The following is a 72,089-nucleotide window of genomic DNA, read 5'->3' as shown; positions in this document are numbered from 1 at the left end:
CCACCAGCCCAGTGTGCCAGCTCTTGGACCAGCCCAGTGTGCCAGCTCTTGGACCAGCCCAGTGTGCCAGCTCTTGGACCAGCCCAGTGTGCCAGCTCTTGGACCAGCCCAGTGTGCCAGCTCTTGGTTCATCCCCAGGGTCACATGTTTCTCTTCAGGGACCAGCTCATGAATGCCACAAAACAAGACCAGAACCCCAATCCTTTCTCAGCACAAACAGTATATCTAAGACACACCCATGAAGGACCAAGGACTGCTTCATAAGCAGCATATGGGGGTAATCACAGTCAGAAAACTGTTGTCCCAGCCCAGGAGCCTTTTGGGGAGGCCCTTCTAATGATGCTACCACTGACCAAAATGTGTTCAGACTCCCTCAGGGCCTGGCCTTCACAATCAACTGGCCCCCACCTCTTTAATCTGCAGCCACCATTTTGTTTTCAACAAGTCATAGCTCATGTACGTATAGCTGTTTATCCATCACAAAATGATTTCACAAATACGCTCGGTTCCCACAGTAAACCAGGGAGCTAGGTGTTACTGTCCTTCATTCTACAGACAAAGCCCCCGGGGCCTAGAAAAGTCACGTCACCAGCCCCAGACCACACAGCTAAGGAGGTGACCAACATCACACCTGAAGCCAAGTCTTGGCCAAATCTAGCCCTTCACTCTGGCCTCCAGTCCAGCTGTCGCTGCACGTGGAACATGATTTACCACCCAAGCTTAATACCAAGCTTTGTTCTGGATTGCATCTGGCTATTGGCAGGAATCAATCTCCTCCTCCAGGAAGACGGAAGGTTTGCTGTGTTTGAAGAGCTACAAAAGATCAGGCCTCAGCTTCTGAAAGACAGTCCAGAAGAGGAACTGGCGATGCTCCAAGCAATCCCACCTATTTCAGCTTTTGTTCCCCAAAAGCAGACCCTGAGACAAGGACTAGGGTTCAAGCCATTTATTTAAGAGATGAACCAAAGAAGCAGGAGTGAGAGTTGGGGACAGTGAGTTGGGGAAGAGAAAAGTCAATGCAATTGTGCACTTTTTTTTTTTTTTTTTTTTGAGACGGAGTCTTGCTCTGTTTCCCAGGCTGCAGTGCAGTGCTGCAGTCTTGGCTCACTGCAGCCTCTGCCTCCCAAGTTCAAGCGATTCTCCTGCTTCAGCCTCCCGAGTAGCTGGGATTACAGGCACACACCGCCATGCCCAGCTAGTTTTTGTATTTTTAGTAAAGACAGGGTTTCATCATGTTGGCCAGGCTGGTCTCAAACTCCTGACCTCAAGTGATCCTCCCGCCTTGGCCTCCTAAAGTGCTGGGATTACAGGTGTGAGCCACCGCGCCTGGCCCTAAGTGTGCACTTTTGAAGTCACCCTTTTAGGCACAGAGCTAGATTCTCTGGGAACCTCTGAGTTCCCAGCTGTGCTTGCACTAGGCTAAGTGAGCTGCCGAAGCCCAGCCTGAGGCAGAAAATCAGAGAGTCACGCATCTCTAGCACCTTAGGTGGGAGGCTGTGAGCAGACGTCTGAACTCATAAGGAACCATCCACCCACCTCAGATTCAGCTAAAAACCAGAGACAGGCCGAGAGGATGTGCTGCAGAGCTTCAAACGCATCTCCTACGGCAACAGCGTTGGAATAAAGACTGTCCACAGTCTCCCCTGGTGACAACTTTAAAAGTAGTCCAAGTGTGTTTGCTTAAAAGGAAAAGCTGATCACACTTCCCATCCAGTTATGACCATTAAAGAGTCACGATTATATATGTCAACAATTTCTCAGCAACTTCCTGTGACTAATATCTGGAGCAAGGGGCCTTCCACCAGCCTACAGCAGCCCAGAGGGCTCCTGGGTCCCCTTTCTGTGGTCTCCAGCCCCTCACTCTAAAGCTCTGTCAGGTACCCGTTCTTCCCTGATGAACCCAGGCTCTGTCTCCATCAGGCCTTTCTTTCTATAGGAGGTCTTCCCCAAGCCGTTGTTGCTCAGGCTCTGTGATTGGGAAAGCTGGAAAGGCCTGTGCCTTTCACCTAGACTCCTGGGGAAGTGTCGGGCCAAGGCCTTCCACAAGGTAGAGGCATCTGGTCCTGTAGGCTTCTGTGTGTAGACCCAGGACTAGCCATATAATTTGTAGGTAAGGCCTCGTGAAAAAAAAAAAAAAAAAAAAAAAAAAAAAAAACTGCAAGGCCCCTTGTTCAAAAATCATTAGGAATTTCAAGATGATGATAGCAGAGCCAATTAAACCAAGTGGGTGGTCCTTCTGAGTGTGGGACCCTGTGCGATCACACGGGTCACATGCCCATGAAGCTGACCTTTGTAGACCCCAGCTCTCTCAAAGAAATTCCAAAGAGGCAGGGTGGGCTACTTCAAAAGCGACAGCTTTCAAGCCAAATGATCCTGGTTAACATCCTGACTTTTTTTTCTTTCACATTTCAGTTTCTGAAACTCTGATCAGAATTGCTTCACCCCTCTGGGCTTCAGTTTCCTCCTCTGTAGAGTGGGGATGAGATGGCAAACTGCATGTAAAGTAGGTGGCACATGAAAAGCACTCAGCAAATGTGAGCTCATTGCTGTCCCTCCCCTCCCCCCTCCTCCATATCAATTTCTTCCCTTTCAGGCTCAAACCAGAACACACATACCAACACCATCACCACCATCTTGGCCAAGGTCTTAGCTGCAAAGTAACAGCTAGAGACATTTGCAGGGGACAATGTCCCAGCAATGCCACCTACGGTTGGTGTCCAGTGTGGAAGGGGCCTTGGACCCCATGTACTCATTTATCTCTACCCCTACCCAACGCCAGGCTTTGTCATGCTGGAACCATCAAGTCTGGCTGCACCTTTCCCTCTCCAAGGAAGGGCCAGAGGTTCCCAGGGTTGCAGCTCTTTTTTACCCTCCATTTCTCAGGCAGGAAGGAGAACAAAGGCACAGCAAGCTTGCATTGGGCCTCCACTGACTCATCATGGCACCGTGGGCAGGTCACAGATGGTGACGCTGGGCCTCAGCTTTCCTATCTCTAAAATGGGGCTAATGATGCCTGCCAGTGACCTCGGCGACAGGATGTTGGGAGAGCACTCATTAGAGTTGCTGTTGCTGCTGTCGTGTGCTTTAGCTAATAATACGCTGCCCTGGTGAGGCCCCAGAGGGCCCTGGGAGCTTTGGGAAAACATCCTCCTCCATCTTCAAAGCATCCCTAGAAGCAGGTGGGAGGCAAGTTGTAGGTTTTGGGGAGGGAGAAAAGGTAGCTCAAGAGGCAAGCACCTGTGTGGCAAAGAGAGGGCTGGGAATGCATGCCTGGGGTCTGCAGAGGAGAAGGTAGTGGAAGGTATCTAACCTTAGGTGGTGAACACAACTGAGTTCAAATCTCTCCTCTGCTGGGAATAAGTCAGCAACTTCCTGTGACTCTTTGATGGTCATAACTGGATGTGAGGTGTGATCAGCTTTTCCTTTTAAGTAAACACACTTGACTACTTTTAAAGTTGCCACCTCGCCAAGCTTCATCCTGAAGTGAGAAGAGAGATGCCCACTTCTCAGAGTCATGGTGATGACAAAATGAAAGCACATGAGTGCACATGCCGGCACCTAGTAGGTGCTCAGTAAATGTGTGCCCTGGACTGTCCTGCTTCCTCCCTAAGGAGTGAGGAGTACCATGTGCAGGACTACCTCAACTCAATGTCCACACTGGATACTTTCTGTAAAAGTGGTTTATTGAATCATCTCATCTTCATAATTGCATTTGATATCTGTTAGGCCACACGACATACAACTTTGGACTCAGAAAGTATGGTGATTATGGGTGACTAGGTTTTCGTGGTCCTCCTGGGAACACCTGGCTCTGACCTCCCTGCCCAGAAGAAATGCCAAGAGGTGGTAGGGAGGAGAGGGAGACCCACACTCCTGTCACAAGCAAAGCCTGGTGGAGACACAGATGTTTATTAAGTGTCTGTTCAGTTCCCTCGGCCCTGTGCAAGGCCTCACATACCCATCCGATTGACTTCTCTCACGCGAGAAAATCGTGGCCCAGAGAAGTTGAGTGACTTGCCTGAGGTCACACAGTTATTAAGAGGCAGAGCCAGGATCTCTTGGTGTCCCATAAGCCCATGGCAATGTGACGCCTGAGGCCAGAAACCTGGCTTGAGTTGGCAGCAGGTTGAAGGACTGTCTTTCCCAATCTTTCAGCTTAAGGCTGAAGAAGCAGGTGCTCAGAGCAGACAGGGAAACAGTCTGGGGTGACTAAAATCAAGCCAGGGCCTGTGCGAGGGCCTTTTCTTCTGCCTTGGTTGGGGTGGGCTGGGGAGGTGAGTGGGTGGGGCCTCTGGGACACTAACCACAGACACACACTGGCTTCTGGTTCAGGGACCCAGAGCAGCGGGATCCCTGTGCGTGGAAATGGGAGTGCCTCCTTCAACCCTAGCAAATGTTCTTTAGTCCGTCATCAGCCCGCTAAGCGCCGACTGTCTGCCAGGCCTTGGGGATGCCAACGAGAAAAACACAAGGCTCTGTCCTCCAGGTGGGTGGAGCTGGGGAGACAGAAGCTCGGGAGTTGACTGATCCAAGGCCGCACTGTGCTTGGTGGCAGAGCCAGGCCAAGAATCCAGAGCAAACCTTGTGTTTTTGCCTCTACACTGGGTGTCACTGGGCCAATAGAAGAACTCCAGCAATTAAGAGAAGAACGACAAGTAAGTCATCTGTTGTCCAGACCGGTACACTTTCAAGAATGAAAAGCAGTGTTATTGATAATTACACTGAGACAGTGAGCACAAACCAGGCTGTCCCTGGCCTACTGGGACTCATGGTCACACAAACCATGAGGCTGTGATGTGCCCCACAGAGTGACAAGAGCTTTCTCCTCACTGAATGGTCATACCAAGCCTGAAAAGAAGATGTTAGTATTCTATCTCCATCTGACAGATTCAGAGCCATGATAAAACCTGCTCCAGGGCTGGGTGCGGTGGCTCACGCCTGTAATCCCAGCACTTTGGGAGGCCGAGGCGGGTGGGTCACCTGAGGTCAGGAGTTCGAGACCAGCCTGATCAATATGGTGAAACCACATCTCTACTAAAAATACAAAAATTAGCCAGCCATGGTGGTGGGCACCTGTAGTTCCAGCTACTCAGGAGGCTGAGACAAGAGAATTGCCCGGGAGGCAGAGGTTGCAGTGAGCTGAGATTGCACCACTGCACTCCAACCTGGGCAACAGAGTGAGACTCTCAAAAAAAAACAAAAAAAAACAAAAAAAAAACAAAAAAAAAACCTGCTCTAACAGGCAACTGCAAGAGACAGGTGAGTGGATAGGCTCCGTGTCCTGAGGGAAAAACGGCAAAAGCAGAGTGAACCGTCAACTGGTCCAGTTCACCTTGGAAAGGAGATTGTGGCTGCTGTCTGTTCATTGCGCCAGAGCAGTGCCCCTGGCAAGCTGGCTACTAGATATTTTAAGAATTACCCTCGCTAGAAAAGGAGCCCAGGGGCAGCCCAGGAGAGCAGAGGGCTCCATGGGATCGGGGCAGAAAGGGTCTTGCATAGCCAGGAAGGCCTCTCATTCCTGGAGCTACAAGGGAGCTAGAAGGAGCCACTCTGCGTGGCTTGGCCCCCTTGGGCGATGGCCTCTCTGAGAAGGAAGTCCTTGGCTTCCTTCCTTTTTTTTTTCTAAACTGGCTCGAAAGCAGCCACCGGGGGGTCTAAGGACCAGCAGTGCACTGAGAGAGGCAGCAACCCCAGCCGCAGTGGACAGGAGGCAGTGCCCGGAGTCAGGACCAGGAGAAGCACAGGAAAGAGTTCTGCAGGCCAACCTTCACAGGTCCAGCCAGACCCAGCCACGGGAGGTCATGCCAGCCCTCCGCCTATGGGAATGGAGCGGGGATCTGGGGTCTGCCGAGGCCTCACCACAGTCCCTTGCAGTTTAGGGTCCAGGGTGCACGGCTGCCCCTCACCTCTACCTCCCAGCCGTTTGCTTTCTAACAGGAAGTTCCTTCCTCTTTCTATGCTTCCCCCCTTGGCTGTACCCAGCTATCTTCAGCCCAGAGCTTGGGGTGACTTTCAGGAACCTGTCATTGTGTAAAACTCAAACCACTCCCGACTGGCTATCTCTAACCACCAGGGGTGAGAGAGGTCCCGTGAATCCGGGCAGCAGGGCCACCAAGCTGTCAGGATGGCTCCTGACTTCCAAGGAATAAGAGCCATGGTCCTTGCAGCACTCTCCCCCGCCCCTCTGAAACCCCACACACACATTACACACAACCAATGGAGGGAGCCCTGGGGCAGAACCTGGCAGGAGACACAGGGGGCATCAACTAGGGTGTCAGCTGTAGAAATGAAGAGGGTGGACAATGGTGCCAACAGGACGTGGGGATGGATTATGTGCAGATGCAGGATAGGCTTCTGGGTGGCCTTGGACTGACTGACTTTTCCTCACTTTCTTGCTTGTACTTCTCGAGAATTACTAGAGAAGCTAGATGGGAGGAAGAAGGTCTAGGGTTCTGTAGCCCTGTAAGGTGAATATGGTTAACAATAATTTAGTGTACATGTCTAAAAAGCTAGAAGAAAGGATTTTTAATGCTCACAAGACTGAAAAAATGATCAATGTTTCAGGTGATAGACATGCTAAGTACCTTGATTTGATCATTATACTTGTATTCCATAAATATCACTCTGTATCCCATAAATATATACAATTATTACATGTCAACAAAACATAAAAGGGGAGGCCAGTGGCTCACGCCTGTAATCCTAGTACTTTGGGAGGCCAAGGCGGGTAGGTCACGAGGTCAGCAGCTCGACACCAGCCTGACCAACATGGTGAAACCCCATCTCTACTATAAATACAAAAATTAGCCAGGCATGGTGGTGCATGCCTGTAAGCCCAGCTACTCAGGAGGCTGAGGCAGGAGAATCACTCGAACCCAGGAGGCGGAGGTTGCAGTGAGCTGAGATCATGCCACTATACTCCAGCCTGGGTGACAGAGAGAGACTCCATGTCAAAATAAAATAAAAGAGGAAAAAAGAATAACTGATAACCGTAGAATGTGGTGGGAATGCAATATATCTTCCATACACATGCCTCCCTAGCCCACTCCCTTTGGCAATAAGCAGAAGACGAAATTCTGGCCCTGGAAACATACAGAGAAGAAAGGGGTGGGAACTTCCAGGGAAGCTTTCTTTGCTGATAAATAGACATTCCTGTGAAGAGACAATCCCTCGTCCTCTGCTGGCCACTGTCATGCCTGCATGTGACACCTGAATTAGCAGTAGCCTTTCTGTGGCCACGAGGGTACATGGCCAAGGCCAAGTCTGTGGGCTGAGGGTGGCAGTGCAGAGGGAAAGAAACTGAGTCTCTGGTCGGGCGAGGTGGCTCACACTTGTAATCCCAGCACTTTGAGAGGCCAAGGCAGGTAAATCACTTGAGATCAGGAGTTCAAGACCAGCCTGGTCAACATGGTGAAACCCCATCTCTACTGAAAAACATACAAAAATTAGCCAGGCATGTGGTGGGCGTCTGTAATCCCACCTACTCGGGAGGCGAAGGTTGCAGTGAGCCAAGATCGCGCCACGGCATCCCAGCCTGGGCAACAGGGCAAGATCATGTCTCAAAAAAAAAAAAGAAAGAAAGAAACTGAGTGCCTGGCAAGAGCATTGAGCACCATATTGGCCAACCTCAAAACACTCAACTTCAGGATTTCTTCCTGTCTGAAGTGAGTTGAGGCTTTCTGTAGCTTGTAACCAACAGACATCCTCATCCAACCCCTGGGTCCAAATTTAGACCACCCCTGGGTTCTGGGCTCATACTGTACTTTCCCACTTCTCTGCTCTTTTTGGCATGGTTCCTTCTGCCCACCTGGGAACCTTGTCCTTCCCTCAAATACCCAAATCCCTATGTGAGTCCTCCCTTGAACCCATGGACCAGAGGCAGCAAGTCCTTCCTCTGCACTTCATTTGCAGCTTCCTCCTAGTGCTTTCCACTTTACCCCATTCCTTGGGGTCATTCGCATGACATCTTAGTGCCACTGCTAGACTGTAAGCTCCAGGAGAGGAGAGCCCACGCATTTACACCCAGAGACCTCATAGCGCTCCTAGAGGTATCTACCTGCCGCTTTACCAGCTTCTGATAGTCCCTACTCCCAACTGTATTCTTTTTCTATCATTGCTGCAACAAATTACCACAAACTTAGAAGCTTAAAAGAACACAAACTTATTTTATGACAAATCTGGAGGTCAGAAGTCCAAAATGAATTTCACTGGGCTAAAATCACAGTGTCAGCAAGACTGTGTTCCCTCCCAGAGGCTCTAGGGGAGAATCTGTCCTTTTGCTTTTTCCAGCTTCTAGAGGCCACCTGCCATTCTTGGCTCACGGCTCCTTCCTCCGTCTTCAAAGCCAACAATCACATCAGTCCATCCTCTGCTTCCATCACCACATCTCCTCCTCTGACTCTGACTCTCCTGCCTCGCTCTTATAAGGACCCTTGTGATGACATTGGAGCCACCCAGAAAACCCAGGATCATCTCCCCGTCTCCAGATCCTCAACTTAATCACATCTGCAAAATCCTTAGTGCCATATGAGGTAGCATACTCACAGATTCCAGGGATTAGGATATGAACATTGGGAGGCGGGGAATTATTCTGCCCACTACACCAACTAAAACCCTCAGTTCAACAATCAGAAATTCATTAGAAGAACAGGCCAGGTGCAGTGGCTCACACCTGTAATCCCAGCACTTTGAGAGGCGGAGGCAGGTGGATCACTTGAGACCAGGAGTTCGAGATCAGCCTGGCCAACATGGCGAAACCCCATCTCTACTAAAAATACAAAAAATTAGCCAGGCGTGGTGGCAGGCAGCTGTAATCCCAGCTACGGGGGAGGCTGAGGGCATGAGAATCCCTTGAACCCAGTAGGCGGAGGTTGCAGTGAGCCGAGATCACGCCACTACACTCCAGCGTGGGCAACAGACAGACTCTTGCCTCCAAAATAATAATAATAATAATAATAATAATGAAAGAAAAAAAAGAGGGAGGGAGTGAGGGAAGGAGGGAGGAAGGAAGGAGAGAAAGAGAGAGAGAGATGAAAGAAAGAAGAAAGAAAGAGAGAGAGAGAGAAAGAAAGAAAGAAAGAAAGAAAGAAAGAAAGAAAGAAAGAAAGAAAGAAAGAAAGAGAAAAAATGAAACAGCATCATCAAGATTAGGACAGTCTCAGGGTCAACCCAAGCTCCTGAATATTACAACACAAATTTCCAGCTTGGCATTTCTCAGAATTTAACCAAGTGGCATTCATTTAGCTTGGGTCATAAAAGAATTGGACCCAGAGTTGGGACAAATAAAACAAATGCCAAGTTATGGGAGCTGAGTGATAGGGAGAACTGATGCTAAGTTCCTGATGCTGAGACTTAAAGATCTTAGACCTGTCATCTCCAGGATTGGTCCTAACACTAGGGCTGGGTTAAAGCAGCCCCCTGGAGAAGGAAGAGCAAAGACATGGAGGCTGGAAACTCAGTAGGACCTGTGGCATTCAACACTTATCTGTCGTGCGTTACATGGCCCCAAGCCTTGCTTTTTGCTATCAAATAAGTAAGTCCACCATGATTGTCAGTAGCTAGTGACAAATTGTTCTATTATTCATACCTCGGTAGAAGTTTTCCAGTAAATAAGAGCCTTAGCCCAAAGGAAAAGACCTCATGTGGTAAAAATAGAGGTGGCATGTCAAGCTGATGGAAGAGCTATCTGGCTGCCCGAGGACAGTATACACGGCATCAAAGCTCCCCACTCAACTGTACTGGTCAGACTAATGCTGGTCCCCTTGAGCCGTCAGAGCCACATCCAGGCCTTGGGACTCCCAAGGCTGTGTGCTCCACAGACATGACCACCATCTCCCCTGAATGGGCCCCAGCCCAGCAGGCGACAGCTCGTCTGCACCCTGAGAATGCCTCTTCGTTCATTAAAAAGCGAAGGAGAGAGGGAGAGACAGTAAACAGAGTTTTACAAAACTTAAAAGTGGTTGCGATCCAATAATCAAAGGCAAAACACGTTGCCTCCAATTCCCCTTTGAAGCTATTTCACAAACTAAATTCCTTTCCTTTGACCAACTTTCCCAATCCTCACATATTTACCTTGTGGGGGAGGCTGGTAACATACTCAGAGCCCCACCCCCTGTGGCTGGGCTCCACTAAACGCACACCCCCCGGGGGGCCACCTCCAGCTCTCCCCCAGAGCCAGCCACCCTTCAGCGGGACACGGGTTCCAACCAAGGATCTGAAATTCTCACAGTCACCCTCTCAGCAGGGCATGAGACTCCCATTTTACAGGTGAGAAAAATGAGGTTCCGAAAAATTTAAAAACTTGCCCAAGTTTCACAACCAGCTAGTGATGAACAGGGGTGGAATTGGGAGTCTGGGCTAGTCATCCTCCACACCCAGGCCTCTATCTACCATGTGAGCAGCTCTCCAGCTTTTTTTTAGTCTTTATACCCTTAATTATGGCGGCCTGCAACAAGCTTTATTTTTATGGATTGTATCTATCAATATTTGCTGTATTCAAAATTTAAAATAAGAAATTTTTAATCTTTATTAATTCACTTAAAATAACAATGACAAACATATTACACATAAATAAAAACAATATCTTTTCATTAAAAAAAAAATAAAGGCCGGGAGTGGTGGCTCATGCCTGTAATCCCAGCACTTTGGGAGGCCAAGGCAGGCAGATCACCTGAGGTTAGGAGTTCGAGACCAGCCTGGCCAACATGGTGAAACCCTGTCTTTACTAAAAATACAAAAATTAGCCAGGCACAGTGGCGCATGCCTGTAGTCTCAGCTATTCGGGAGGCTGAGGCAGGAGACTAGCTTGAACCCAGGAGGTAGAGGATGCAGTGAGCCAAGATCACACCACTGCACTCCAGCCTGGGCAATAGAGCGAGATTTCGTCTCAAAAACAATAAAATAAAAATAAATAAATTTTTTTTTTATTTCCAAAACAAAACAAAACAAAACTAAGTGAGAAGGATGGCATTGTTTTACCCTTTGCAAACCTCCTGAATCTTGGACTTAAAAGAAAACAGCCGGATTTTCATATCTGCTTCTGTATTCAATATGTTGCCATACTCTGCTTGCATTAAAGTATATGAAGAAAATCCTAGGAGCTCACCTTATGAAAAGGGTCCCTAAACCAGACTTTGAGAACCACTGCACTACATCATACTACTTCATTTCTGATGCCTGAAACCTACGTTCCTAAAACTCTGCTTACACAAAGTAGATGCTTAACATGTTTGCTGAATGAATAAATGAGCAAGGCTCACCAAAGCTGGGTGAGGGAAGAAAAAGGTCAAGTCTTTAGGTCTAAAGGCAAGTTTGAACTTTGTCTGTGGACTTCAATTATCCAGAAGTGTCCTTGCCATGAGATGGAAGGGGAATAGGAAAGTCAGTAAAACTTTCTAGATCAGGGCTGCTGTGAACGGTTGTGCGGGTTGCAGACTCTGCAAAAACATCTCAGATGGTGCTAATCCATGTTCTGCTCACCATGCCTGTGCCCTGGAGCAGGGCTGAAGAAGGGAGCGCTTTTCTGATTTGCACAATGCTGCTGGGTGTGCCAGCAGCTGCCACGGCCTTACCCCATAGATGTGAGTCTCCCAAACACATCTGGGTGTGGGGAGGAACAGGCAAGTCCCAAATTCTTGGAGACAGTGCCAGGAGATGCTGCAGAATCCCCTGGGCTGAGCCAGCAGATAGAGCTTCAGAGCCTGGACATGAATCCACATTTCAGATCCTCTGGGGTTTTTTTGTTTGTTTTTATTTTGTTTTCTTAAGACAGGGTCTTGCTCTGTGGCCCAGGCTGGAGTAGAGTGGTGCATTCTCGGCTCAATTCAACCACCACCTCCTGGGTTCAAGTGTTTCTCCTGCCTCAGCCTCCCAAGTAGCTGGGTCTACAGACACATGCCACCACGCCCAGCTAACTTTTGTATTTTAGTAGAGATGGGGTTTCACTATGTTGGCCAGGCTGGTCTCGAACTCTTGACCTCAAGTGATCCACCCGCCTCGGCCTCCCAAAGTGCTGGGATTACAGACTTGAGCCACCATACCCGACCAAGATCCTCTTACATAGCCTGGGCTACCTCTGGACCAACTACAGACCTAGCAAGTGACGGCAGGCAACCGCATGGATTGGCACCCACTGTATGCACAGCCAGTGTATGCCCTGGAAAAGGACACCCAAGAAGCAAGCAGCATGGCCTGCTTTTCATGGCTGGATTGCAGCGCTTCTTAACATAGAGAGATTTTGTCCTCTGGGAACGTTTGCCAATGTACAGAGACATGTTTGGTTGTCACAACCTTGGATGTGGCACAGCAGGGAGGCTACTGGCATCCAGGGGATAAGAAGCCGGGGATGCCGGTAACATCCTGCAAGGAACAGGACAGCCCCTCCCCCACCACGGCAAAAAATTATCTAGCCCAAAATGTGAATATTGGGGAGGCTGAGAAACCCTAGTGCAATGAAAAGAATATGGGTTCTAATCTCAGGGGGACTGGGTTCAACTCCCAGCTGTGCCGCTTTCTAATTCTGTACCTATAGGCAGGTCACTTACTTTGCTTCCCTTTTCTGTGAAATGGAGAGAATAACACCTACACTGCAAGACTGTTGTAGAGATCAAATGACAAGGGCTATGCCTACACTTGCCAAATGAAGACAGCGGCCCCGCCGACTCAACAAGCTGGTAGCAGTAGCAATAATCACAATAACCCATGCCCAGTGTCTGCCATCGGCTGGCACTCTGCTAGCTGCCGGGGGAATGACATCTGTCTCTGTTTCCTTTCCGGAAGTTCACAGCCCAGCAGCCAAGCAAAAGTTCCACGATCGCAGCTATTTAAGTCGACATGCATGTGAACAGAGGATGGAATGTTCAAAAATAAGAGGGCTTATGGGTGGAAAAGTGTTTTTTTCTCTCTCTCTTGTTTCCAAAAAAAGAAATCTTTCATGTTATTTTTATGTTGTTTTTCCCATCAAAAGAAGAAAAGAGGGAGGAAAAGTGAACGCAACTTGTTTTCCAAAAAGCATGTAAATGATTGAATACAAACGTAAATGCTCCTCATCTTAGGCCCTAATAATGATCTTGGTGTAAATCTAATTTCCACGTCTCAAATTATTTTCTAATGCATGATTGATATTTAGCGAAGGCAAGTACTGGACCTTTGGGTAAAGTGAAGAACAGCCCCTTCATTCATCTGCTATGAGCATCTGCACTTTGCTATTTTGTAAAGCTGGACCCACCTGCAGAACCCAAGTTCCCTCTAAATGCCAATCGGTAGCAGGTCTGTGCAGTGAGTGGAAGCAATCAAAGAAGGCTTCCAGGTGGAAACAAGGTTTGTGACACATTTTTGAAAGCAGAGATTCATGAGAAGGAGGGAAGGCCACCTCAGGGCTGAAATGACACAAAAGCTCAGAGACAGCAGCTACAGGGAGGCCAGCCCTGGGGAGGCCTTTGAAGTCACCTTCTGAGCAAGGGTTCCCAACCGTGCTCAGGCCCCAGAACTCGCAGAGGGAAAAGCTGGTGGGTCAGGTAGAAATGAGTCACAGAGGGCTGGGCGCAGTGGCTCATGCCTGTAATCCCAGCACTTTGGGAGGCTGAGGCAGGTGGATCATCTGAGGTCAGGAGTTCGAGACCAGCCTGGCCAACATGGCAAAATCCTATCTCTACCAAAAATACAAAAATTAGCCGGGCGTGGTGGCACACGCCTGTAATCCCAGCTATTCGGGAGGCTGAGGCAGGAGAATTGCTTGAACCCGGGAGGCGGAGGTTGCAGTCAGCAAAGATCATGCCACTGCACCCCAGCCTGGACGATAGAGTGAGACCCTGCCACAAAAAAAAAAAAAAAAAAAAAAAAAAGAAAGAAAGAAAGAAATGAGCCACGGAGTCTTAATCTCTGCAGTGTCCTTCAGAGGACACGAAGGCAGGGCCACTGCTGTCACCTCAGTCTCCTCAAGGCCCCTGCTGAGAAGCTGGGAGCCTCCTGTCTCACCCTCCTGGTCTCCATGCCTGGCCCACGCTGGCGGCCCCCCACCTTGCTGACTCTCCACCCCTGGCAAGCCCTGGGCTCTCCTCTGTGCTCTCAGATCCCACACTCAGAAAGCTGGGGCATCCTGGGCAACTCACTCCCCCTCTCTGAGCCTTGGCTTCCTGGTTTTTCGGGTGAGGTTCATGACAGATTTACCTTCTAGGTCTGTTGGAGGAACCCCAAGATCCTGAGGAAAGTGCCCCTGCCTGGTACCCACTGGTTCTTAAGGAAAGGTGCATGTGGCTCGCCAGCTCCCCACTCCCAATGCCCCCACCCCTTCCGGCTGCCTCTCCCACACTCAGAGGCCAAATACCACCACCTCCCTCACAACAAGCACTTTGGGGAGACCCTGCCTTAAACACAAAGACAGAGGGACCCAGGGTTTTACAGCTTGTACAGACCAAGTTTTAATCAAGATAGATGGAGGGATGAGCACGCTGGCTCACATCTGTAATCCCAGCACTTTGAGAGGCCAAGGCGGGTGGATCGCTTGAGGACAGGAGTTCGAGACCAGCATGGACAACATGGCAAAACCCTATCTCTGTTTTAAAAAATACAAAAATTAGCTAGGCACGGTGGTGCTTGCCTGTAATCCCAGCTACTCAGGAGGATGAGGCAGGAGAATTGTTTGAACCCAGGAGGCAGAGGTTGCAGTCTGCCCCAGCCTGGGTGACAGAGCAAGACTCTGTCTCAAAAAAAAAAAAAAAAAAAAGACAGAGGGAGCCTGACTTTGAATATCCCTCCCTCCTTGCTAAACCCACCCACAATCCCCCACATACATTCACATAAAGAATAACAATAATAAGCATTGCTGTGTGCCTACTAAGTGGTGGGCTAAGCATTGCACACACCAGCACATCTGCCCTGCGAGGAAGACACAGACATGCATGGAGATCAAAGCTTAGAAAAGGTGAGTAACTTGCTGAGGACTGGTGGCTGGAAGAGTTAGAGGCATGATGTCTGTTTCTTCTGCTAGACCACCTTCCTAATCTTCTCACCTGCCTGCAACCCTCCCCCCACGTGCATTTCAATCTCCCCTTCAGGGCAGCACTGGAGTTTGGCCCATCCATGCCCTGCCCACCCCCAATCTCCTTCTCCCATGTCCTCCTCTATTAGAAGGCTAGAAAATTAAATATTCATCTTTCCTCTCTCCCTTGCAGTGAAGGGTCACCGTGCGGCCCAGTCGTGACCAGTGAAATATAAGCAGAAGTCTGCTGGGAAGAGGCGTCTGGGAAAGTTTATGACTTTCCCAATAAAAGTAAACAGCCCCAGCTGGTGTGATGTACTGCTCCTTCCTCCTGCCTCGCCTATGGCCATGATGCCTGGAGGTACAGCAGCCCCTTCCCAGAAAGATGAAAGTCAGTACTCTACAATGGGACAGAGAAGATGAAAAGAGCCTGGGTCTCAATGCCATGGTTGAGTTTCTGTACCAGCTTTTCCCTGTCTACCTCCAAATTTCTTGTTTTGTGAGAAAAACAATCCCCTAATTATTTAAGCTGCTGGGGGCTAGGTTTTCTATTGCTTGCTGCTGAATGCACTTTTTTTTTTTCCTTGAGACAGGGTCTCACTATGTTACCCAGGCTGGAGTGCAGTGACATGATCACATCTCACCACAGCCTCTACCTCCCCAGGCTCAAGCAATCCTCCCACCTTAGCCTCCCGAGTAGCTGGGACCACAAGTGCATGCCACCACGCCCAGCTTTTATTTATTTATTTATTTATTTATTTATTTATTTTTGTAGACGTGGGGTTTTGCCATGTTGCTTAGGCTGGTCTCGAACTTCTGGACTCAAGCAATCTGCCTGCCTCGGCCTCCCAAAGTGCTGGAATTACAGGCTATGCCACCACACCTGGCCTGAATGCACTCTTAATACCCTATTCAAATCCTAATCCTACACCCCAAACAAAACACACATACACCCCAAGTCCCACCTGAGCACCACTGTGTAATACCATTGCCCTGTATAACACCCTCCCACTCCCTACACCCCTAAGAACAACCCACCCTAACGCCAGCATCCGCTGTGTGCACCCACCCTTAATCCTAATGCTGGCTGAAGCATTTATTCTATTATCCGCTGCCCTTTGACAAGTCCTCACCATTCAGGACCCAGTAGCCTCTTCCCTCACCCTCTCCACTTCATAAACTGAGCTTCAGAAACCACTTCCATCATCATGCAATTACTTTGGGAAGAGAACTGACTTCTCCTGAAGGCTAGTGAGAGTCTAGTCACACTTCTCCTTTCTGAGTTAGGACAGATTTATCTACCTGAGATGGCACAACCCTCTCATGATGCAAAGAAATTCTGCTCTATGGGGAAAACAAAGAAAACAAAACAACCACCGCCCCTCCCACCCCCGCAAAATAATTGCCTTTGCCTTCTCTAAAAACTTCATTTCAAAACACTGGACCATGTGGATCATTTGGCAAACATGGTGTTAGGCAATGCCTCCAGGGGCCAAGAGAGACACTCAGGGAACATCCTTCATCCAGGGTGAGCTAATCAGGGTGACCAATGACTCTGAAGTGGCTGAGCCAGGCTCCCTCACTTAGATGGGTGCAAGGGAACTGGAGAAAGTGTCCAGACACTCAGACCCAGCACCCTTCTTTCTAAGGCCACAGTCCCTCATAATTAATTAACAGCCTGCCCTGAAGATAGCATGAGTTGCCGCTGCCCTTGGGGTGGAATGGGCGAAAGGCTCGGACCAGCCCCTCTCACCACTCTACAGCACAGTGCCTCACCACCAGTCACTCTGCCCTTTGCATCCAGATCCTGGCCTTCTATCTGTCTACATTACCTGTTACCCAGGGAGGAATCTACTCCACACACAGCTCTGCCCTGCTGATGGAGAACTGGCCACTGGGCACAGACCCAGACCAGGAAGTCTTGAAGAGAGGGGAGGAAGACCAGAGCAGACCAGGGCAGAGTTGCATGACCTTTGGCAAGGTACTCTGAAGGGATTATAAGTCCCTTGATAGCTACTCTGCAGGCAAGATGAGACTGGGAGGGAACCTGGAGGGTCTACAGTAATCAGGGAGGAGCTGTGCAGTGGGAGGGAAAGGAAAACGCCCAGAAAATCTTCAGGAGCATCTCCTAAAGTTTGAAGTTCCTGGGGATTTATGACGTACAGAGACCACAGAAGGATCTATGAGGGTGCACGTGGAAGGAAAAAAAAGAAAAAAAATCCTGGGAGAGCTTTGTAGCGTCACGAGAAAAGAAATGAAGGGTGGGCCAGGTATGGTGGCTCATGCCTGTAAGCCTAGCACTTCAGGAGGCTGAGGTGGGCGGATCACCTGAGATCAGGAGTTCGAGATCAGCCTGGCCAACATGGTGAAACCCAGTCTCTACTAAAAATAAAAAATTAGCTGGGCATAGTGGCAGGCACCTGTAATCCCACCTACTTGGGAGGCTGAGGCAGGAGAGTCGCTTGAACCCAGGAGGCAGAGGCCACAGTGAGCCCAGATTGTGCCACTGCACTCCAGCCTGGGTGACATGGCAAGACTCCATCTCAAAAAAAAAAAGAGAGAGAAATGGAGGATTTCTGAGATTGGCTGTAAGGAACAAAAACACCATTTGACAGTTGGAGAATGGAGGCAGTATCAAAGTGGCTGAGGAGGCAGTCACAGAGGTGGCTGGGCAGGGGCCATGAGGATTCTCTTGAGCTGGGACAGTCAAATTTGCTTAACCACAGCCCACGGTCAGAAACACTTTTTCTGCAGTGACACAATATCCACACACAGAGGGTGACCTGTGTGCACACACACATATGCATATCTACATATAAAAGAAACAAAATGGAGGAGGTGGATTGGAGTTGGGGTTTGGGGTGTCTGTGGCAACTTCATCTGGCCCTTAAGGGGCAGGATGACTCCCTGCAATATCAGGGTTACACGTGCAAGAACACAAAGAACATTCTCAGAACACACCCCTGGGTGCTGTGTCTGTGTCTTTGTTCCTGTGGGTCATGCAACTGTATCTGGGAGCCTAGGAGTCCTCCTGTCCGTGTGTCTGTGTATCTGTCACTGTTTGCCCCTGTAGACCATGGGGAAAGAAACACACACTCCTAGTGTGAACGTTTTCACAGTTCTTTCTCCATATGTCTGGGACCCTCTGTGTCATGGGGCTAAGCGGAGCCTGGGCAAAATTCTGCCTTTGCTCTGTTATCGGAAAACCTTAGAACTGAAAAAGACCTTGGAAACACCTTGGCCCAAACACCCCCTTTTAGAAATGGAGAAAATATGATGCATATTGTAGAAGAGCAGAGAAGCTTTGAGGAAGGACAAAAATATTTAGAATTGTGTAGGAACGCTTTTACACTGTTGGTGGGAGTGTAAACTAGTTCAGCCATTGTGGAAGACAGTGTGGTGATTCCTCAAGGATCTAGAACTAGAAATACCATTTGACCCAGCGATCCCATTACTGGGTATATACCCAAAGGATTATAAATCATGCTACTATAAAGACACATGCACATGTATGTTTATTGAGGCACTATTCACAATAGCAAAGACTTGGAACCAACCCAAATGTCCATCAATGATAGACTGGATTAAGAAAATGTGGCACATATACAACATGGAATAGTATGCAGCCATAAAAAAGGATGAGTTCATGTCCTGTGTAGGGACATGGAGGAAGCTGGAAACCATCATTCTGAGCAAACTATCACAAGGTCAGAAAACCAAACACCACATGTTCTCAGTCATAGGTGGGAATTGAACAACGAGAACACTTGGACACAGGGTGGGGAACATCACACACCGGGGCATGTCGTGGGGTGGGGGGAGGGGGGAGGGATAGCATCAGGAGATATACCTAATGTAAATGATGAGTTAATGGGTGCAGCACACCAATATGGCACATGTATACATATATAACAAACCTGCATGTTGTGCACATGTACCCTAGAACTTAAAGTATAATAAAAAAAAAATCTAGAATTGTGTCTTCCAACACAGCAGCCACTAGCCACCTATAGCTGCTGAGCACTTAAAATTGACTAGTCCAGACTGAGATGTACTGAGTACAAAATACACCCCAGACTTCATAGACTTTATATGTAAAATTGCTCAATAATTTTTACATTGATTGCATGTTGAAATGATAAAAATTTTGATTAGGTTAAAATATATTACTGAAATTAATTTTACTTTTTAATTATGACTACCAGAAAATGTCAAATTATGTATGCAGCTCTCATTTCCAGCCCACTTTATATTTCTATGGGACACACTGACCAAGAGTCTTGCATCAGACATTTAATGTCTCTGTGTCTCGATTTCACCAGGTATAAAATGGGTGTCATGATGCTTATCTCTTGGAGTTGTTGTGAGGATTAATTGAGAAACCATGTGAAAGAGCTTTTAAATCTTAAGAAGCTGTTCAGATAAAGAGGTGAATATGGTGGTGGTGATGACGGTGATGGTGGTGGTGGTGGTGGTGACGGTGGTTGTAACTCAGATCTTGGCCAAGAGGGAAGGGGTGAAAGGATAAAGGATTTAATAGTTTGACCTTCAGGAAAATACCCATAGGGGTCAGCCAGATGCATATGGTCACCCACCCACCATAATTTTGGTGCTGGAGAAACGATGACCACTCCCAAACTCATAGAACCATTACCCAGACCAAGCCTTTCAAAAGCCCGAGTCACCATGTTCTTGCTCAGCAACCATACCACACCATCCTCCACCTCTGCAGGTCCCTAGCCACACCTCCAGCCTCCTCTGACACAGGAGGCTGTCTCCTCTCGGGGTAGCATGAAGCCCTTCTCCCCAGGGCACCCTTCCATATGAAGACAACTCCACATCTGAGTGGGATTTCCCAACGATGCTTTTTCTCTGCTCTTTGCCAGAGGCCCAGGGTCCCAGAGGGCTCCAGAAAGAGGGAGATAGCCCCAAATCTGGCCTGAGGGGACCAGCCCCTTCCTGGGACCATCACCCAGGGCAATCCCTGTTGCAACGGTGGTCTCGTAACAATCGCTTACAAACCCGGTTAGGCAAGCTGCTTTTGCGTGATGGGGCTATCTTGAGTAAACAGCATCCTCTGTCCCCTGCCGGTCACTTGCTCAAGACATTGCTGGACATTGCATTACAGCCACTGACACATGGAGTTTTGAAAATGAAAACAGGCCCTCTGGCTTATGATCAGATAGCATTTAACTCATTTATGATTGCGCCATGTTTTCCCAAGACCCAAGGGCCACAGAACGGATATTGTCACAAATGCAAACAGAAGATGCTGAGGACAGTTGGAGCTTCGGGTCACCTACAAAATGAGGCTTCCAAAGGCCAACAGGCAGATGAGGTCTGCATCACCTTGGCCTCAGTTATCCACACACGGGCATCTGGGGCTATGTAGCTTCTTAGGCTAACCTGGGACACAGGTTCAACCCCCAGGGGGTTGAGAGAGTTAGTGTTGTTCCATTTCACCCATTTTACCCACTTATTCTGGCTACCTTTCCTGCTGATACAGATTGGGAAATGAAAGGGGTGGATAAGGTCTATCTCTGGTATCTATTACTATGTAACAAACCCAAACATACTCGCTTAAAATGACTATTTCTTATTTCTCACAATTCTGCTGGTTGGCCAGACAGGTTTTCTGCTGATTTTGGCTGGTCTCACTCACATGGCTGTACTTTGCTGAGTGGTCAGTGCAAGTGACTTTGGTCAGAAAGTGTAAGATGGCCTCACTCATGAGTCCAGTGCTGGCTATTGGCTGGGCACCTCGGCTCTCCTCCACATGGTCTCTCATCCTCCAGCCTGCTAAATGCTTCCCTCACATAGTGGTCTCAGGAGAGCCTTCCAGAAAGTTGAAAGCCACAGAAGCTGCTGGTCAGAGCAACTCACGAGACCAGCACAGGGTCAAGAAGAAGGAAACAGGCTCTGCCTCTTGATAAGAATTGCCAAAAAATACAGTTTTCAAGCTACTACAAGGCAAAAGAGTATAAATGCCTCCATGGAAAACTTCCCAGCATAGAAAATAATCTGGTAAAGTTAATTTTCTGAATCAACAATCCACAGTCCCAGACTGACAAAGGTCTTCCCTCCGATTTATGAATGTGTGGACAAAGGTGAACCAACAGGCTCATACCAAGTTATATACTGAGTGCCGTGTTTCTCAGCCCTGGCTGAACATTAAAGTTACTTGAGCGTGTCCAAATCCCACATCCCTGCTGAATAAGAATTTTGATTGGGATGGGGAAGTGGGAGGGGATTGGGCTGGTAATCTACATTTTCAAAGGCTGTCCCAGTGATTCTGATCCACAACCAAGATTAATAACTGCAGGATTAGCAAACAAACGTTATGGGAAATAAGGTCAGGCAGGATATCTAGAAATATGGGTCATGAGCCTATCTATCTTTTACAGACAGGCTCCTCTTAAATCCAATCTTAAATCCAGATCATTGTTGGAGCTATCACACTCTAACACTGGGGTCTGGACATGAACTAGATACACACCCTCTCTCAAATTATAGCTGATACTCACCATGGGCCAGGCCTTGTTCTGTGGACTTCCTATGCGTGAACCGATTCAATCTCCACAGCTCCATGAGGTGGACAGGTGGATACTATCATAAGCCCCATTTTACAAATAGGGAAACTGAGGCTCAGAAAGGTTACATGATTTTTCCTAAGTTACAGGCTAATAAGGTGATAGGGTTGGAACTGAAACCCACCTGGCTTCAGAGTCCACGCTCTTAGCCTTTAAACATGTGCCTCACTCAGAGCACACTGTCCAGGGTAAGGAAGTCGACAACCCACACCAGACTATGAGCATTCTGAGGAGGAAAAGGAAGGGGCCAGGGGGAGGGCTGTCTGTTTTCTTGGCTCATTGGCTGTTCTCAAAGCAGTGGTTCTCCACGTTGCACATTAGAATCACCTGGGGAGCTTTTTAAAACTAGGGCTGAACCATCCGCAAAGATTGTATTAACTTGCTTTGGGTGGGGTCACGTCATGGAAGGTTTTTAAAAGCTTCCTAGGAAATTCTAGTGCACAGCCAGAGTTGAGATCATAGGCTCCACGGCTGGGCAGGAATTTCTCATTCTCAGCAGGCAGGAGGATGGTGGCCTCAGTGTTGGAAGCATCTGTGACCACTATACCCCAAGAACTTCCTAGAAATCAAACAAGCTCAGGCCAAAAGGAACCTCCTGTATCACCTGCACCAGATATCCCCAATCCTGTTTATACACTGGCAACACCTGGGTAGCTTATAAAATGCCCCACCCCAGATATTCTGATTAAGTGGTTCTGGGATGGAGCGGGGGCAACAGCATCTCTTATATCCATCCTCTCAGGTTGATTCTTTCTTTTTTTTTTTTTTTTTTTTTTCAGACAGGGTCTCACTCTGTTGCCCAAGCTAGAGTACAGTGGTGCAGTCATGGCTCACTGCAGGCTTGGCCTCCTGGGCTCAAGCGATCTTCCCACCTCAGCCTCCCAAGTAGCTGGGGCTACGGGCAAGTACCACCATGCCTGGCTAATTTTTGTATTTTTTGCAGAGACAAGGTTTCGCCATGTTACCCAGGCTGATCTCAAACTCCTACACTCAAGTGATCCACCCACCTCAGCCTCCCAAAGTGCTGGGATTACAGGTGTGAGCCACCGCACCTGGCCCAGGTTGATTCTAATGTGTATCCAATTCGGGAAGTACTGATGTAGTCCCAGACTCTCAGTTTACAGATGAAGAAAATGAGGCTCCAAGAGGAGCAGTGACTTGCCCAAAATCACACAGCAGGCTTGCTCCAGAGGCAGGGCTAGAGCCCAAACTCCTGGCCAGGGCCATTTCCATGCTGTAACCCCTATGGTCTGCAAAATTATTTCACATATGTTACCTCGTTGGTCTATACCTTGCCAGACTGCATTGCTTCCTGCCACCATCTTCTCATTTCGCAGAAGACGAGATGGGGCTCAAAGAAGTGACCTGCCCAAATCCACACAGTGGCAGGAGCCAGAAAAGAACTCAGGTCTCCTGACTGCAGATCATGGCTATGGCCTCACCCAACAATGCCCATGGCCAGTCATCTGCCTGCCAAGTTCCAGCATGTGAGGTTTTCCTGAACCTCAACACCAGGAGCTGAAGGTTTGGACACCTCCAGAGGCCAGGCTGTGCAGAAATCTCTCAGCAGACAGTTGCCTGGTGCCCTGGAAGTTCTACTCACCAATAACCCCTTACCCACTGTTCTGAACATACTGAGATTTCCTGTTTACAACACGTTTGCATCTGCTATCTCCAATGGTGTTAATGACAATCCCCATTTTACCAAAGGGCAGACGGAAGTTCAGAGAGCTTTGAGGACATTGTCCCAGGACTAAAGCTAGCCTAGAACCAGAATCAGGTCTTTGGACTCTAAGGCCAGCCCCTGGGGCCTGGGGGGCCTGGGACCTGCCTGCTTTGTGAAAATCTTCCCACCCTGCCTGAACTGATGGCCAGAAGAGCTTAAACCAGAGATTGGGACAGGGTGATGTGTGTGTGTGTGCCCCAGTTTGACCAGCTCTGGTTTCTGGTTACCTGCTGCCAAAAAACAAATATTTCCCAAAGTGGTAGGTGCAGGAAACAGACCTCATTTCTTTAAAGCCCAAAGTAGGCAAGCCATTTCTACCTTCCTCCCTTTTTCTCATCTAACCATTTGAGGATAACAGTGATTAAATGCCTGCTTTCCGGCCAGGCACAGTGGCTCACGCCTGTAATCCCAAGTTTGGGAGGTCGAGGCAAAAGGATCATTTGAGGATAGGAGTTTGAGACCAGCCTGGGCAATAGAGTGAGATCCCCATCTCTACAAGAATAAAAATAAAAAATAAGCCCGGGTGCCATGGATCGTGCCTATAATCCTAGCACTTTGGGAGGCTGAGGCGGGCAGATCACTTGAGGTCAGGAGTTCGAGACCAGCCCGGCCAATATGATGAAACCCCGTCTTTACTAAAAATACAAAAAAAAATAGCCAGGTGTGGTGGCACATGCCTGTAATCCCAGCTACTCAGGAGGCTGAGGCAGGAGAATCGCTTGAACCCAGGAGGCAGCAGTTGCAGTGAGCCAAAATCACACCACTGCACCCCAGCCTGGGCAACAGAGTGAGACTCTGTCTCAAAAATAAATAAATAATAAAAGCCTACTTTCTCCTTGTCTACACCCCCTGATAGTCGCTAGACATAGGGAGCTGGGCCTTGAGGAAGGGCCCAGGATGACCTGTCATTTATTTTACTTACGAAGCACTGATACAACTCGCTGCTCCAAGTGCTCTGAAACATTCATTAACTCATTTCAATTTTCACAATAGCCCTATGGGAGAGGGGAGGGCACTGCTCCTCCCCTACTCTAGAGATTAGGAAATAAAATACAGACAGGTTAACTGACTTGCTCAATGTTACACAACTAGAAAAAGGCAAAGCCGGGATTTGAACCTAGGCAGTCTGGCTCCAGAATCCACATTCTTGACCACTGTGGTTTCCTGGGCAGCATTTTCCTGAGTGTCTGGTGCTAGACCAGTCTCACCAGGGAGACTCCTAAACACAGTGCAAAGTGACACCTCATGCTTGACTGGCTCTTAAATCCAGATGAAGGAGTGTAAAACACTAACCATTTTCTGAGGTTGTCACAGTGCGTGCAAGTCCACATGGACGCCCATTTCAGGACCTCGCCACCACCTTCCACCTTCCTTCTTGCATTCACTGCTGTGATTAGAGTCTGCACGCCACCTGCATCCACCCTGGCAGTTGCTATCGTAATCCCCCATTGTACAGGTGAAAACACTGGGGCTTGGGGAGGGCGTAAGTGACCACAAAGCTAATAAGTGGCAGAGCTTGGAAGTCAATCCCCTGCTTCTGCTCATTACATCATTTGCATCTTTCCAAGACCCCTCAGGAGGGATTCTGCAGGAATTGTGGCCGCTATTCTCGGAAACTGAAGGTGCGAGTCATGTGATCAGTATGAGAGTCCAGGCCTCTTAACTTCTGAGCGGGTTCTCTTCCGCCTCCTGCTTCCACCATTTGTCCATGTCCATTGCCACCATTCCAACATCTCGGTTCCTGGAATGGAGGGACACATTTTACTGCTGAAACCTGCTCAGTGGAGACTCTAGCATCTCCAAATGGCCCGGTAAACTCTCAACCCAAAGGAGAGAAGCCAAGTCTTGCCCAGCAGCTATTTTAGGGCCTAAGAGCTCCCCCTGCCCCTCTCGGGATGTCGGGATGTCAGGATGTCCGCAGAGCCAGTTTTACCCTCCCGTGGGTGTGTGGTGGGACCAGTCACCGAGGGAGGCAGCGCCCGGGTGCAGGTGGGCCGTGTTCTGATGGAGCTGGTGGATGGCAATGCCAGCCACAGAGAACTCGGTAATGACGGGAGCCAGCATGGGCGAGCACTCACTAGATGCCAGGCGTCGCTCTATGTGCCTCAAGCCCCGCAACCACCTGGGCTGTGGGCTCTAAGGGGCCCTCAGAGCTTCGCTGCCCTCGGAAGTGATGGGATCTGAGGAACACCTATCACCTAGATTGGCAGGGCACTGGGCCATGGCCTTAGGGTCTGCTGGGGTCCAACCATAGCCCTGAGAACCTGGGTCCTGCCCTCTGTACCCTTTCCCAATCTCCATTTTGCAATCCATCAGCCTGACCCAGTAAACATCTCTAGCCCGAAGAGAACCCATCTTCCTGACCCTTTTCTATGTGTTTCGAAAAAGAGCCCAGGGGTGTGGGGGAGGGAGGGGGCCTCAGGCATCTGATGGGAGGCTGGGAGAAAGCCACTGAGTTCTGGTGGGCTGCCTGAGTGCCAGCCACATTACCCAAGCTTCCTTACCAGTACCAAACGAAGGAAACAGAATCCCTGGAGGGGAAACTAGAAAGCGGTCTTGTCCATGGCTTATCTATTGGGGGATAGAAGGGCGCAGGAGGGAAGGGAAACTAGGTCAAAGTTCAGAGAAATATTTTCCAACTGCCTCAGGCTGGCTGTGCAAAATTAGACAGCTCACTAAACATCTGTGAGGGATTGTTCTCTTTGGTAAAATGGTAGAACATCCTGGCCCCCTCCCTGTTTCATAGGATTAATGCCACACTGCCCTCATGTTATTTCAACAAGAGGTCCATGACGTATAGAGGGCATATTATATCTTCTTCACTGTACGGTTGAGGAAACTAAGGCACAGAGAGGTTTATTCCTTCCACCAAATATTTTAGAAGGATCCACCAGGTACACAGGGTTTGGGAACACTTTGTGTGAGCCCAGAAAAAAAAGAAAAAAGAAAAATTAATAACTCGCTGGAGGCACCAGGTAGAGAAACCAGTGGGAGGAGACCCAGCCTCTAAAGCGACTGCCTTCCAGCAGTAGCGGGTCCCAGGGCCTGCCGGCACTGATACAGCTCCTGCTGCTCTGAGCACTCTGAAACATTCAGGAACTCAGTTCAGTTTTCACAATAGCCCCATGAGAGGGGCACTTCTACCCTCGCCACTTTAGAGAGGAGGAAATTAAATACAGAGGGATGGGCAGATCGCCTGAGCTCAGGAGTTCGAGACCAGCCTGGGCAACATGGCAAAACCCCATCTCTACAAAAAAATACAAAATTTAGCCCGGCATGGTGGCACAGGCTTGTGGTCCCAGCTACTTCGGGTATTCAGGTGAGAGGATCACTTGAACCTAGCAGGTCGAGGCTGCAGTGAGCCAAGATAGTGCCACTGCCCTCCATGAGTGACACAGTGAGATCCTGTCACTAAAAATATAAAATAAAATACAGAAGGGCCCGCTAACACTTTCCCCATACATGGATGTACACTTTCCCCATCCATCCATCCATGTACCTACACCGCTGTGGCACACTTACTGGTTCAAACATCTGTTTTCCTCTTCTGAGTTCTAAGCTCTTTAAAGGAAGACCCATGACTCACGATTATCCTCATGCCTGGGGCCTGATAGCTAATATCTGGTCCTTTGTGAGTGCTTCATAAATGCTTGTTGCATGAATGAATAAATGAATGAATGAATGAACTGCAACAAGGGGAAGTGAAGGAAGGGCATCCTAGTAAAGGAAACCGAGTCAACGTAAGTGTGGAGGTGGGAAAGCCACAGCCCATCTGAGCAGGGCTCTCCCCTCCCCTATCCCTGGGACACCATGTGCTGCTGCCTTAAAAAGGCAGGTTACCCCGCCTAAGAAAAGGCAGGGAGCTGGTGCAGGACCTGTGCAGCGGGGAGGAAGTGGCACTGCTCGGCTCATCACCCTCCCCTTTCCCATGCCAACCCCCTTCTTGGGATGAGAAGATGACAGATATGTCTAGAATTTCTTGATATTGGCCTAAGACCTTCTATGAGCCTGGTATTAGGGGCTTTTCACGTCTATTTCATTACCTGTCTTCCTAACACTTCATTGAGGTTGGTGGGACATTTTTAAATCATCATCATTACTATTACAAAAGTAATACACGTGTGTTATTTTTTTAAATTCTTTTTTTTGAGACAGAGTCTTGCTCTGCCACCCAGGCTGGAGTGCAGTGGCACTATTCTGGCTCACTGCAACCTCCACCTCTGGATTCAAGCCATTCTCCTGCCTCAGCCTCCCTAGTAGCTGGGATTACAGGCATCACACCAGGCTAATTTTTGTATTTTTTAGTAGAAAGAGGGTTTCGCCATGTTGGCCAGGTTGGTCTTGAACTCCTGAACTCAGGTAAATCTGCCGGCCTCATCCTCCCAAAGTGCTGGGATTACAGGCATGAGCCACTGCGCCTAGCCACTTAAAATTCTAATAAAGGCCAGAGTCGGTGGCTCACACCAGTAATCCCAGCATTTGGGTAGGCCAAGGCGGAAGGATTACTTGAGCCCAGGAGTTTGCAACCAGCCTGGGCAACATAGTGAGACTCTGTCACCACAAAAAATAATAATAATAATAATTAATTCTAATAGTGGAATAGAGGGAAAGCACCATGCCAAAGCCAACACAACCTCAGCCTGGTGACCAAGGCAGCAGGAAGAAATGTGGGTCCCAGAGGGGCCTGCTTCTCTTCACACCTGCCTCCCTGACGTGGGTCCCCATCTCCCCAGCACCAGCCCCCACCCTCCCAGCCCAAGGAAGTCCAGAGTGGAGCAGAATGGTCCATACATTCTTCACAGATGTCACATCCCTCCCACAGCAGCATCTCACAACTGATGGTATGTTATATTGGATGAAATAGGGTAGCCCACTGCAGAGGCAATTTGCCTAAACAGGGACCAAGATTCCTGAGTGCTCGCCCCACATCTCTGCCAAAACCTTACTGAGTGACCTCAGGCCAGCCTCCAAATCTTTCAAGCTCTACGGCATCCTTACCAGCAGAATGTTCATTCTAATACGTCTTCCCAAACTAACTTCAGATGAAGTTAGTGTGATTTTAATTGTGGGCTACAACCAAGCTGTAAGCAGTTATTAATTGTAGAAAGTAATCCCAGGATCACACCATTGTACCCCAGCCTGGGCAACAAGAGCAAAACTCCATCTCAAAAAAGAAAGTAATCCCAGGACAATATTGGGCAAACAGCCTGCAGTGCATCCTGTGAAATAGTGATGGAGGAGGGCATTTCTGTATTCCAGGACGTCTTGGGATTTCAGAATGGGTTTATACGATTTTTTTTTTGGTAGTTTTATTTATTCTGTCAGCCATTTAAACAAATGTTTATTGCTGCATTTTTTTCTAGTGTATCATTGTTTTACTGCCCTTGTAGTACTGAAATTTAGATGGAAGAATAAAACATTTACTTCTTAAAAAAAAAAACCCAAAGTTTGATTCTGAATATGTTATGTTTGAGGACTCTCTAAGGTGTCCAAGTGAAGCTGTCAAGACAGGTTGCTAGAGTTCGAATGCCTGCCAAGGCAACTTAACTCTGTGCCTCAATTTACTTAACTAAAACACAGGTGTACATACCATTAGTACCTACTACATAGGGTTAAGAATGAATTCACTTGGCCGGGTGTGGTAGCTCATGCCTGTAATCCCAGGACTTTGTGGGACCGAGGTGGGTGGATCACTTGAGGTCAGGAGTTCGAGACCAGCCTGCACAACATGGTGAAACCCCGTCTCTACTAAAAACACAAAAATTAGCCAGGCGTGGTGGCGCTTGCCTGTAATCCCAGCTACTCGGGAGGCTGAGGCAGGAGAATCACTTGAACCCCGGGAGGCAGAGGTTGCAGTGAGCCGAGATCATGCCACTGCACTCCAGCCTGGGCAACAGAGCCAGATTCCATGTCAAAGAAAAAGAATTGATTGACTTAATACAATGATTCTCAGCATTGACTACACATTTGAATCACCTGGGGAGCTTTTAAATAATTCCAGTGTTCAAGCTTTGACCCCACAAATTTTGACTTCACTGATATCAAGTGGAGCCTGGACATTCATATTTTTTACCTACATGATTCAAATATGGAACCAGGGCTGAGAACCACTGAACCAATTCTGTAAAGCACACGACACAGTAAGCCCACACAGTAAACACACAATGAAGGTTAACTGTTGATCTGGGCATCATACTAGGTCAGCTGGAACCCTGGCTGTCAAAGAAAAATGTTAGACTCCCCAGGTTGTAGATGAGAAAACCAGGGCTCAGAGAGGCTGGCTGACTCGCCTGCGATCACACAGCAAAGAAGCGCCAGGTCTGGCTCCAGAGCCACTGCATGGTAGCGCTTCTCCGATCTGCAGAACATGCGGCCTGCTCTCAGCAATCTGCAGAGCCTGGCAGCACTGACACGGCCAGACAGCATTGTCCACTGGATCTCCACACATCAGCAAATCATGGAATCATTTTGGTCATTTATGAGTAGCCATTTCTTACATGAAACAGAAGAGAAAGAAAATATCAGGCTGCATCATGGATCACAGCAATCACTTTACCAAAGGAGAAAACTCAGGCCCAGAGAAAAAAAGAGACACTCCCAGGTCACATGACAAATTAGAATCTGAGTCAGGATTGCTTGTTCATCCTTTCAACAACCATTTATTGGCTGGGCGCGGTGGCTCACATCTGTAATTGCAGAAGTTTGGGAGGCTGAGATGACGAATTGCCTGAGCTCAGGAGTTTGAGACCAGCCTGGCCAACATGGTAAACCCCATCTCTACTAAAAATACAAAAATTAGCCAGGTGTGGTGGTGCATGCCTGTAGTCCCAGCTACTTGGGAAGCTGAGGCAGGAGAATCACTGGAACCTGAGAGGCAGAGGTTGCAGTGAGTTGAGATAGTGCCTCTGCATTCTAGCCTGGGCGGCATAGCAAGACTCTGTCTAAAAAAAAAAACTTTGATTGCACACCTACTATTGTGCCAGGCATCATGCCAGGCATCCAGGAGCCTTTGGTTTACATAATCCAATATTCATCAATAAAAATTAGCACAAAATAACCAAGTTTGCCTTAAAAATATATAAAGTATAAAACATTGTAAACATTTATGAAATAATACTTTTGTCCCCTCCATAGACCAATCTTTCCAGGCAGGACTTGGAATCAGGAGTGACATGATCTGATTTCTGTCTTTAAAGATTGCTTTGTCTGCTGTGTGGCTTCTAGAGGGTGAGGATGGGAGTTGGGATCCCCATTAGAAGGCACCATAGCAGTCTAGATGGAAGTTAAAGACATCTGGGGCTAGGCTGGCACTGTAAAATCCCATCTGCAGCTTTGTGAATGGCGCTGAGCTTTAGTTTTACACACACACACACACACACACACACACACACACACACACAGAGACAGAGACACAGAGAGAGAGAGGTGGGGGGCTATATTCTGAAAGCGAAATTGATAGAATTTGCTGGTGGTTCAAATGTTGGATGTGAGAGGTAAGTCCAGGACAGCTCTTTGGTTTGGGGCTTGAGCCCCTGGGTGCCGTTAACTGAAAAAGGGAACACAGAGAAGGAAGCAGGTTAGTAGAGGAAGACCCAAAGTTTGCTTCTGATTATATTATGCTTGAGGAGTGTCTAAGATGTCCAAGTGAAGCTGTCAAGACAAAAGTGTTGGGAGTCATCCCGTGTATAGATGATATTAAAAACCAAGAAACGGGATTGGATCATCGGAGGACATTATGCAAACACAGAAGAAAGGGGCTCAGGACCGAGCCCTGGGGCACTGCAACATGAAGGCAGAAAGGGGAGGAGGACCCAGCAAAGGTGATGGAGAAAAAAGACATCAGTAACAAGGTAGGAGAAAAAGAGAATTGTGTCCTAGAAGCCACGGGAGAAAAACATCCCCAGACAACAAACCAGGTGCTACGAAGACCTTGACCTGTGCCTCTTTTTCTGAACAACATTGCTTCTGAGTCCACTTGAAAATGCTACTGAGTCCCTTCGATTCTAAGATACGTGATTTGTTTCTGAACTCTACATTGCTGAAATCAGGGTACCACGTACAATCAATATTTGTCCCCACCACACACACCAACCTTGCCAAAAATAAATAAAGGCTGTTAATAAATCAATATGGCATCTTACAGTCGATCAGTGGGGAGATATGCTGTCGTGATGATGAGGAGAGATCAGGCAACAAAAGAGAGACAAGAAGGAAGGTAGCGTTTATTTAGCATCTCCTGGAGACTGAGAATCATCGTGCTTAAAGCTTCATGTTTTGCCTCATCTAACAGCTGGAGAGAGGAAGAAACTTACAAAGGAAGGAGAAACATTTTCCAGTCTAGCATGATAAAGGAGCTTGTAGTGTCTTATCCTCAAAAAGCAATAGGCTCTCCAGCTCCAAAAGGAGAAAGCCAAGTTCATTTTGGTTTGCACATCCCTCAACCTCATCCCCCTGAAACACCAGCAAAGAAATGACAGTTTCAGCCAACACAGTGCTTTCTCAAAACTTGTAAAAAATTTTTAACAGGTGTAAACACAGCAAGTGTTTCCTGAAGTCAAAGATGCTTACAAAAAGCCAGGGAACAAATTAAAAAGCAGTTAGCAGATACAGCACTTTGTTAGTGAGAGTGGGCTTGGAGGCGCTTATCAAAGTTTGGGCTCATTTCTGCTTAACTGACTAGGCGTGATGACTTGCTTTTGAGCCGAGTTTGCTCAAATCTCAAATCCACCGTCTTTGAATGGAAGACGCAATGAGCTTTGTGTAATGAGGGGAGAGATACCAAAAAATAAGCCAGATTTGTTCTGCTAATTTGTAGTTGCTGATCCACTGTAAAATACCATCAACAGCTTTGTAAATGGCACTGATATTTGGTTTTCTTCTTTTTTTTTTTTAAGTCCCAACATGAGATAGTATGTTGATAGGTGAAAGTTAGGTAGATACATAGGTACATGATGGATAGATTGCTAGATAGATTGCTCAATTGATCGAAAGAAAGAAAATAGAAATATAGATGACAGCTGGGCGCAGTGGCTTACGTCTGTAATCCCAGCACTTTGGGAAGCCAAGGCAGGCAGATCACCTGAGGTCAGGAGTTCAAGACCAGCCTGGCCAACATGGTGAAACCCCATCTCTACTGAAAAAAATACAAAAATTAGCTGGGTGTGGTGGTGGGTGCCTGTAATCCCAGCTACTCGGGAGGCTGAGGCAGGAGAATCACTTGAACCTGGGAGGTGAAGTTTGCAGTGAGCTGAGATTGCACCACAGCACTCCAGCCTGGGCAACAGAGCAAGACTCCGCCTCAAAAAAAAAAAAAATATATATATATATATGTAGATAGATAGATAGATGATAGATGCAACTAGGCCAGGCACAGTGGCTCATGCCTGTAATTCCAGCCCTTTGGGAGGCTGAGGTGGGCAGCTCATGAGGTCAGGAGTTCGAGACCAGCCTGGCCAACATGGCAAAACCCTGTCTCTACTAAAAATACAAAAAAAAAAATTAGCCAGGCATGGTGGTGGGTGCCTATAATCCCAGCTACTCAGGAGGCTGAGACAGGAAAATCACTTGAACCCAGGAGACGGAGGTTGCAGTGAGCCAAGATCATGCCACTCCAGCCTGTGCAATAAGAGCCAGACTCCACCTCAAAGAAAATAGATTATTGATAGATAGATAGATAGATGATAGATAGATAGATAGATAGATAGATAGATAGATAGATAGATAGATAGAGACTCTAATCCTGATAGGACTTTATAGGTGTGTTCAATTCCAACCATAGGGAACAGGAAATAGAACCCAAACCTTTATTTCCTGCAGAGCCAGAAGAGAAGGTAAAGCCAGACTCCCCCTCTCTGGATCAAATATAGTACCTGACAAAGACACATCCTCAGCAGTTTTCTTTTCTCTATTTCCAGGGGGCAGCATTTTCCTCCTTGCCTGGAAGGTGCACCTTTTGATCATTATCAAGCCATCTGTCAGCACCACTCTACCTGGCCCTGGCTTTCTCCTCCCGGAGGCCCCATCTCTCCCTCTGTAGCCACACCAAGATCAGCCTAGAGATGCAGACTGTCACTTGGAGCAGCTGGGAGGGACCAGCCACTTCAGGAACTGGCCAGGGCACCTCAGCTTTCCCAGACAGAGCAGCAATGAGCACACCAAGGGCTGGGTCCCATAGGGCCTTCCCACTGGGACTCCTGGGGAGTTCTATCTCCCATCTCCTGGTGAAGCAATCCACGTAATTAGCCACATTAATATCCAGGCCGTCTGAGGCTGCCTGTCTCAACCCCAGCCTGTCGCAACGAGCACCTAAATGATTATTCAGCTCCCTTCCAACCAGCTGAGCAGAGAAAAATGGGGTCTCCCTCCAGGACAGCTGCCTAGTACCCTACTCCCCTGGGCTGGGCTCTGTCTCCAGGACAGGTTTTTCCAGAAACCCGACCCCTACGGCCACAAGGACATCATTTTGACATGGCAGCCCCAGGGACTGTAGACCTTGCTTTGGGTTCTGAACATTTTTTGGAAGGCTGTTTTGTTAACCAACATCTTTTCAGCCCTTTTTTTCAATAGGCAAGGCCCCACAAGGGGTTACTGAAATATGCTAAAGAAGACTCTCTGACCTTCAATTTCCTATGATTTCATTGTAGAAAAAAGACACATACATCTGAAGAGATACATGGGGTGGGTGGGGAGCTGGGCTAATGTCGCCGTTGACTGAGTGCCCTGTTCCACACCCTTTAGTAAGCATTATCTCATCTAGTTCACACAAGTATCACTAGCCCCATTTTAAAGGCTCAGATTGGTCAAGCAGAACCAGGACAAGAATGCTCTAATAATAACAATCTGTGTGGCCTGGGAGATTTGTTTCACCTCTTTGAGCTTCTGATCCTGGTGAAATCTAGAGCTCGCTAGGTCCCTGTCTTAGTTACTCTGCCAGATTCAATCCAGGTTGATCTGTCCCCAGAGCCCAGATATAACCCAGGCTCTGCTGGCCCTGCAAGAGTAGTGCAGGACTATTCGCAATAGCAAAGACACAGAACCAACTGGTGCCCATCAACGGTGGATTGAATAAAGAAAATTTGGTACATAAACACCATGAAATACTACACAGCCATAAAAAGGAACAAAATCATATCCTGTGCAGCAACATAGATGCAGCTGGAGGCCATTATCCTAAGCAAATTAATACAGGAACAGAAAACAAAATATCAAATGTTTTCACTTATAAAGTAGAAGTCAAATATTGGGTACCCATGGACATAAAGATGGCAACAATAGACACCGGGGATTACTAGTGGGGGGGGATGGAAGGAGGGTGAGGATTGCAAAACTGCTTATTGGGTACTATGCTCACTAGGTGAGTGATGGGATCATTCATACCCCAAACTTCAGCATCACACAATATATCCAGGTAACAAACCTGCACATGTACCTCCTGAATCCAAAATTAAAGTTGAAATTTTTTTAATCACGTAAGTGAAAAACAAACAAAAAAGAGTGATGCTGGAAATGGTGTCCACAGCCAGTTCTGCACTGGTTGGGAGGGACAGGACTGTCACAGACAGTGAGGGAACCTGATGGGCAAACAGGGATCAGAGGAGGACTGCAGGGAAGGGGCTGCATTTTACAGGCCTAGGCAACAGCAAAGGCTCAGAGTGGAGGAACAGGCAGGACAGATTCAGGGGCGAGCGAGGAAATGGAAGCGACTCTCAGACCTGTGGCTGTGCCTCTCCAAGCTCCTAGAACCTTCCTTTTCAGAATTTTCCATTTCCTAAGAGTTGAGGCTGCATTGCTCAACCATTGTGCTCTGTTTCTCATGGGTGTTCCAGGCCCGTTCCCAGAGATGATATCAGACCCAGGTCGTGGATTGCCACATGGATTCAAGTCAATAAGGGTTTCCAGTCAGTAAGGGTGTGCAGGGTACCCTCTCCTTAGATGACTCTCCTGGCTGCACCCAGCTCCCCCTGGCCTTTTCCCCCTCAAAGTCCATTCCAAATGCTGACCTCTGGCCTTACTCCACCCTGCAAAGCAGCATGGCATCGTGACTCTGTTCAAATCCAGACATTACTACTTAAGAATTCTGTGCCCTTGTGCATGCTATTAGCCTCAGTTTCCCAATCTGTAAAATGGGGGGAACCCTAATACCTATTACAAAGGTTTGCTGTGAGAATTAAATAAACGTAATACCTGTATGGTTTCTAGGATTGCACCTAGGACAAGTCAATTCTCCATAAACTCGTGTTGGCCATGACTAATCAGTATGTATGTAGACTTCCTTGATTTCTTCCTCTGGGAATCACTGTGTCTCTGTATTAGCATAATGCCTATACCAGAAGGTGCCCAGGAAAGTTGTGCCAAGTAATTGACGTGATTTGAATTGGAAAGACGGAAGACAGCACTGCCCAGAAGTTAATGCATGGGCTTTAGTGTCCCATGGCCTGTGTTTGAATTCCAGGCCTGCTACTTACTAAGGGTAACGTTGATAATTACTTAATCTCAGTTTCCTCATCCATAAAATGGAGATTAAAATAGTTCCCACCTATAAGGATTTCTATGCACATAAACACAATGATACCATGAAGGGTTCGGCCCAGCACAGGGGCTGGAGCGTAGTGAGCTAGTATTGCTCTTGTCAGTACATGAATTTGTTCTCTCAGAGTTCACCATCTCTTTAAAGAGCCAAGTCTCAGACACCAGCTATAGAGAACCAAATAAAGACAGGGGTTTGGCCTGGCGCGGTGGCGCATGCCTATAATTCCAGCACTTTGGGAGGCTGAGGCAGGTGGATCACCTGAGGTCAAGATCAGTCTGGCCAACATGGTGAAACCTCATCTCTACTGAAAATACAAAAATTAGCCAGGCATGGTGGCAGGCGCCTGTAATCCCAGCTACTCAGGAGGCTGAGGCAGGAGAATCGCTTGAACCTGGGAGGCAGAGGTTGCAGTGAGCTGAGATTGTGCCACTGCACCCCAGCCTGGGCAACAGATAAAAAAAAGAAAAAGAAAAAGATAAGAGTTCACTCTTGGTACCTTCTTTCTCCTGTCTTTCTCCCACCTCAAAATTTAGAAGTCCCCTTTCCTTAGTCCATCAGGTAGCTGTGTAGGAGGTAGCCTAGGTATGGAGAGGACAAAAGTCCTTGTTCTGCCTAATACGATCTGTGTAGTACTGGGCAGGTCACTGCACATCTTCAAACCACAGTTGCTAGTGAAACACAATGCCAATTAAGTTATTCACATAATTGGTCTACCTAACCCTCCCGTTTCCTTTGCTGAGGGGAGAGAAAAAAGAAAAAACATAGGTAGAGATGCGCCTAAGCTTTGGTTCCTGCACCTTTATTGAACACCACTGTGTCTCAGCACTGGGCTAGGTGCTGGAGATAGAGTGCTGCACGGCGTCTTTGGCAAGAGGCAGAGGCTTCAACAGAGAATTACTTACAGAGTGCTAACTGGCTAACATGCATTGAGTGCATACTCTGAGCAAGGCCCCATGCAAAGGGCTCTGCAGGGATGGTCTCTTTCCACTTTGCTGCACTGCTGTGTTATAAGTACGATTATTATCATAGCCATTGTACTGATAGAGGAATTTAAGCAGGTTATATAATAGAACTACACTGTTAATAAACTGCTCTGAGGGAGGGAAGTGCAGATTGGGGAGAGTGGAACTGAGTGGGAGCAGAGGATTCATCAGGAGAGAAGACTTCCTAGAGGAGGTGATGTCTGCATCTTGAAGCATGAGGATGAGTCAGCAAAGGGGTGACAGAGGGAGTGTTTAAGAAGAGGGGACAGAAGGGGCAACGGCCAAGAGAAAAAGAGACTGTAGCCTATACAAGGGGGATGTGACACAAATGAAACAGATGATGGTGCGTCAGGTGACTAAGGACTTGATGGCTAAGCTACTGAGGGTTGGACGTTTTACCTGGAAGACAATGAGGGCCCCTTGAAAAGTTGTAAACAAAAGATCAGATTTACCATTCTGGAAGCTCTGTTGACTGCCCTCACAAACATCCAGGCTTCTTCAGGATCCCATCTCCAAATGGGAGTCTGCCCCAAGCTGTGAGCACCTCTCAGTCAGTACCAGGCCCATTGCTTTCAATTCCATGCTGTATACTGGCAGAGGTGCTTCATCTCTCTGACCAAAATTTCTCCATCTGCAATGTAAAAGTAACAGTTCTGGCCGGGAGTGGTGGCTCATGCCTGTAATCCCAGGACTTTGGGAGGCCAAGGTCGGTGAATCACTTGAACCATGGAGTTTGAGACCAGTCTGGGCAACAGAGCGAAACCCCGTCTTTACAAAAATATACAAAAATTAGCTGGGCTTGGTAGTGTGTGCCTGTAGTCTTAGTGACTCAGGAGGCTCAGGCGGGAGGATCACCTGAGCCCGTGGAGGTAGAGGCTGCAGTGAGCCGTGATAGTGCCACTGCACTCCAGCCTGGGTGACAGAGTGAGATCCTGTCTAAATAAATAAATAAATAAATGTAATAAAATAAAGATAACCATTCTGCAGTAGGACTCTTGATAATCAACATGGGATAACATATGCAAACGCCCAACCCAGCACCTCCTACATGGATGTGCTCAGAAGAGGTGCTTCCTTCCTTCCCTCCTCCTTTTCCTAAGCTGCATTTTCCTTGTTTCTATGCTGAAAATAAACACTTTATGTGCATGTTATCTGACTGATCCATGACTGATTGATGGGACCTTTGGCATTTTCCACAAATCAGCAGTTTTGACTATTCATAAGCAACCCTGAAGTCCCCTGACACACAGCCATTTTGAATTTAGCTGAAGCTCAGATTAGAATTGCAGGAGCAGTAAGGCCTGTGTGAGAGGCAAGATGTTTACCAATTGACAGAGTCTGACCACATTAGTGAGGTTAAGACTCAGCTGCTGTGACAAAGAGGTCCTAAAATGCAATAGCTGAAACAATATTGAGGTTTCACTGATAAAACAGTCCCAAGATGAGCTGTCCAAGTCAGCAGTAAGGCTCTGCTCCACCTCCAACTTAGAGCTACGTTAGACTGTTATGTGACCCAGTAACACCCATCTTTAACCATGACATATTTCAGGTCTATTTGTTACAGTAATTAGCCTACCCCAACCAATACACTCCATTTTATAAATGTAGAAATGGACACACAGAGGTCCCTAGGAGGAATAAGCTTAGCCATTATTACCATGAAGTTGGCCATGAAGCTCAATGGCAAGGACATGCTGGTCACATTAGTGTTCATCATGGACATCAAGGCCAACAAGCACCAGCTCAAAGAGGCTACGAAGGAGCCCTATGACCTTGATGGGCCAAAGCCCATACTCTGATCAGGCCTAATGGCATAAAGAAGGCATGCATTTGCTCCCCAGCTACAAAGCTTTGGACATTACCAACAAATTGGGATTATCTCAACTAAGTCCAGTTGCCTAAACATTTTTAGCATCTTTTTAAAAAGCAGCTTTCCATTTTGTATTCTCACCAACGGTGTGTGAGAGTTCCATTTGCACCAAATCCTCATCATCAGTTGGCACTGTCAGTCTTTTTATTTTATTTTAATAATTGAGACAGGGTCTCGCTCTGTCACCCAGGCTGGAGTGCAGTGGCATGATCATGGCTCACTGCAACCTTGAACTCCTGGGCTCAAGCTGGGGCTACAGGCATGTGGCACCATGCTTGGCTCATTTTTTTTTTAATTTTTTGTAAAGACGAGGGTCTTTCTATGTTGCCCAGGCTGATCTCAAATTCCTGGCCTCAAGCAATCCTACCACCTCAGCCTCCAAAAGCACTGTAATTACAATCATGAACCACCATGCCTGGCCCAGTCTCTTTCATTTTAGACATTTTAGTAGGTATGTATTGGTATTTCATTGTGGTTTTAATTTACATTTCTGTGATGACAAATATTGAGCCTCTTTCCACATACTCATTGGCCCTTCATATATATTCTTTGGTAAAGTATTTATTAAAAATCTTTTGACCATTTTTAATTGGATTGTTTGTCTGGCAAATATTTTCTCCCAGTCGGTAGCTTATCAACTCATTTTCTTAATAGTGTTTTTCACAGAGCATAAGTTTTCATTTCAATGAAGTAGAGTGCACTATTTTTTATTTTGTGGTTTGTGCTATCACTTGTTTTTTATGATTTAAAATAGTTTTATACCTCATCCAGAAAACTCTTTGCAAGATGAAACTGGATGATCTTAGAAGGTTAAATTTAACATCAGAATTTATTTTGGGCGCAAGGGGCTAGGTTTTTATTTGGTGTGTTGTGGCTTTTAAAAAAGCTTTGTTTATGACAATCGTTACCATATGAGACAGAAAAAAATAGGGTGATTTGAAAAAGCAGTTCAGAAGTTTTGTGAACACAAGACTCAGCAGAAGAGTGACTGTAAATTGAGAGAACTAAGATTTGAGGACAAATTCCCTTTGAATGTCAAGTGTCCAGTATGGTGTCTTTCTCAAGCAAAGCTACAGTGCTAACAGAGGAAAAAGTGTTACCAAGCGAGCAGGAGAATGTGGCAGACAAGACCCATGGTCCTGGCGCGGGCCACATCTTAAACCTGCGGGTGGTCCTCCAACCCCACCCCACAACCTGTGCTTGACCAAGAGAAAACTATTTCTGCTGCTTAACCAAGCTCCTGGAAGGGCCAATTTATTCCCTCCCACGTTGAGCAGACTTTAATAACTAAAGCATATGGCTTCCTGCAAACAGGCCCAGCCAGGAATTAACTCCTTCCTTCCTTCCCCTGCAGTTATAATCAATTAGATCTTTCCGGACTAATGCACGCCCCAGCTCACCAGGAAGGAACAACAGTCGATGGCAGATTTTCCATGGCTTTCTCAGTGTCCTGCTGGCCCTGGATCTCCCTGGAGTCAGCCCAAGGTATTTCAGGGTTGACATTGCATGACATTATATGGCTGCTTACAACCAAGCCTGCAACTGCTGACCCAGTCTAATCTGAGACAGCGTTCGTGCCGGCTGCTGTTATGGGCCCAAGCTGCAGGTATTCCCATCAGGGCCCTGTCCCAAAAGACTGCATAAAAGGTCACCAGATTTGGACTAATTGAATTTAAAAGGCTATTCGTCTGAATCTAGATTTTTAAAGAGAAAGATACACAGTATAATGAAAAAGAAAGTGATTGGGCTGGGCATGGTGGCTCACGCCTGTAATCCCAGCACTTTGGAGGGCCAAGGCGGGTGGGTCAGTTGAGGTCAGGAGTTCGAGACCAGCCTGGCCAACATGATGAAACCCCATCTCTACTAAAAATACAAAAATTAGGCAGGTATGGTGGTGCACTCCTATAATCCTAGCACTCGGGAGACTGAGGCAAGAGAATCACTTGAACCCAGGAATTGGAGATCAGCCTGAGCAACATAGGGAAACCTCATCTCTACAAAAAATAAAAAATTAGCCAGGTGTGTTGATGTGTGCTTGGGGTCCCAGCTACTCAGGAGGCTGAAGTGGGAGAATCGCTTGAGCCTGGGAAGTCAAGGCTGCAGTGAGCCATGATCATGCCACTGCACTCCAGCCTGGGTGACAGAGCCAGCATTGAAGACGAGGTGACAGCTAAAGAAGATGAAAAGAAATGACTGGAGGAAGAGAAGAGAGGGGAGGTGACTTGGGGGCCTCAAGGAGTCTCAGGGAAAATATGGAAGCCATGAGGAGCATCAGGAAGAGAAGACCTAGCCATGCTGGGGTGCTTGGCCTTTGGGAGGTCAGTTATTGCTGAGAAGTGATAGAGAACAAAGCCACGTTGATGCAGGTGGATGAATGCGTTACGAATGAGTGAAAAGAAAAGGAAGTACAATAAAAAGCCAAAGCCAGTGGAGTCAAGTGATAGCATCAAGACAGGGAACATCTTGGTATATTAAACAGTCACAGGAAGGAGAGGGAGAAAATAAGGCCAGAGAGGAACAGAAAGAAGTCAGAAGCCAGGAGCTGCACTGGGTCAGTGGATGGAAGCCAGCACCCAGGCCACAGTGGTGTTTGGTGAAACCCTTCACAGGGGGCCACCAACACGGAATGAGCTCGGAGAACTTTGACTCATGAGTGATAGAGAACAAGGGCAGAGAAGTGAACAGCCTTGCTGACACTGCGACACAGTGCTAGGAGGTGGCCAAGGGAGATCAGTGTGATAAATGGGATTTCACCCAATGTTCCAGGGTCTAGAAATGTGCTAAGGGCAGGGCGGGGTACAGGGGAGTTGGGGAATCACTGCATTTGGCCACGGGAGGCTCAGAAGGAGGTGAGGATGAAGTCCAAGTTGGAGATTGGACGTGATCTCAATTCTTCCCTGAAATGTTGGAGTCCTCATCAGCCATTGAGGGCAGCAGTAAGGAAGAGCAGAAAATTCGAGATCTGAAGAGAAATCCTAGTCTTTTGAAATTCCATGGTCACGGTAGTTTTGCCTAATATTTGTCTTAATCCTTTGCAAAGTGCTTTCACTGACAGTTGTGTTCATTTAGGAAGAATTAGTCCCCTTTTCCAGAATTGGGGGAAACTGAGGTTTAGAAAAGTTCAGTGGCTTATTCAAGATCATATAGCTGGAAATGGCACAGCTGCGACTGAAATTCATGTTTCTGTGATTCAAGGTCCAACCCTGTCTCCCCGACCCAGGGAGCTGTTAAAATCAACCCGACTATCCATTTCTTAGGCACCCTGTGCGCTAGACACCATGCTAAGGCATTGCCGGTGAATTTCACACTAGCAGACGTGTTTGTTGTTTGCCCAACACCTGCTACACTCTCCTGATTTTACTTACTCAAAACAGCCCAGAACTGGAAATCATTCATATGTCCATCAGCAGGTGAATGGAGAAGCAAATTGTGATGTCTCCATACAGTGGAATATTACTCAGAAATAAAAAGGAACCATTTGCTGGTATACACAAACACATGGATGCATCTCAAAAGATGCTAATATACACAAAAACATGAGTGCATCTCAAAAGATGCTAATATACACAAAAACATGGGTGCATCTCAAAAGTATCACTTGGCATGATGCATCCATGTCTTCGGATGCATCTCCAAAGATCACATACATAGGCTTCCATTTGTATGAAACTGTAGAAGCAGGTGAATCTAATATGTAGCAGCCGAAAACAGATTAGTGGCACCTGAGATCAGGGTAGTGTGGTGAATTGACTGAGAAAGGATACGAGGGAAATTTGAAGTGATAGAAATGTATCCCATGGCATTACGGTGGTGGTTACATGGGTATACACATCAAACTGCATATGTGAAATTGATGCATTTTATTTTTGTAAATTATACTTCATTAAAGAAGACAATGCAAGGGCCGGGCGCAGTGGCTCACGCCTGTAATCCCAACACTTTGGGAGGCCAAGGCGGGTGGATCGTGAGGTCAGGAGATGGAGACCATCCTGGCCAACATGGTGAAACCCCATCTCTACTAAAAAATACAAAAAATTAGCTGGGCGTGGTGGCACGTGCCTGTAGTCCCAGCTACTCGGAAGGCTGAGGCAGGGGAATCGCTTGAACCCAGGAGGCGGAGGTTGCAGTGAGCCGAGATCGCACCACTGCACTCCAGCCTGGGCGACAGAGCAAGACTCCGTCTCAAATAAATAAATAAATAAATAAGACAATGCAAAAAATAATTTTAGCATTTGAGATGAATCACAGAGATGAATATAATACAAATATATATAAATAAAGACATGGAGGAAAGAAAGGCTGAACTTAACATGAAGCCAGAGACAAAGTGAATTCACAAAGCCTGCATAGATTGCGTAATTGAGGGAAGCTACAAATTGGGCTCTGAGCTTCCCAGAAGCCAAAGCAAAAAAAAGGAAAAGAAATATTCACAATCTTTCATACGTCTGAAAGAGAAAATCACAGTGTTCATAAAATTGGATCATAGAGATATGGTGGCTTGTAAGTATTATGAGAACACACAGAAGGAAGTGACTAACTCTGTTTAGGAAAGTGAGGAAATGCTACAGAGATAAGGGTTTAAAAAAAAAAAAAAAAAGCCAAACAAACAAAAAACAGTGAATGCTGACTTCAGGGAGGTTGGATGTGAAAGGGGTAGGATTGAGCCACTGAATGGGAAACAATCAGCTGAGCTCATGTCCTAGATGTCCTTCAGCTCTAAAGAGGTGAGATCAGAGGCCATGGTCTCAGAAGCAGGAAGGAGGCTGGGGCCCAAGGAGGGAACGGTCGTCCCACAGCCAGGAGAGGCATTTAATATATTTACTCACCAGTTTTCCGTGGATCTATCCAAACCACCATCAGACCCCAGCTGGACCACGTCTGGAAGGCCCTTGTCATGTGGGCATTAAATCTTTCACTGTTGGATCGTGGGGAGGTGAAGGTCCCAGCAGGTGGGAGCCGTTGGGGAGGTGAAGGGAGTTACTAACCCATAAAGAGCATGTTAGTGGGTGCAGCAAACCAACACGGCACATGGATACATATGTAACAAACCTGCACATTGTGCACATGTACCCTAAAACCTAAAGTATAATAATAAAATAAAAAAAATAAAAGAGCATGTTAGTATTTCAGTAACAGTCCAGGCAGATCGCGCCCAGCTATCAGCTGTGGGTCGCCCCTGCCCACACCTATGACCTCTCCGCCCAGCTGCCTTCCACAGTCCAAGTCATGCCTGATTATCACCAGCTAATGAGAATTCCTGGCCTTGGTCTACTGCCCACACTCAGGAATTCGCTATTCATGAGAAATGTCAGCTTTACGAAAGTGGGCCCTGTGTGTCAGCTCTTTTTCCCACATTCAGGGTTTACAGCTGACAGTAGTTTGTTTCACAAGATTTGCTGATGGGGGAAGAGGCCGTAATCCAGGAAACTGCTCGGGCAAATCACCCCTGGGCCAACAGAGTATTCTGGAACATTCCTTTTATGTTTCCCCTTAGAAATCATTTGGAAAGGGAAGTGTTGAGATTTAAACAAGTCTAGAGAGGAAGACTTCGTGCCTGAGGGAATAATGGAGCCAAACGCTGAAGCTGCCACACCTCAGGTCCATTTTCCCCATGTACAGGCAGAGTGGCTACGGGATTGGGAGACACACTCAGGGCTTTCAAAGGAAGCCCCGCGGAGCACTATGACAACCCATGATAGGACTTCGGTTCACTCATAGGATTCAAACGATAAGGCCAGCTTCATGGATGACAATATGCTTTCTGGCACCAGATAAATAACAGAGACACATTTCCACAAAGCACCAGCCCCTTGGAGAGCACACTTCTCCCATCTCTGGTCACTTGACTTTCTTCTTTTTCTTTTCTTTTTTTCAGATTGGAGTCTTGCTTTGTTGCCCAGGCTGGAGTGCAGTGGTGCAATCTCAGCTCACTGCAACCTCCACCTCCCAGGTTCAAGCGATTCTCCTGCCTTAGTCTGCTAAATAGCTGGGATTACAGGCACCCGCCACCACGCTCCACTAATTTTTGTATTTTTAGTAGAGATGGGGTTTCACCATGCTGGCCAGGTTGGTCTTGAACTCCTGACCTCAGGTGATCTGCCCGCCTTGGCCTCCCAAAGTGCTGGGATTACAGGCATGAGCCACCGCACCTGGCCTCACATGACTTTCTTCTTTTCCTCCTAATCAGACCTCTGGACCAACAGTTGACAAATTTCATAAATGATGACAGAGGCAGCCTATGGAATGATGATATTCTAGGGTACCAGGCCGGGAAGGAATATCTTAGAATGCAAACTTCCTCAAACACAGGGACCCTGGATTTTAGGTGTTTGACGTGGTGATCTCTGGATGGGGCTGAGCACAGGAAATACTAAAGAGCTACAAATACTCAGGGAGAACAGGAAGGGCTGAGCTCCCATTGGCCACTTGACATAGTGCCAGCTTTCTTCAGGGTCCTACCCCACCCCTGCCAAGTTTCCAGTGAACCACAACAACATCATAGAATCAATTACATCCTCGTGAATGTTCACACAGGCTCTCAACCAAGCCTTCTACCACCCCAGCAAGGAAAATTCAGAAGGCTTTACTGAGACTGGGAAACTGAGGCCCAGAAAGAGGCCCCAAGACACACAGTTAGTCAAGGGGAAAACAGGCTAGCGGTCAACGCTTGGTCTTGCAGTCAGAAGAATCTGCATTGAAATCCTTACTGGCTCCCCTCAGCTTGTTACCTTTCTGTCTGAGTTTGTTTCCTCCTCTGCAATACGGCACACGCTTCCAGAACAAGGCTCCAGGGCCACTCTGACAGGGATCCTAGGTCAACCACTTACCAGCTGAGTGATCATGGGCTGGTTACTTAACCACTCTGTGCCCTGGTTTATTCATCTATAAAATGAGGATATTATTTGTACCCACCACACACAAAACGTGCGTTACTCTCACAGACATATGTTAAAAACAAAGAAGTCGGACCCAAAAAGGCACATCCTGCATGATTCATTTATCTGATGTTCAAAAACAAGCCAACTGTTTAGTGGGAATGGGGCTTCCTTTTGGGGTGATGAAAATGCTTTGGAGACAGATAGAGGTGGTGGTTGCCCAATATTGTGAATGTGTTGAGTATCACTGGATTTTCTTTAAAATGGTTAATTTTGTAAAAAATGTGAATTTCACCTTAATTTTTAAAAATAATTAAGTTATTAATTTTGAAAGTGAGCCAAACTCATCAGCAATGCTAGAAATCAAAATAGTGGTTACCTTCTTGAGGAGAGGGTGGTGGTAATGACTGAGAACGGCCATGAGGAAGGCTTGGGGAAAACTTCTATAGCTTAATCCAGGTGGTGGGGGCATGGGTACACATAGGTAAAAATTGATTAAGCTCTGTGCTTAAGATTTTTGCACCTTACAGGGCTATTGTGAAATTAAGTGAGGTAATCCATCTCTAGCTCTTTAAACAACCCTGGCACATAATAAATGCTCAATAATTAGTAACTCTGGCTGGGCACGGTGGCTCACACCTGTAATCCCAGCACTTTGGGAGGCCGAGGTGGGTGGATCATCTGAGGTCAGGAGTTCAAGACCAGCCTGGCCAACATGCCGAAACCCATTTCTACTAAAAATACAAAAACTAGCAGGGCATGGTGGCACATGCCTGTAGTTCCAGCTACTCGGGAGGCCGAGGCAGGAGAATCACTTGAACCTGGGAGGCAGAGGTTGTAGTGAGCCGGGAATGCACCACTGCCCTCCAACCTGGGTGACAGAGCAAGACACTTTCTCAAAATAATAATAATAATAAATAAATAAAATTGGTAAATCTTATTAGTGCCATCATTATTGTATGCTGTTTGGAAGGTTGGATGAGACGATGCACATAAGGCATTTAGGCAGGAGTTTTGTATAAGCCCCAATAGAGGCAATTTTCATTAATATTAAATCAAACCCAAACCTCTGGCTCAAGATTCAGAGTGCTTTGCAAAGCACCATCCTGCCCACTCCTAAGGATTGGTTTGACATGTGCTGTGTGGAAGAGAGCCAAGGAATTTAAGGATTAGGGCTTGGTACACCGCAGCACAGCCTCTGGATAAGCTGGCTTCCCTCCCTCAGGCGAGTCTGGGTACAAAGTCAACCAGTTGCCATCACAAAGGCCGACTTTGGAAGAGAACAGTCACTTCACATTCACCCAAAGGTCGATGGTATCTGAGAAAGAATGGGCCAAGTTAAATCTTGCTTTTATTGTCCCCTGACAGGTGGGGGACTACCCTGCTCATTAATCTGCTCATTTGGTTGGCATCCTTTCCTGCCCAATTCCGTTTGATTGGCATGCTTCATGCAGACCCAAAAGAATAAGCTTCCCTCCATTGGGCCACACAATGCCAGGTACATATCCACCTCTCCAACACCTATGACGTGGGGTGGTGCTCATACATCGGGCATCTCTCCTTCCCAATCCCAGACAAGAGCCCTGTTTCAGTCAACTTTTCAGCTCAGAGTGGTTCCTGGAACACAGCAGGGCCTAAATGTGTAAGGGAGAAAGGGACAGAGGGAAAGGCTCCCTAGCTGGGTAGATACTTTTTTTTTTTTTTTTTTTTTGAGACGGAGTCTCGCTCTGTCACCCAGGCTGGAGTGCAGTGGCGCTATCTCAGCTCACTGCAAGTTCCGCCTCCCAGGTTCATGCCATTCACCTGCCTCAGCCTCCCGAGTAGCTGGGACGACAGGCACACGCCACCACGCCCGGCTAATTTTTTTGTATTTTTAGTAGAGATGGGGTTTCACCGTGTTAGCCAGGATGGTCTCGATCTCCTGACCTCGTGATCCACCCGCCTCGGCCTCCCAAAGTGCTGGGATTACAGGCATGAGCCACCGCGCCCGGCCGGGTAGATCCTTGAGAACAGAATCAGCTCCCTCCCTTCTGATTCTAAAAAGATTTATTTGGAAAGAAAGCACAGAAGCAGATAGGGGTTGATCCAGAGTGGGCTGAATATGCAACTGCTTCCTGGTTTCTTCTGAGTCAGTTCAATTCCATTTAGAAAGAGCTACCAATGGGCCGGGCGCGGTGGCTCACGCCTGTAATCCCAGCACTTTGGGAGGCCGAGGTGGGCGGATCACGAGGTCAGGAGATCGAGACCATCCTGGCTAACACGGTGAAACCCCATCTCTACTAAAAATACAAAAAATTAGCCGGGCGTGGTGGCAGGCGCCTGTTGTCCCAGCTACTCGGGAGGCTGAGGCAGGAGAATGGCGTGAACCCGGGAGGCGGAGCTTGCAGTGAGCCGAGATCGCGCCATTGCACTCCAGCCTGGACGACAGAGCAAGACTCCGTCTCAAAAAAAAAAAAAAAAAAAAAAAAAAGAAAGAGCTACCAATATCCAGCAATGGCAGTATTATTGCTTTGTGGGGGAAAATGAAGTTGAGGGTGGAAAACATTTGGGAGTTGGGGTAAGTGGGGGATTTGTGTAATTTTGTTTCATTTTGTTTTCTATTTGGAGATTAAGTCCTCCTATCCCTTATCAGCATGGCAATTTCGCAAGCATATAAGGTCAACCACAACACATTTTCATCTAAACTAATAAGCTGCATTTAGATCTGAAAAATAGGTGCAGCTCTTGACCTCTGTGGACATCCCCCCCGAAAACCTATGACCTCCAGTCTAATCATGAGAAAGACATCAGACAAATCCCAGTTGAGAGACACCATACAGAATATTTCAGCAAAGCATTCCTCCAAATTGTCAAGGTCACTAAAGACAAGAATGTCTGAGAAACTGTCACAGCCCAGGGGACCCTGAGGGGCACAGTGACTAAATGTAATGTGGGATTCATCATTTCAAGAATAAAAACAGACCAGGCACAGTGGCTCATGCCTGTAATCCCAGCACTTTGGGAGGCCTAGGTGGGCGGATCACCTGAAGTCAGGGGTTCGAGACAAGCCTGGTCAACATGGTAAAACCCTGTCTCCACTAAAAAATACAAAAATTACCCAGGTGTGGTGGCATGCTCCTATAATCCCAGCTACTCAGAAGGCTGAGACAGGAGAATCACTTGATTCCAGGAGGTGGAGGTTGCAATGGGCCAAGATCGCGCCACTGCACTCCAGCCTAAGCAACAGAGCAAGACTCCGTCTCACACAAAAGAAACAAACAAAAAAAGAATAGAAACACCGGGTGGCAGGCACCTGCAGTCCCAGCTACTCAGGAGGCTCTGTCAGGAGGATCACTTGAGTCCAGGAGTTTGAGTCCAGCCTGGGTAGCACAGAGAGACTTATCTGTAAAAAGAAAATAAAAAATAAACAGAAATGTTTAAAAATAAATAAAAATGACTCCAATATTTTCAGCTACAAACTAACAACATCTTTATTCCAGATGTCCAAACTTCACAATCTATTTGTGTTAAAAAAAAATTATATATATATATATATATGTGTATATATATATATATATATATATATATATATATCGTGATTTTATTGCACGCCAAGCACTGTGCCAGGCATTAGAGAAACATTGGCAAGAAAGACAAACACAGCCCCTTCCCTCCTGGGGCTTAGCGTTCCTTTCTAGGATGCATGATACACAGCTGAACCAGTAAAGGGCTATGGAGGTAACAGTGACCAGGAGAACCTCTGCTCAGAGTCTATGCCAGGAACAGTGATGGGTGGTCGGGAGCCCTCCGAATCCTCTGACTGCATCTCTCTTCAGACCAGAGAGCTGATGAACTGCGGCTGGATACAGCCTATGGCATTCTAGTCAGAAGTATTCCAGCCCAAGTATTTAGGGGCTTGAAATTTGTCTTAAAGGCAAGGAAAGACTTTTTACAGTGGCTGCATGACTTTGGCAAGTCACTAATAACTCTTAGCCTATCGCTCCCTGAGCATCCAGGGAGTACAGCCACTGTGCTACAGTGGAATTGATGGCAATTACAGCAGGAAAAGAGGCTGGAGAAGCTTGAGGTCTAGTGCCAGACACAAACCAGAAAACAGACTGTGGAAATACACTGTGCGGAGTGCAGTGGCCTGCAAGGCACCCCAGGACGAGAACCCACAAACAGAGGCTTTTTTAAAAGATCAACTTTATTGAGCCAGGCGCAGTGGCTCACGCCTGTAATCCCAGCACTTTGGGAGGCCGAGGCAGGCGAATCACCTGAGGTCAAGAGTTCAAGACCACCCTGGCCAACATGAAGAAATCCCCGTCCCTACCAAAAATACCAAAAATTAGCCAGGCATCATGGCAGGCTCTTGTAATCCCAGCTACTCAGGAGGCTGAGGCAGGAGAATCACTTGAACCCAAGAGATGGAGGTTGCAGTGAGCCAAGAACGCGCCACTTCACCCCAACCTGGGCAACAGAGAGAGACTCCATCACACACACACACACACACACACACACACACACACACACAACAGCTTTATTGAAGTGTCATTTACATAAATAGAATGCCTCTGTTTTAAGTGTACATTTTAAATTTTATGAGTTTGACAAATGTGTACACCTGTTCACCACCACCACAATCCTGTATAGAATATTTCCATCACCCCCAAAATGTCCTTTGTGCATCTCTGCACTCAATTCCTGCCACCCACCCCCTAACCCGTGGAAAACACTGATCTGTTCTCTTTCATTATGGTTTTGCCTTTCCTAGAAGTTTCTGGAATCCTACAGTATATACTCTTTTTTTTCTAGTTTCTTTCATTTAGTCCAATGCTCTTGAGACTCATCCATGCTGTTGCATGTATCAGTGTGTTCCTTTTCATTGCTGAGTAGTATTCTATTGTATGGATGTACCACAGTTGGTTTATACAATCACCAGTTGATGGACATTTGGGTGGTTTCCATTTGAGGCCGGAGAAATAGACAGCAACAGCAAGGGTCCTGTGCTAAGGGAAGATGATGGGAAGACACAGGAAGATTTTCAGCAAAAGGATCCCTTGTAGTTTGTGCACTGGAGTCTGACAGTGACCTACTGAGGACTGAAACTTGTTTGTAATGCCCACCAGACATCCAGATACAGAGTTTAATAGGAAGTAGAAGAAGATCCATGCTGAATATGTGGAAACTGATATGTAATGGTTGAAGCCATGGTGTTGGTGAGATCACCCAAGCAAAGCACACAGAGGGTGGAGTTATCTGAGTGCTCACCTTTCTCCCCCATGAGCCTGGGAGAACCAGCTAAGTGCAGTGGTTAAGAGTATGTACTCCAGAGCCAGACTTCTGGGCTTCAAATGCCAGTTGTGTGATGTGGGAGCTGGCATTTGGTCTCAATTTCATCATCTGTAAAATGGAGGATAAAAATATACCTACCTCATTGACTTGATATAAGGGTTATATGTGTTCATTCATGCATAGCTCTTAGCACACTATCAGGCACTTGCACACAGGAAGTGCTACATAAGTGTTAGCTATTTTTAAAATCATTTTTCTTTTAAAAATCTAGGGTGTAGGTATCACCAAGACTTAAATTTGAATACCAACCCCATGCATGAGAAGCTGAAGGACACTGTGAAATTTAACATCTCTGAGCTGAAAGCTCCTTACCTGAAAAATGAGGATAATAATTCCTCTCTCATTTGTTGGAAGGAGTAATTGAGTACAAGATGAAAAGTAGAAACTGACTGGGCACAGTGGCTCACACCTATAATCCCAGCACTTTGGGAGGATAAAGTGGGGGATCACCTGAGGTCAAGAGTTCGAGACCAGCCTGGCCAACATGGTGAAATGCTGTCTCTACTAAAAATACAAAAATTAGCCGGGTGTGTTGGCAGGTACCTGTAATCCCAGCTGCATGGGAGGCTGTGGCAGGAGAATTGCTTAAGCCCAGGAGGCAGAAGTTGCAGTGAGCCAAGATCGTGCCACTGCATTCCATCCTTGGTGACAGAGCAAGACTCCATCTCAAAAAAAAAAAAAAAGAAAAGTAGAAACTATCAGAGACCTCTCCTGTGGGGTTAATCTCTGTTTTCTCCTCCCCTCCTCTGTGTTCCCACAGAACACATACATTCCTTTTCAGCTCTTTCCTCACTGCTATGGTGCACTGCTTACTGGTGTATTAGTCAGGATGGGCTAGGTTATGCTGCAGTAACAAACAGCCCCCAATTCCCAGTGGCTTACAATGACAAAGGTTTCTTTCTCACTCACCCTACATGTCCACCACAGGTTGACTGCTGTTCTGTTCACTCATCATTGTCACTCTGGGGCCCAATTGAACAGTGCAGCCTATTTCTGAGGGCATTGCTGGCTGTCATGAGAGACAGAAAAGAAATGCGTTAAACCAGGTGCTGGCCTTAAGGCTTCTGCCCAGAAGTAATACACATTTATTCTCCTCACATTTCATTGTTCAAAGCAAGTTAAATGACTATACCTTGTTGAACATGGCCATGATCTGCCATCCTTTTAAAGGGAGGAGCAGTGAACTTTGGTGGATAGTAATATTATATCACAACTGGGCTGCATCTGCCGCTAAACAGAGCCTCTGGAAGGCAAGGTCTGGGCACTAGTCACAGCCACACCCCATGCCTGGCACAGCACCCCCAAGGTTTGGTGAATTAAGCAAGGTTGAGGGTTCTTTAATTTGGCCTGGAGCATCTAGGTTTACTCTGCCCCAAGGTGGAAAGCTTTCCTCTGGTCACCTCTCCCATAGAAAGGGGAGTGAACCCATCATCACCAGGAGACAAGCGGTCTCTATGCCAGGTCACCAGAAGAAAGTGTGTCTGCTGGCAGGAGGAAACTCGCAAAGGTGCCAGCTGCTGCCCAGGGGACCAAGCCTCATTTGTGTGTTGGCACAATAACAGTAATTCACCAAGTGCTTTACAGGTGTTGTTTCATTTGACCTTCAAAACATTCCTGTGGACCTCAGGAGGCACATAGCTCACAACACCCCCAGCAGGAAGATAAGGCCATCAAGACAGTGAAGTACGAGCCTGAGCAACATGATGAAACCCCATCTCTACAAAAAAAATACAAAAATTAGCCAGGTGTGGTGGTGTGCACCTGTAGCCCCTGCTCTTCAGGAGACTAAGGTGGGAGAATCCCTTGAGCCCAGGAGGTCGAGGCTGCAGTAAGCCATGATCATGCCACTGCACTCCAGCCTGGGCAATAGAGTGAGACCCTATCTCAAAAAAGAAAAAAAGACAGTGAAGTAGAAATTGGAACCCTGTGCACTGCTGGTGGGAATTTAAATGGTGCAGCCACTGTGGAAATCAGTAACGTCAGTTTCTCAGAAAAGTGAACATAAAATGACTGTATGATCCAGCAATTCCACTTCTGGGGGTATATGTAAAAGAACTAAAAGCAGAGAATCGAACAGATATTTGTACATCCATGTTCGTAACAGTATTGTTCATAATAGCCAAAATGTGGAAGCAACTCAAGTGCCCAGGGATGGGTAACCAAAATATGTTGGTATATCCATACCATGGAATATTATTCAGCCTTAAAAAGGAAGGAGATTCTGACACATGCTACAACACGCATGAACCTTGAGAACATGATGCTAAGTGAAAAAGCCAGTCACAGAAAGACAGATACTCTATGATTCAGTTATATGCGGTTTCTAGAGTAGTCAAATTCATGGAGACAGAAAGTAAAATGGTAGTCGTCCAGGGAAAGAGGGAGGGGAAATTGGAAGTTTGTGTTTAACAGGTATAGAGTTTCCATTTGGGAAGATGAGAAAAATTCTAGAGATGGATGGTGGTGATGATTGCACAATAATGGGAATGTATCTAACACCACTGAATTGTACATTTTAAAATGGTTAAGATGGGGCTGGGCATGGTGGCTTATGCCTGTAATCCCAGCATTTTGGGAGGCCAAGATGGGTATATCACCTGAGGTCTGGAGTTCGAGGCCAGTCTGGCCAACATGGTGAAACCCCATCTGTACTAAAAATACAAAAATTAGCCTGTCACAGTGGCAGTCACCTGCGATGCCAGCTACTCAGGAGAGTGAGGCAGGAGAATTGCTTGAACCCTGGAGGCAGAAGTTGCAGTGAGCGGAGATCGTGCCACTGCACTCCAGCCTGGGCAACAGAGTGAGACTCTGTCTCAAAAAAAAAGGTTAAGATGGTAAATTTTATGTTATGTATATTTTTTACCACAGTTTTTTTAAAAGGACCAAGGAAAGTGACTTGCCCAAGGGCATGCAGCTGGGAAGAGAAAGAGCCATAACCTGAGAATCTGAGTGCAGTTCTCTTTCTCTAATACTGCACAGCTTCTCACCATGACTGCATTTATCTCTGTATTAACCTCACCCACAATCACCTCATCACCTGAGTGTGGAGTATCTCCCTTCCCAGCCCTAATCCTGCTCAGTGGGTAGAATATAGTGTTCTTTGTCACCCAATCACTCATTCATTCATTCAACACACATGATTGGAACATCTATTATGTGTCAGATACCCCCTCTACTCTAGGTGTCAGGCACAGAGTTCAATCCCTGCTCTCCAGGGATTTTCGGGCTAGCAGCAATTTCAGTGTGCAAAGCACTGGGAAATAAAGATGAGCAGGAATCTTCAGGCACACAGTGGACAAGGGCCTTAACTCTGCCTGGAGATATCAGGGAAGGCTTCAAGGTAGAGAGGACATTTGATCAGAGCCTTGGAACATGAGTAGGAGTTTTCCAGGAGGAAAAGGAGAATATATTCCATGTAGAGGGAACAGGGTGTACAAAGGCATGGAGAGAAGAACAAACAGATGGTCAAAGAATCCCAAGTTATCAGTTAGGCCCAGTATTTGGGAAGTTGGGAAGTTTGCAGAGCCCACATCATGAGGAACACCGTATGCCAAGCTAAAGAGTCTAACTTTCTTCTTATGGGCAACAGGGTATCCTTATCAGATTTAGCAAGGGAGTGGCACGATCAGATTTATATTTTAGAAGGGTGGAGAATAGCTCAAAGGGAGAAGCTCAATGACAAGATTATTAAGATTATTGACAAAGCCCAGGCGAGACGTTAGGAAAGCCTGAGCCAGGGAAAAGCAAGGGGGATGCAGATGAAAAGTAGAAACCATTCAGAGACCTCTCCTACAGGGTTAATCTCTGTTCTCTCCTCCCGTCCTTTCTGTTCCCACAGAACATTACACATTCCTTTTCCAGCTCTTTCCTCACTTCTGTGGTGCACTGCTTACTGGAGTATTCGTCAGAATGGACTAGGTTATGCTGCAGTAACAAACAGCCTCCAATTCCCAGTGGCTTGCAATGACAAAGGTCTCATTGAACAGATCAGTGGTTTCCAACATGCCACTGGAATACCAGCACCTTAGGACAGGAATTTTTGCCAGTTTTATTCACTGCTATATGCTCATTACCTGGCACATAGTGGGGTCTCATAAGTATTTGTTGAGGGACCAATAAATGTTTGTTGAGTGGTCAACATCAGAGGTAACTAGCAGAAACAGGACTTAATGAACATTGCGTGTGAGAAATAATGGAAAAAGAAGAGTCTAAAATTACTCCCGGGTTTTTGTTTGACCAACTAACTGGGCGAATGGCTATGTCTCATCAAGCTAAGACAGCTGGTAACCCGAGAAGCTTTCAGTTTGATGATGATGCTTTCAGCTTCAGGCTTTTTGAGTCTGAGCTGAGACAGTTGTCATCCAGTTGGAGCTGATAGTCACCCAGGTAGTATCGGATTTACAGGCCTGGAGTTGGAGAATCAGATCTGGGCTGAAGACAGACATCTGAGAGTCCGGAGTGGTGTTTGAAGCTATCAAAAGCAGGCAGTGCTCCAGGGAGGTAAGTCTCCTCCTCTGGAAACAGTGGGCCTCAACTTTTTGGCCTAATTTCCTTTTCTTTTTCTTTTCTTTTTTTTTTTTTTTTTGAGAAAGAGTCTCACTCTGTCACCCCAGCTGGAGTGCAGTGGCACGATCTCGACTCACTGTAACCTCTGCCTCCTGGGTTCAAGCGATTCTCCTGCCTCAGTCTCCTGAGAACTGGGGCTATAGACATCCGTCACCATGCCCGGCTAATTTTCTGTGGTTTTTTTTTTTTTTTTAGTGTTAGCCGGGATGGTCTCCATCTCCTGACCTTGTGATCCGCCCACCTCAGCCTCCCAAAGTGCTGGGATTACAGGCGGGAGCCAACGCGCCCAGCCCCAAATTTCCTTTTCAACCTAGCATCCATAGCATCCCTGCTATCATCGTTTCCCAGAAAAATCCCAGAGAAGATCCCACATGCATGGAGTCCTTGCAGATTTGGCCTGCCAGCCTCTGGCCATGCTCTTCCCTCTTCTACACAGGCTTCTTGGTCGGCTTCCTCCTTCCATCTGCCCTGACCCCTAGGCAGGGGCCCAGCTCTTCCTCTGCCCTGGAGCTGCCTTCAGCCAGGCCCAGACCAAAGTGTTCTGAATCTTCAGGATTCCAGCACCATTTGACACCCCACACAGCAGCTTTTAATGTGGTACTGGCCTTCTTTGTGATTTGAGCACGTGTCACAGCTCGTGTAGCACTGACAGTACCTACTGCATGCAAGGCCAGAGCCTGGGGCTAGCGAGTCTTCTCTCCCACTGCCCAGCCCTGGTGCAGGCTGCCACCACCAGTGCCCTCTGGGATCAGGACAGTGGCCTTCCAGCCCTTCTCTCAGCTACAACCTTGCTTCCCCTCCTGGATCCCCAACCCTCCTACCAGAGTCATCTGCCTACACACAGGTCTGCTAACATCACTCCCCTACTCCAAAACCTCCCGGGGCTCACAAAGGCCACAGGACAAGGGCCAGACCCCTCAGCCTGGCATGCAAACTCCCTTTCAGCCCTCCCCAACCTACCCTTCCAAGCTGACACTCCACTATGCTGCCCCCAAAAACACAACACCCCTGGCTGACTCTGCCTCCCCCTCTAGAGCCTGAGTTTAACACCTAGCTCTATCACTTACCAGCTATGTAAGCATGGGCAAGTTATTTAACCTCTCTGGGCCTCCATTTCTAGGCCTCAGTAGAACAAAGATCATAAAAGTATCTACGTCCGCCCAGGCGCGGTGGCCCATGCCTATAATCCCAGCACTTTGGGAGGCTGAGCCGGGCAGATCACCTGAGGTCAGAAGTTCGAAACCAGCCTGGCCAACGTGATAAAATCCCATCTCTACTAAAAATACAAAAAAAAAAAATAGCTGGGTGTGGTGGGGCACACCTGTAGTCCCAGCTACTTGGGAGGCTGAGGCAGGAGAATCGCCCGAACCAGGGAGATGGAGGTTGCAGTGAACCAAAATCGTGCCACTGCATTCCAGTCTGGGCAACAGAGCAAGACTCCATCTCAACAACTACAACAACAACAGAAAAGTATGTCCTAAGGCTGTCGAAAGGATTAAATGAGTTAACTTGTGCAAAGCACAAGAAGGCTGGGTGCACACCAATAGCTGGGCTTACTGTTATTATTATTATTCCCACCACTGAGCTTCTGCTCAGGTTGTTCCCATGATCTCAGTATCATGGTTGCTTCTGTTTGCCCTTCATCAGACAGCAAAGGCCTGCAGTTAGACACTGTCCCTCATTCCCCTCTGTCGCAGCCCCCAGCACAGCCTCCCACAGCCTCCAGAAGAGCTCTTGACACATAGTATGGCAATGTGGTTAGTAAAATTTCACAGGCTCTGGAGCCTGACGGTCTTGAGTTCACATAGTGGCTGCAACACTTACTAGCTGTGCAACTACGGGTAAGTTACTTAACATCTCTGAGTTCCAATTTCCACATGAGGAATGAGGATGCCCATCCCACTCTTGCAGAGTTGCTGTGAGAATAAATCTGACAATATCTGAAGACTGTGGACAGTGTCTGACACAGCAGAGGCCCTCGGTGAAGTTTAGTTTCTTTCCACGTTCAATACACTTTGAAGTCACATCTTCCACTGTTTGAGTGTAGGCACGTAGAGGGCAGGGACTAAGCCTAAGTCCTGTGAATGAGAACATTTGTGAGCTCTTAAGTAGACGCTTGGCTGGGTGCGGTGGCTCATACTTGTAATCCCAGCTCTTTGGGAGGCGGAGGCAGGTGGATCACTTGAGGCCAGGAGTTTGAGACCAGCCTGGTCTTGTGGTAAGCAACAACAACATGGTGAAAACCCATCTCCACTAAAAATACAAAAAAATTAGCCAGGCGTGGTGGCGTGCAACTGTAGTCCCAACTACTTAGGAGGCTGAGGCATGAGAATCGCTTGAACCAGGGCAGCGGAGGTTGCAGTGCGCAGAGATCATGCCACTGCACTCCAGTGTGGGTGACAGAATGAGACTGTGTCTCAAAAAATAAATAAATAAAATAAAATAAGTAGATCCTGGACAAATATCTGAGCCATGACAGTACTACGTGAAAGGAGCAGTCTCCTTGGTCCCTGGTTTGGGGTGGTGAAGATCAACATCTAAGTGGTCCTTAGTGGGGGTCGGGCCATGTTGGAACTGGAGGAGGCAGGAGGTTAGCATGAATTGTTATTTGTTGCTAACTTTCCCCTGGGCAAAGGTTCTGTAGTCTGACTCCTTAAAGTGGAATGAGTGATGCGGCTCCCAAGGACTCCAGGCTTCCCTCCCCACTTCTACCTTCGGAGGCTGTGCGACACCCAAGGAGGCTCAAGATACCCTGTTTTCCTGGCGCCAGAGACCAGCGGAATATCATTCTGGCTGTAGCAGGGAGAGAGGAAGCCATCTCTCTTCTGGATCAAGCTATATTTGACTTGCTAGGCAAGGCCATCCCCGCAGGCCACATTCCATGGCCCCAAGCCAGGCTGGTGTATAATATGCTCCGGCCACCCTGTCGTTACCTAATGCTTTCCTAATCTGCAGCTTACGCAAGAGGAGTACAAATCTCTGAGAACACCAAGAGAAACACCTCACCAGGCACCTCCCTGGCCGACCTGCATGCTGTTTTCGGCTTGGTGGTTTCATCACGGAGGTGCTTGCTGTTGGCTACCATGAGGGCCACCTTGGTAGGCCATTTGGAGCCCCATTTCTCACATGAAGACTCCCCCAGTCTGTACCTTCACCCCTTCTCTGCCAACACTCACACTGCACTAGATATTCTATTTGACACAGAGCAGGGGACGATGTCTTGCACCTTTCTGTCTTGCTATCTGTGAAGCAGATCTTTCAACAAATGCTGCTGGAACAATTACACAATTAATATTAAAAAAATATTGACTCTACTTCACACCATATGTACAAATTGACTCAAATGAATCATTGACCTAAATGTAAAACCTAAAACTACAAAACGTTTAGAAGAAAATAAATATGGGGTATAATTTTGTAACCTTGGGTTAGGTAAAATTTCCAAGAATAGAAAATACACAAATACATGAACCATAAAAGAAAAACATTGATAAATTGGACTTAGTAAAAGTATAAAACTTTACTTCTTCAAAAGACACTCTTTAAGACCATAGGCCGGGTGCAGTGGCTCACACCTGTAATCCCAGCACTTTGGGAGGCCAAGATGTGCGAATCACGAGGTCAGGAGATCAAGATCATCCTGGCTAACACAGTGAAACCCCGTCTCTACTAAAAATACAAAAAAAATTAGCCAGGCGTGGTGGCAGGCACCTGTAGTCCCAGCTACTGGGGAGGCTAAGGCAGGAGAATGGCGTGAACCCGGGAGGTGGAGCTTGCAGTGAGCTGAGATCACGCCATTGCACTGTAGCCTGGGCGACTGAGCAAGACTCCATCTCAAAAAAAAAAAAAAAACGTACAAAGACCAGCTATAGACTGAAAGGAACTATTTGCAAAACATATATTGGAAAAAGAATTTGCATCTGGGATATAAAAGGAATTCCTACAACTCAATAAGAAAACCAACATCCTGGCCGGGCACAGTGGCTCACGCCTGTAATCCCAGCACTTTGGGAGGCCAAGGCAGGCAGATCACTTGAGGTCAGGAATTCAAGACCAGCCTGGCCAACGTGGTGAAACCATGTCTCTACTAAAAATACAAAAATTAGCCAGGGCTGGTGGTACATGCCTGTAGTCCCAGCTACTCAAGAGGCTGAGGCAGGAGAATCACTTGAACCCGGGAGGTAGAGGTTGTAGTGAGCTGAGATTGCGCCACTGCATATCCAGCCTGGATGACAGGGCAAGACTCTGTTTCAAAAAACAAAAAGAAGACAGGAGAATAAGCATTTGAAAAGATGCTAAACTTTAATTAGTCATTAAGGAAATGAAAATTAGACCACAATGAGATACCATACACATCTACTAGGATGGCTAAACTATAAATAAATAACTAAATAAACCTGACATGCTGAGTGTTGGTGAAGATGTGGAGCAATTAGAGTTCTCATATATTGTTCATGGGGATGCAAAATGGTGCAGCCACTTTGGAAAACAATTCAGTGATTCCTTATCAAGTTAAACATATGGCTGGGTGTGATGGCTCACACCTGTAATCCCAGCACTTTGGGAGGCCAAGGCAGAAGAATTGCTTGAGCCCAGGAGGTAAGACCAGCCTGGGCAACACGGTAAGACCTCGTCTCTACAAAAAATAAACAAAATTAGCTGGACATGGTAGCGCACACCTGTAGTCCCAGCTACTTGGGAATTTGAGGCAAGAGGATCACTGGAGCCCAGGAGGTCAAGGCTGCAGTGAGCTATGATCATGCCACTGCACTCCAGCCTAGGCAAGAGAGAAAGACCTTGTCTCAAAAAAAAGTGACCCAGCAGTCTTATTTCTAGGTATTTACCCAAGAGAAATGAAAACATATGTCCACACAAAGGCATGTACACACGTTTGTGGCAGCTTTATAATAACCTCCTACTGGAGACATCCAGATGTCGTTCAACTGGTAAAGAAATAAACAATATGTGGGGCCAGGCGCTGTGGCTCACACTTGTAATCCCAGCACTTTGGGAGACCAAGACGGGCAGATCACTTGAGGTCAGAAGTTTGAGAACAGCCTAAGCAACATGGCAAAACCCCGTCTCTATTAAAAGTACAAAAATTAGCTGGACGGGGTGGTACATGCCTGTAATCCCAGCTACTCGGGAGGCTAAGGCAGGAGAATCGCTTGAACACAGGAGGCAGAGGTTGCAGGGAGCCGAGATCGCGCCACTGCACTCCAGCCTAGGTGACAGAACGAGACTCTGTCTCAAAAATAAATACACAAATAAATAATAAACAATATGTGGTACATTCATGCAATGGAATATTATTCAGCTGTAAAAATGGCCACATTACTATACATACAACAGCATAGATGAATCTCAAAAGCATCACGCCTAGTGAAAGAAAGTAGACACAAAACATGCACAATGTATAATTCCAAAACTCGAGACAAATTATATCAGTGATTGCCAAAGGCTATTGGTAAGAGTTTGGCTATAAGCAGGCGTGAGAGATTTTTTTGTGGTGATGGAAATGGTCTATATTATAATTATGGTGGGACTTAAACGAGTGGATGCCTTTGTCAAATCTTATCCACCTGCAGGCCAGGCACGGTAGCTCACACCTATAATCCTAGCACGTTGGAGGCCAAGGTGGGCAGATCACTTGAGCCCAGGAGTTCAAAAGCACTGTGGGCAATATGGTGAAACCCTGTCTCTATGGTCCTATAAGCATTAAGATTTCAAGATATCTGACAAAAAGTTTATTAGATTATAAGATCTACGATGACAGGAACTGTAATCTGTTATTTACCTAACTCTCCAATGTCCATCTAAATGACAAGCGTTTTGTGGGCAGAAACACTTCTTTCAGGAGAGAGTGGAAGTGTCACAATCACAAAAGGAGGAAACAACTCCATTTCATATTCCTATCTGTTGGAAGATAATTTCAATGATTATTTTTAGAAAGTAAAATAAATTTGATTTCATGAAAATAATGGCAAATCAATCCTTTAAAATTCAAATCACTGGCTGGGCATGGTGGCTCACACCTGTAATCTCAGCACTTTGGGAGGCCAAGGTGGGCGGATCACTTGAGGTCAGGAGTTCAAGACCAGCCTGGGCAACATGGCAAAACCCTGCCTCTACTAAAAATACAAAAATTATCCAAGTGTGGTGGTGCACACCTGTAGTCCCAGATACTTGGGAGGTTGAAGTGGGAGGACTGCCTGATCCCAGGGAACAGAGGCTGCAGTGAGTCGTAATTGCACTACTACACTCCAGCCTGGGTGACAGAGTGATCAAAAAAAAAAAAAAAACTTATCCACCTGTGCACTAGACAAGGATTAATTTTATTATAGTGAAATTCTACATCAATAAATATGATTTTTAATGTAACATAAAATTCCAGCCTGTGAAACATGGGGGGACCCTGTCTCTATAAAAATTAGCCAGGCATGGTGGCCCATGCCTATAGTCGCAGCTACTCAGAAGCCTGAGGCCGGGGGATCTCCTGAGCCCTCCTTAAGCCCAGGAGGTCAAGGCTGCTGTGAACCAGAGATCGCCCCACTGCACTCCAGCCTGGGCGACAGAGCGAGACTCTGTCTCAAAATAAAATAAAATGTGAATCTAATGGGACCTGCACTTCTCATCATGAAGATAAAATGACACCAGTGATAGTCACAGCCAATGTGTCTCAGGCACAGTCTCAAAAAACGTATACACTGTGTCTGATTTAAGCGTCGCTTCTGCTGTCCCCAACACACACAAAGCGCTTTCCTATTCCAGGTCCTTTGCACTTGCCGATCCCTTTACCTGGAAGACTCTGCCTCTCACTTTCCTCAGGTCGCTACTCAAATGTCCTCTCAGAAGAGGCCTTCTCTCTGCCATTCTATATAAAATCGTGTCTCCAACCTGTTTCTCTCAGCACTAGAGACGCTGATGGCTGGACAAGGTCAGAGAAGCCAGACTGCTCTCTGCCTGTAAGCAGGAGGCTAGAAGGCTGCCTGACTGCCATGGCTCGGTGGCATGTAAACCGTGTAAATAAACATACAAAGCATATAAATCAGCGAGGCTCTGGGCAGGAGAAAAGAGCAGAATGATGCTTTTTCAAGTGTCTCTCTTCACTCCCTCCATCCCACCATACAGTGGGATGCAACCTAGGGTTCCTTGGAACACAGTTTGAAAACTACCACTCTGGAACCTTGCTGATTTAGTGCTCACTTTGGCAACACACATACTAGAACCCCCTGATTTAATCATTACACAAATATTCATATTTACCACTATAAAGCACCATTCTAGGTACTGGGTATCCAACAATAAGCAAAACAGATAAATGTGATGGATTTCACTTTTATGGGATGACTTGCATGCAACGAGTGCTTATCATGTGCCAGGCACTGTTCTGAGAGCTTTTCATGTATTCACTCATTTAATTCTTACCACAACCCCACAAGACAACTACTGCCATTAGCTTCATTTTAGAGACAAGGAAACTGAGACCTGGGGAAATTAAATAACTTGCCAAAGGTCATACACTAAGGAGTGGCAGAGCTGGATCTGAACCCAGTTAGAAATCCTGCCTAGTTCTAGCCTCTCGTGTATGATCTCAGCAGGTGCACGTGAGCCCATCTTAGCAATGCAGGCCCCTCTTCCTGCCTCTCCAAGACTGGGCTCCAGGTGAAACTGGATTCCATGTGACTTTGAGCTGATGCAAGTGGCATTTTGTACCTGCGGACACTGAAAGGCTCATCTCCGGGTATGGAAGAATGTTCTGTCTGGCCCAAGTGCTGAGTTTATTCTGGTCACTGCTACACCGTTTCATCTGCTGTTGGGAAGATGACTGCGTCCAGCAGTTCTGCTGGTGTTACTGACATGACAGGGTGAAATTGATATGTCTGCAACCAGAATGTCAGCACCAAATTAGGAAGCAGAGTGGGGACGCAGCCAGATGAATGCTGAATAAGATTAGATAGCACAAACTCTTCCAACAGGAGGGTGGGAGGGAGCTTGGAGGTCATTTACACCCAGGCCACCCATTTTGCTAACAGGGAAGCTGTGGTCTCGAGAGAGGAGGTGGCTTGCCTAAGATCCTCTCGGCTGCGTTCTCAGGCTCCTGCCATTGCTTTCAAGGTAGAGGACCATGATGGGATTGGAGGCAGAGAGACCAAGCCCTCCCCCAGCCCCACCTCTGTATAGCTGTGTGAACTTGAGCAAGTCACTTAACATCTGAGTCTTGGTTCCCCATCTGTACAATGGAAATGGTAATATCCCTCAGGGAGGCTGTCAACATTCCAGGAGATAATTCATTCAACAATGCCAACGCCGAGCAGCTACTCAATCATACCAGCTCCTCTCCACTCCCCTTCTCCTGGATTTACCCCGAATATACCGATTTTCAGGAATTAGCTCATCAGAACCAAGCCTTAACAGGTCATTGTTTGAAAATGGGTTTTGCTGGGCTCTGTGACTCACGCCTGTAATCCCAGTGCTTTGGGAGGCTGAGGCAGTCTAATCGCTTGAGCCCAGGAGTTAGAGACCAGCCTGGCAACATGGCGAAACCCCATCTCTACAAAAAATACAAAAATTTGCTGAGTGTAGTGATGCAGGCCTGTGGTCCCAGCTGCTTGGGAGGGTGAGGTGGGAAGATTGCTTGAGACCAGGAGGTTGAGACTGAGGTGAGCTGTGATCACGCCACTGCACTCTGGACCCTGGAAGGAAGGAAGGAAGGAAGGAAGGAAGGAAGGAAGGAAGGAAGGAAGGAAGGAAGGGAGGAAGGAAGGGAGGAAGGAAGGGAGGAAGGAAGGGAGGAAAGGAGAGAAGGAGGGAGCGGTTTCAACCCTGGGCTGTTCTAATTGTTGTCTGAACGCCAGCAGCATCGGCCTCACCCAGGAACTGGCTGGAAATGCAGAGTCTCTGGCCCCACTTCAGCCCTGATGAACAGAATGCTCATCTTAACAAGATCCCCCAGCCCTACTTACGAGAAGCACAGTTTAGCACATTTGTAATGAATCGACTCGTTGATTTTGACCTTCTTTGACCCAAACTCTTGATAGCCAACATTCACTGAGCACTTTGTATGTGTCAGGAGTGTGGGAAATATTTTACAGGTATGATCCGATTTAAACTGCGAAATGATCTCAGGAGGCAGGAATTCTTACCACCCATTTTACAGATAAGACAAGTGAGGATGAAGCAGTTCATTTCCTCAGCAGGTGAGTTCTAAAGCTACACTTCAAACTTAGGGCCTCTGTGACTCCAGCCCTCTCACTTAACCACTTCTCCCCACAAGAGGAGTTTCTGAGCACGGGAGGTGCTGATGGCTGGATAAGGTCAGAGAAGGCAGACTGCTCTCAGCTCCCCTGAACTAAGATCAAGGTCAGCTGACTCTCGGGCAGCAGGAGGCTAGAAGGCTGCCTGACTGCCATGGTTTGGTGGCTCCTGGGCACCGCTCTGCTCCCTGCCACTGTCCTCCCCTCCAAGCCATTGTGGAACAGTCAACACTGGCCTCCGCAAACCTGCACAGCAGCGGAGAAAGAGCAGGGGAGACAAAGGAGAGAGGGGAAAATGCATAATTATGACAAGGACACTGATCTCTGACTGCAATCCCAGATGAGCACCCCCTCCAAAGCAGGCCCTCAGCGTGTTTTATCACCAATGCTGCCCGCAGCCCCAGAGCCCTGCAGAACACCCATTACTAGGTTCTCATTTTATGGATGAGACAATAATGGGCCAGAGAGATGTTGCAACTTGCTGAAGGTCACAGAGCAAAGAACGAGCTAGTCTGGGATTCAAATCCGGGTCTGTCTGACTTCCCAGCTGGGTTCTTCCCACTTGTAAGGAATTTGTCTGAATTTCAAGCCTACTATGTGGCACCTTGGACTATGCATTACTCATGTAATCCTCACAGCCGCAGCTGTACGGGGTAGATAGTATTCCTGGCATTTCAGTTATTACCACGCCTGAGGCATGGAGAGGTCACGTGACTTGTCTGGGTCACACAGCTGATTAACAGCAATAGAGCTGGGATTTGATACCAGGTCTCTCTAGCCCTAAAGTTCAAGATCCTTGCTCTTTACTGCCAGCTCCTTGAGGTGTTGGCATTTTCCTCCAAAAGAGGTAAGGGTCTCCACCCAGAGACACTGACAAGATAAGACTTTAATTGTGGGAATATAATACGAAAGGTGGACGTTGGCCAGGCGCAGTGGCTCACACCTGTAATCCTAGCACTTTTGGAGGCTGACGCAGGCAGACTGCTTGAGCTCAGGAGTTCAAGACCAGCCTGGGCAACATGGAAAAATCCTGTCTATACAAAAAATTAGCCTGGCCTGGTAGCGTGCACCTGTGGTCACAGCAACTCGGGAGGCTGAAGGCTGAGGCAGGAGAATCACTCGAACCCATGAGGCAGAGACTGCACTGAGCCGAGATTATACCACTGCACTCCAGCCTGGGTGACAGAGCAAGACTCCATTTCTTTCTTTTTTTTTTTTTTTTTTTGAGATGGAGTCTCGCTCTGTCACCCAGGCTGGAGTGCAGTGGCACGATCTTGGCTCACTGCAACCTCCGCCTCCTGGGTTCAAGTGATTCTCCTGCCTCAGGCCTCCTGAGTAGCTGAGATTACAGGCATGCACCACCATGCCTGGCTAATTTTTGTAGTTTTAGTAGAGAAAGGGTTTCACCGTGTCGGTCGGGCTGGTCTCAAACTCCTGACATCAGATGATCCGCCTGCCTTGGCCTCCCAAAGTGCTGGGATTACAAGCATGAGCCATCATGCCTGGCCTTGAGCAAGTTACTTAAACTTTCTTGGCTTTCATGTACTTACCTGTAAAATGGGGCAGATAAGAATATCTTCCCCACAGAGTTGTTGTGAGAATTAAATGAGACATGCTTTCAAAGTACCAAAGGCAGGGTTGGACAAATAGCAAGTACTTAATTCATGGGGGTTCCTATCATCGTTATTATTGTCATTATTTCTTTTCTCCGCTCCCAGTAGGCACAGGCCATCCAGCAGGGTGTCTGAGACAGACTGAGCGTTAGGGGGCTGCCTATGAAATGTCACCCACCAATTCTGTTCTGCAGTGTAGAAGTGAAAAAAGATGTCAATCATCAGGAATTGAGAACCCAGCTTAAACACCAGCTACAGAGCAACAAAAGTACAAATACAAAATGAGCACTGGCCGCACATTGGCTGTTCTTTCCCCTCTCTCAAACTCAGCTCCCCATCTGTAAAATGGGAGGAGTGTAAACTAACCTGCTTCCTGGCCCCATCTGCCTCATCACAGAGCAGCCCTCCTGGTGAAGCGGGGAGCTTTTTGCATGGTGTCTCCACCTCCCAGACCACACAACCTCTTGGACTGGAGCTTGGATGAGAAATTATTTTGGCGGGTACTCAAGCCCTAACCCCTAAATCCCTTCCTCTTCAAACTGAGGCCAGGCCCTGCTGGCAGAGACATTTTTCCCAACTTGCTCCTGCTGTCTCCTAGCTAATGAGGCATGGCATGAAAATGCATGAGTGCATGGCACATCCCTCAGACTGGCTCCCTGTCCTGTGGCTGACCGAGACCGAGAGTGATGACTGCATGACGAAGCTGATGGAGACACTCATGTGGTCACTGATCCAAAGGTCAGACCTATGAGCTGATTTTTCAAAATGCCATGTCCCATGTCGAGAAAAGTTTCTGACACATTCCATGGAAGCACCATGCATACACTCATCTCATGCCACGTTCTAGAAGGTCACTCAGATCACACCAAGAGGCACCCAGGAAGCTCGAGCTTCAGGTGAAGGCCTGAGGGTGCTGAGTCAGGAGTAGCTTACAGCTACTTGGCTATTAATTTCCCCAGTCTCAGCCTTAGTTTCCCCTGGCTGAAAAAGGGAGAAGCGCAAACTAAATATCTTTTTACAAATAAACTTTTGGCCAGGCGCAGTGGCTCACGCCTGTAATCCCAGCACCTTGGGAAGCCGAAGCAAGTGGATTACCTGAGGTCAGGAGTTTGAGACCAGCCTGGCCAACATGGTGAAACCCCGTCTCTACTGAAGATACAAAAATTAGCCGGGCATAGTGGTAGGCACCTGTAATCCCAGCTACTTGGGAGGCTGAGGCAGGAGAATCACTTGAACCTGGGAGGCAGAGGCTGCGGTGAGCCGAGATCATGCCATTGCACTCCAGGCTGGACAACAGGGCTAGACTCCATCTCAAAAAGAATAAATTAATTGAAAAATAAACTTTCTATTTTGGAATAATTTTTAAAGAAAAGTTGCAAAGATGGTACAGGGAGTGCCTATATATATATACACCTCATTCAGTTTCTTCTAAGGCTACCATTTTACATTACCATGGTACATTTATCATAACTAAGAAACCAACATTAATGCATTATTATTGAACTCCAGACTTCATTCTGACTTCACTCATTTTTCCAATAATGTCCTTTTCTCTGTTGCAGGACACCATATTGCACTTAGCACTAAATTATTTATGCACTCCGCTCCCAGTTCTAAAAACAAAGAGCAGTAAGCCTTCACGTTAAGGGTAGAAAATGAACGCTGTGCTGTGTAACTTTGGGCAAACCACCTACCCTCTCTGAGCCTCAGTGTCTCTAAGTGTCTTAAGCTACAAAAGGGGGATGATAACAGTACTGGGTCAAGGGGTGCTGTGAGGTTATCACTTGCTAATAATTTATGTGAGGCACTTAGCAGGGCCCTTAGTGCATCGTGATCACTCTCTTGGCGTCTCTCCACTGGTAGAAATCATACACAGAAATCAAGGCTGACCCAGCATGCTGTACTCTCCTTAGTAAAAAATCTCCCAGCAAAATGGCTGCTCCAAAAAGAAGACATCATGTTGCTGGTCTAGCACATCAGACCCAATGTGGAAAGCACAGGGCAGAAAAAGGCAAAGATCTAAAGTTTTGCATTCCAGGGTTAGAGTTTCACCCACCCACTCATTAGCTGTGTGATCTTGGGCAAATTCTTCAGCCTCTGGATCTCAGCACCAACATCTGGTCGATGCGGACAAAGCATCCTCTTCACAGGGTTGCTGAGAGGGTAGAATAAGATGCATACTGCAAAACATCTAGCAGGATTGAGAGGTAATGCTTCTAGGACCACTAAGTTGTTGACTGCAATCAAATCATTAGAGAATCAACTGAAATCTGATGTGGGCAGTTGCCAGGAGTTAGTAATGAAATCCTGCTCCTCTTTTTGGGGGGTGGTGGGGATCCTCCTTTTCCCAGTCAAAGCCATGCTGAAAAGCCAACTCCATAATCTTCATTGCTGCAATGCCTGATATGGTTTGGATATTTGTCCCCGTGAAAATCTCATGTTGAATTGTAATCTCCAATGTTGGAGATGGGGCCTGGTGGGAGCTATTTGGATCATGGAGGTGTATGCTTCATGAATGGCTTTGGGTCATCCCCTTAGTGATAAGTGAGATCTTGCTCTGAGTTCACACAAGATCTGGTAGAGATCTGGTCATTTGAAAGTATGTGGCACTTGGTTGGGCAGAATGGCTCATGCCTGTAATCCCAGCACTTTGGGAGGCCGAGACGGGCAGATCACTTGAGGTCAGGAGTTTGAGACCAGCCTGGCCAACATGATAAAACCCTGTCTCTACTAAAATTACAAAAATTAGCTGGGTGTGGTGGTGGGTGCCTGTAATCCCAGCTACTAGGGAGACTGAGGCAAAAGAATCACTTGAACCAGGGAGGCAGAGGTTGCAGTGAGCTGAGATCATGCCACTGCACTCTAGCCTGGGAAAAGAGTGAGACTCCATCTCAAAAAATTAAAAATTAAAAATAGATGAGCAAATAAGAACCAGGCAGACTGCCCATTCACAGTCATACAGCAAAAAACTTTGGAACTAGGAAGAGATCCTAGTCACAAGACTTCCACTTCTGTGCCCTTGGCTCTTTGACTTCGAGGTCCATTAGACTCAGCTGCTAGGGGACAGCCATTCATCCACCTACCAGTCCACTCATCCATCCATCCATCCATCCACCCACCCACCTATCCATCCAATTGGCATGCATATACATATGTATATAATATATATTATGTATAATATATATGTGTATATATATATACACACGTGTGTGTGTGTGTGTGTGTGTGTATATATATATATATATAAATAATAGAGATGAGGTTTTGTTGTTGCCCAGGGTGGTCTCCAACTGGCCTCAGATGATCTTCCTGCCTTGGCCTCCCAAAGCGCTAGTGCTGAGATTACAGGTGTGACCCACCACACCCAGCCCATGTTGGCTTTTGACAAATTTCTTGTGGAAGGCACTGTGCTGGTGCTGAGGAGCCAGGGGAGAATAAGACTGTCACATTCCCTGACTTCTTGGAGCTTTCCATTCAGTGAGCCAGAACTGAGCCTCAGTCATCTATTTCCCAAGGGTCTACCACAATGTCTGGCACATGGTAGGTGCCCCGTAAATGTTTGTTGAATGAATAATGGATTGCTCATCTTCCATAATGCCTACACATTTATAATTGACATACTGGGTCATTTGAAGACATTTGTGGAGCTAAAAATTCAGTATTTGTATTTGTCTTGAACCACTTTCTCTCATCATTATTCTTACCAGGAGACTTTGTGTGGTGGTGTGTAGACACAGCAACAACATTGGGCATGGAATCCAAAGACCCGAGTTCATATCCCAGCTCTGAGCTGCTTACTCCTGAGTAGCTACTGAAAGATGTTTGAGCCTCAGTTTTTTCAACTTCAGGGAAATATTTGACTTGCCTATTTCACTCATGTGCTGTGACTCCCTGGGGAGGAGAGGAGAAACTTCCAGAAAATATGACACGAATAAGAGGTTATTGAGATGTTACTTGGATGACTTCCTCAAATGACAAGTATGTTGAGGACACAAGGGAAAATAAAAGCAGCCAGCTTTTCAGCACACTCATTCTGACCTTGTATAATTGAAGGGGTTGCAATTGCCCCAGATTTGTTCCAACCTTAGAAGAGATTAAATGTATGGATTTGTGGTATCACATGTCATCCCAGCCAATCCTGACCCATATTTCTGTCCATCTGGTGCATGCAACAGTACAAAGAGGTGTTATAACCTTAATTGCTTGCAAAGTCTTTTGAAATCCTTAGATTAAAACCTCGGTGAAGTCCATGGTATTAGCATCCTGAATGCCCAAGAAGTCACGCTGAGCCTCGTCTGGGTTCGCTGGAGCAGGCAACAAGGTCTGTTGTGAGGCCTGCTTCAGGAACTTTGGGGTTTAAAGTCCTATTCATGGGATGGCCAGAGACCAATCCCCAACTTCCGAGTTCCTAAGCTACCCAGGCATTTGGCCATTTCCCACGTTGCTTCTGAGATGATTTTTACATTTCTTAAGTTCCTGGGTCACAAGGCCTGAACTGCTCTAACTTCAGTGTCATACGTCTGCTTTCCTGGCTGATCTCAGCCTGAGTCCTAAAAAAGGGTAATTGTGTCATCACTAACTTCTGTCCGCCTCTTCATGTGAGTCCAGAGTTGATGAGTTGGTCCTCATCCTAACTTATACAGGTTAGAATTAAAATTCCATCCCATAGTGGTTACGCTTAGAGCAGGCACCAGGCAAAAATTGAAAAGGGCAGGCAGAGGTTCCTGAGGACTTCCCAGTGTTTTGCTTTCTAGATCTATTGGTTATGCCTGTGTGTTGTTTGTGAAAATTCACTGAGCTACACACTTACATGTGCATTTTTCTGTTGTTACACTTTACAATGTGAAGTATTTTAAAAAATCAATCCGGATACAAATTTACTTCATTTAGACTAGACTCTGAAGTGAAGCTATAAATAGTTAAGCTATAAACAATAAAAAACCCTTTTCCTTTCTCTACTTTTGTGATTCAAATTAATGTCACCTTAGTATTTTCCTTGCTTCCATTTCCATTTTCACACTTATAGAAAGAAAGAAGTACAAGAAAGAAAATGCCTTGCTTGGCCGGGTGCAGCGGCTCACGCCTGCAATCCCAGCACTTTGGGAGGCCAAGGTGGGTGGATCAGGAGGTCAGGAGTTCCAGACCAGCCTGGCCAATATGGTGAAACCCCGTTTCTATTAAAAATACAAAAATTAGCCGGGCATGCTGGCGGGCGCCTGTAGTCCCGGCTACTCAGGAGGCCAAAGACAGGAGAATCACTTGAACCTGGGAGACAGAGGTTGCATTGAGCCGAGATTGCGCCACTGCACTCCCAGGGCAACAGAGCGAGACTCCGTCTCAAAAAATAAAAAAAGAAAATGGCTTGCTTAGCCATTTTAATTAAGTCTAATGAAGGGGGATTGGTTCACAATCCGAAGTCCCATGATGCCTCCAGAGATCTGTGTGAACCTCTGCAATGATAACAAAATTTTGTTTTATACATGTGACACCGTTCTCAAGAGTGGTCATAGCTTTATCAAATTCTCAAGGGTCCATGGCCCAAAAAAGACAAGCTGATTTTTACAACTCAAGGTTAATTTATGAATGCTCGTCTTCAAACGTTTCTTGATTCTGCTATGAGAGTATAAAAAATAAAAAATGTTTCCCGAGTCTAAATTCAACACAAAGCACGCATCAACACCCAATGGGCTTTATTCATCAAAATAAATTTGCCCACTGAAATGAAAAAAGCAAATGGGTTCAAGTCTGCCAAAGGTCATTGATGATCCT

The sequence above is a fragment of the Hylobates moloch genome, unplaced genomic scaffold, assembly GCF_009828535.3.
Source record: "Hylobates moloch isolate HMO894 unplaced genomic scaffold, HMol_V3 SCAFFOLD_9, whole genome shotgun sequence".
Taxonomy (NCBI): Eukaryota; Metazoa; Chordata; class Mammalia; order Primates; family Hylobatidae; genus Hylobates; species Hylobates moloch.
This window is presented reverse-complemented; position numbering follows the sequence as displayed.